The following is a 71349-nucleotide window of genomic DNA, read 5'->3' as shown; positions in this document are numbered from 1 at the left end:
TTGTTCTGGGATTGATTTGCACTTTTCGCACCAAAGTACTTTCATCTCTAGGAGACAGAACACATCTCCTTCCATGATCCCATGGTGTTTATAATTGCGTACTATTGTTTGTACAGATAAACGTGGTACCTTCAGGCGTTGGAAATTGCTCCCAAGGATGAACCAGACTTGTGGAGGTCTACAATTTTTTTTCTGAGGTCTTGGTTGATTTCTTTTGATTTTCCTATGATGTCAAGGAAAGAGGCACTGAGTTTGAAGGTAGGCCTTGAAATACATCCACAGGTACACCTCCAATTGACTCAAATGCCTATCAGAAGCTTCTAAAGCCATGACATCCTTTTCCAAGTTGTTTAAAGGCACAGTCAACTTAGTGTATGTAAACTTCAGACCCACTAGAACTGTGATACGGTGAAATATAAGTGAAATAATCTGTCTGTAAACAATTGTTGGAAAAATTACTTGTGTCATGCACAAAGTAGATGTCATAACTGACTTGCCAAAACTATAGTTTGTTAACAAGAAATTTGTGGAGTGGTTGAAAAACGACTCCAACCTAAGTGTATGTAAACTTCCGACTTCAACTGTATATATAAATGGACAAGCATGTTTTCGTTTTGAGGTTCTAGAATTTTAGCAGTTTTTAACTAATACAGATTGGTATACGTGTAAAAAGGAAGAAAAACTATCCGCCAGAGCAGAGTTGCATGTTTTTTTCATTGGAGTAGCTGTGGCACATGTTCCAAACTTCAGATAGGTCAACAGGCGCTAAAGTGAGGATAGGAGCACGGCTCAGAAATCGAATTATGACTGAGGAGAAACGATATTCCTCCGCCCCAGGGACATCGATGTCTTTTATAACTAGCTACATAGATCATATAAGGGCAGCAGGATGCTGCTCCCTCTGACCCGGGAGATTCGGTTGTCCTCAAGGCCTACTCTCACCGCCTTTGACCGAGCTGTCATGAGCCGACAGTAATGGGGTACCAAAGGCTATTATGGTTACTCTTACACCACTGAAGACACTGAACTAGGCTAAAAACCAACTGCTCTGCCGATTTATTGTAAAACACATACATTTATATATATTATTGCTGCGTTTGCAACTTCATAGACCAAATTCAACAAGGATGTTATTGTCGTTTCCACTGGGATTTCTAAACGTTCTCTGTGAGCCAAGAACGCATGTCAAATGATAGGCAAAATCTGACCATGCTGAGAGGGGAGAAAATAATACGACGGGAAAGGGAATCTACTATCACAATGGGCCATGCACGCACGTTTGATTTTATTTCAAATCAAATCAATTGTATTGGTGCCATACACATGGTTAGCAGATGTTAATGCGAGTGTAGCAAAATGCTTGTGCTTCTAGTTCTGACAGTGCAGTAATATCTAACAAGTAATCTAACAAATTCACAATGACTACCTTATACACACACAATGGGATGGAATAAGAATATGTACATATACATATATGGATGCGCGATGGCCGTGCGGCATAGGCAAGATGCAGTAGATGGTATAAAATACAGTATATATATATGAGATGAGTAATGTAGGATATGGAAATGTTATTAAAGTGCCATTATTTAATGTGACTAGTGATACCATTATTAAATCCATTTTTTAAAGTGGCCAGTGATTTGAGTTTGTATGTTGGCATACAGATTTGCCTCAAAGGCCACGGTGAAATGAGATATGATATGAGCCTCGTGTCACGGACTCAGGAGGAGGCGCTAAAAGTAGAACTGAAAACACACGTTGTTTGCCCGTTACTCAAAATTATAGGTCTTTATGCTATTTTCCCCCCTATCCTGGTTGCTTCGTTCTAAGCATCGCTATAGCTGTACGTGGTGCAAATGGATTACGTATGTTCTCAAGCACATCTCCACAATCCTGCTAGATGCAACTGATGTTAATTCTCTTGACTGATAGCCTAAGGGTTCGCCTTTCGCCATCTAGGTTTGGTTTGTAAACTCAGATCATATGGGGTCACTTAGGGGTTGAAATCAGACCAGAGCTTTTTCTCTGAACATTTTAGCTTGATGCTCTCAATGGATCACTTCCCAAGGCAATGGCATAGGAAGGCCACTGAGGCCATCCTCTGAATAGGAGCATGTAACTTTGGGCTTGATTATGCCCAACTCAAGCCTATGACATAAGTTACCAAACCATGAAAAACAGCCCCAGACCATTATTCCTCCTCCACAAAACTTTACAGTTGGCACAATGCATTCGTGCAGGTAGCATTTTCTTGGCATCTGCAAAACCCAAATTCGTGCTTCTGACTGCCATATGGTGAAGCTGATTTTATCACTCCAGAGAACGCGTTTCCACTGCTCCAGAGTCCAATGGCGGCGAGCTTTACACCACTCGAGCCGATGCTTGACGTTGTGCATGGTGATTTTAGGCTTGTGCGCGTTTGCTCAGCCATGGAAACCCATTTCATGAAGCTCCCGACGAACAGTTATTGTGCTGACTTTGCTTCCGGAGGCAGTTTGGAACTCAGTAGTGAGTGTTGCAACCGAGGACAGATGGTTTTTACGCGTTACGAGCTTCAGGCCTACCACTTCGCAGCTGAGCCATTGTTGCTCCTAGACATTTCCACTTCACAATAACAGCACTTAAGGTTGACCGGTGCAGCTCTAGCAGGGCAGTAATTTGATGAACTGACGGTGTCATGTTGAAAGTCATTGAGCTCTTTAGTAGGGCCATTCTACTCCCAATGTCTATGGAGATTGCATGGCTGTGTGCTCAATTTTATACACCTGTTAGCAGCGGGTGTGGCTGAAATAGCCAACTCCACTCATTTGAAGGGGTGTCCACATACTTTTGTATATATAGCGTAAGAAAACCATTATTTTGTTGAAATATAATTTGATCTCTGAAAAATTGATTTCACCCAAATTTGCCATTTTAATTTTTAGGATTCATATAATATTCAATAATTATACTATCTAACATCAGATTTAGATGAAACTTTTTTCTATCAATGAGTAAGACATGAGGAATCCAAAGAAGTAGTCAGGGACCACCACTCCCCACGCCAATCCCACCGCAACAGTATATAGTATCAGTTCTCTATGTTTGTTTGACAAGTAGTATGGATCTGCGGCTCAGATAATTGTTTCTTTGTCCTATGTAATGAATTCTCAGTGAATTTGATGTTGCCCCCCCCCCCTGTTTAGAGAACTTTGTCATTTAAATTGTTGGGTTTATGTCCCATCCTAAATCATGATATTAGAAGGTTCTGACCACTAGATGGTGCTGTTCCTGCTATTAGGGGATTATCGTTAAAGGAATAGTTCAACCAAATTACACAATTACATTTTGGGTTTCTTACCCTCTAAGCCAGGGGTGTCAAACTCATTCCACGGAGGGCCTAGTGTCTGCAGGTTTTTGGTTTTTCCTTTCAATAAAGCCCTAGACAACCAGGTGTGGGGAGTTCCTAACTAATTAGTGATGTTAATTCATCAATCAAGTACAAGGGAGGAGCGAAAACCCGCAGACACTCGGCCCCCCGTGGAATGAGTTTGACACCTGTGCTCTAAGCAGTCTATGGACCAGGTACAAACCCATTGCAAGTCAGTAGTCCCCATAATAGCATCTTCGAGCTTCATATCCAAATCATCTATAAGTAACACCATTGAGTTACATAATACATCTTTAGATACTTTAGGATGATTTGGACATGAAGCGTGCTAATATAGGTACCCTTGACTTACATTGGATTTGTGACACAAATAATTTGCATTTGAAACAATGGCCTTGTAAACCAAACCAAAGCATAGGTTGCTGTCATACTAGAGGGGCAAGCTACATCTACTCAGGGTTTTCTAAAGCTAACCATCTTCAGTTAGCTTCACATACCAGCTCAGGCTTCATCCATACTACAACGGTGAATATTGCTTGTCTGCCTGCCACTGACTGTAGCAGGCTTGTAACTGCGCGTGCATGTTGCACATGGCTAGTCGAACGCCAAACATTGACACAATGCTGAAACATAAATTCATGGGCGAGTCAGTGCCACATTTTAATTTGGGTAAAAATCTAAATGAAAGAAAAGTTATCTTGCAAATTCAGCAGGCTATGGTGTGAAATAGGCTTTTAGAAATGACATCTTTATTGTATTACTTCTTGGTAATGCCGACTCTGTTGACAGTTGACAGACATATTCAATCTCTCCCTATCCCTGAATGCTGTCCTCACATGCTTCAAGATGTCCACCATTGTTCCTGTACCCAAAAAAGCAATGGTAACTGAATTAAATGTGCTTTGAGAGACTAGTCAAGGATCATATCACCTCTACCTTACCTGACACCCTAGACCCATTTCAATTTGCTTACCGCCCCAATAGATCCACAGACGATGCAATCGCCAACGCACTGCACACTGCCCTATCCCATCTGGACAAGAGGAATACCTATGTAAGAATGCTGTTCATTGACTATAGCTCAGCATTCAACACCATAGTACCCTCCAAGCTCATCATTAAGTTCGGGGCCCTGGGTCTGAACCCTGCCCTGTGCAACTGGGTCCTGGACTTCCTGACGGGCCGCCCCCCAGATGGTGAAAGTAGGAAAAGACACCTCCACTTCGCTGATCTTCAACACAGGGGCTCCACAAGGGTGCATGCTCAGCCCCCTCCTGTACTCCCTGTTCACCCATGACTGCGTGGCCACGCACGCCTCCAACTCAATCATCAAGTTTACAGACGACACAACAATAGTAGGCCTGATTACCAACAATGATGAGACAGCCTACAGGAAAATAACCTGGCACCACAATAACCTGGCATCAACAAAACAAAGGAGCTGAACGTGAACTTCAGGAAACAGCAGAGGGAACCCCCACCTATCCGTATAGAGTAGAGAAGGTGGAAAGCTTCAAGTTCCTTGGAGTACACATCACTGACAAACTGAAATGGTTCACCCACACAGAGAGCGTGGTGAAGAAGGCGCAACAGTGCCTCTTCAACCTCAGGAGGCTGAAGAAATTTGGCTTGGCACCTAAAACCCTTACAAACTTTTACAGATGCACAATTGAGAGCATCCTGTCGGGCTGTATCACCGCCTGGTATGGCAACTGCACCGCCCGCAACCATAGGATTCTCCAGAGGGTGGTGCGGTCTGCCTAACGCAAACTACCTGCCCTCCAGGACACCTACAGCACCCGATGTCACAGGAAGGCCAAAAAGACCACCCGAGCCACTGCCTGTTCACCCGGCTATCATCCAAAAGGTGAGGTCAGTACAGGTGCATCAACGCTGGGACCGAGAGACTGAAAAACAGCTTAAATAGCCATCACTAACACCTTAGAGGCTGCTGCCCTATATACATAGACTTGGATAGATAATGGAACACTAATCACCTTAATAATGTTTACATATTTTGCATTACTCTTCTCATATGTATATACTGTATTCTATTCTATTCTACTGTAGTTTAGTCTATGCCGCTCCGACATTGCTCGTCCAAATATTTATATACTCTTAATTCCATTCCTTTACTTTGGATGTGTTTGTATTGTATGTATTGTTGTGAAATTGTTAGAGATTACTTGTTCGCTATTGCTGTTCCTGCTATTAGGTGATTACTTTTAAAGACCCCCCCCCCCCCCATCATGTGTTAATGGGATAGATCACTGTTGGAGCTAGAAACACAAGCATTTCCCTACACCTGCAATAACATCTGCTAAACATGTGTATGTGACCAATCACATTTGATTTGATTTGATTTGAGAAAGTGATATTGACTCAGAAAAGGTTTGTGACCACTGGCTGACAGGGTAAGACAACCAATATGTCATTTGGGTGATCTATCCCATTAACACATGATGGGGGGGTCTTTAAAAGTAATCACCTAATAGCAGGAACAGCACCAGCTAGTGGTCAGAACCTGGTAACATTAGGATGTGGGATGGAACATAATCCAACAACATCAATGATACATTTTTCTGAACAGTGGGAAACAAAACATCACCAAAATCACTGAGAATACATTACATAGGATGAAGAAACAATACTCTGAGCCGCAGCTCCATTCTACTTGTCAAACATAGAGAACTGATACTCATTGTTTGGGTGGGATTGGCTTGGGGGATTCCATGGGGGGGCTTTTGACCATTTCTTTGGATTCCTCATGTCTAACTCATTGTTAGAGAAAAGTTTGGCCCAAATCAGATGTTACGTATTATATTTATTCAAGATTATATGAATCCTGTAAATTAAAATGGCTAATTTGGGTGCAGTCAATTAGTTTAATTTCTCAGAGATTAAAATTATATTTCAACAAAATAATGTTGCTGCAATGCTAATCTTAGCTGTTTCTAACAACAGAAACGATTTCAGAACAATCTGAGATGTTGGGTGTTGAAATCATCTTTCTTGTGCTTTTTCAGGTGGAACGACCCCTATATGATTTGGCACCTCAAATGCAATCACTCTTTATGTCTTTATTGTTCTTTATTTCATATGCACATATGAATTGCTGTTTAATGGTAGCAAACTGTGACATAACTGTCTAACGCAAACAAACCTCTTATCATTTTGTTGAATAAAATTCCCCACACATTGTTTCTTTACCCATGTTTGTCTTCATAATATTCAAGATTATATATACAATTATTTAATGGTTTGTCTCTTTCTACATACACACATATGTTCTCACACACATACACACACACTATCTGTTGCACCGGGCAGTTTAAGCGTCCCTTGTGTTCTGTGGCGTGTGCCATGTAAAAGGCCCCTCTGGAATTTATTCTGATAGGGCCTCACAGGAGAAGATTCTGAATTCTGATGACCCACAGTTCTACATGTTTCCACCCCCCCCCTACTGCTCCCCCCTGATCCCCCTCCTGCTTTCAGTTTCTCATTTTTGAATGGTGGAGAAAAAAATAACTTTGCAGCTAAAGGTTTTGCAAAATCACTAGCAGGTCCGTGAAATGTTCGTATTGACATTTTCCTGGCTTTGGCAACTGTCAAAACATCTGCATGCAGCATTGCCTCACAGCCAGCCCACCAGCCAACCCAACTCCGGGGCTCAGAGTCCGCTCTCCTCCTCTCCTCTACTCTTCAAAGTTAAACCGCCCCATTGTCGTTCAAATTCAAGTCAAAATCATCTGTGCTCAATTTTTCCTTCCCTCCTCCTCCTTCGCCCATGAACTCCTCATAAGGGTCCTTCTTCTGTGAACTGTTGACGAAGCTCTTGAAGAGGGCGATAGCCAGGAAGGAGTAGAAACCCATGACGAAGAGGATGTAGAAGTAAGCATTGTCGTAGGAAGTTCTGGGGTCCACAGCCGGCTGGCTGGGGGTCAGGATGGGCATGGGGAGGGATGATGATGATGTGGTGTTGGTGTTGAGGTGGTGGACACTGTTGCCACCGTTGGATTCCAGTTCTTCTAGGATGATCTTCCTGCATCGGGAGAGTAGGGCAAGAAGCAGGGTTCGGTTCATGACGAAAGAGATAAAGAGGAGTTTGGAATGAGGCAGAGAGAGAAATACAGATGGAGGGAGAGGAGACGTAGAAAATAAAAATGGTATCCAAATGGTATCCAAAAGTATTCAACGATGGAATGAGAGAGACGATGAAGAAATAGAGTCCTAGAGAGAGAAAGACATTGGAGAAAGATGTGTAGAGCCAGATTGAGAAAGGGAAAAATGGAGACAGAAAGAGAGGGAGAACGGACGACACTTAGCTGCATTGGGAAAGGAATGTTGTCCCTAACCTAGCAACTATCTGACACTGGATAAAAAGACATTGCTGAGATAAAGACCACTTACCACCCTTACCAGTAAAATGCCATGGCAGCTACAGGGCAAAGATAGTCTCTGCAAAATATCAGAGAGAGTTCAGTCTCTCAACGAAGTTATAAACATGGTTGAAATGTCATACTGATAAAGTTAATGTCACCAGGCTAAAATAACATACATGCACCATTGTCTATGCAGTCAAATCATGTCAGCTCAATGTATCCTTTTCAACGTTTTGCCTTGAATCAAAGCTGTGCATTACCCAAAACATATTTTTTATTTTGCCCTCTTCTCTAAAATCAACTCTTTTTCACACCTCCCTCCCTCCTTTTCTCTCTCCCTCCCTCTCTCCTGAAACACCTCCTCCCCTTCCTTCACTTTCTATTGGAGGGCTTGGAGGCTGCAAGAGACTGGGGTTGTTGTCAGCTCTGGTCAAGTAGTCTACTCATTTCAAAGAGTGTTGGGTCAAGGGTTAAGTTGTCTCCAGTGTGTGGCTGCTTGAGTGGCACTTTGCTTCAGAGGAGGCTTTTTCTCCTACTTCCATTGTGTTCAACAAGTTAAGCACTTTAAAAAGAGTTTGCTGAAAGACTTAGAAAACAGTGAAATGATATCTGGCCTTGATCTCTCAACGTTTACCTCAGAGCTTGGACACACAAGCAAACATCAACACACAATCACACAAACACTATTTCAAGTAAATACACAACGTAGGAGCACATGCACACATATAGAGGAAGATGTATGAACCAGTGGAGGCTCATCAGAGGAGGAAGGGGAGGACCATCCTCCTCAGTGAATTTCATTTTTTTTTTTAAAGTTAAACATTAAGAAAGTTATCCTTTTTAGATAAAATTCTACCAAATATATTCACCTCACCAAATGATTGATTAAAACACTGTTTTGCAATGAAGGTCTACAGTAGCCTCAACAATACAATGCAGCTAGCTAGTTTAGCCCACTCAAATGCCCTGCTCAAACAGAGGGATGCTATGTTAGCTAGCTGGCTATGACTATCCAACACAAAACTGGAACTCTTCCAAGTCAAGGTAAGCTTTTGGTTTTACTAATTTATTGCCACTGGGGCCCGCTTGTGTAACTGCTAAACTGCTTACTGACTATACAATGTAACGTTACTGCAGGATTGTAGCAGGTTTACTATGGCATTAGTTCTATTAGCTGTGTTGACTATGACGTTACTTTAGCTAATATGGTGACATCTATGTAGGCTGTGTGTAGAGGTTATGATATGGTTTGGCTTGGAAAGTATTTTTTCACCTGGTCACATACAACTGATGGGTTGTGCATTGAAGTACCCAAACGAAAGGAAAAGGTGAGAGGAGGATAGCACATAGATGCGAGAAGGAATACAACGTGACTGCTATAAAAGTGAACTGTGTTTTTACGTGATATGGGGTGTATTTATTCCGCCGATTCTGTTGAAAAGTGTTTCTTAAAAGGAAACAAATGGAATGAAACGGGGATAAACATACCTGAACTTGTCCAATAGAAACACTTGTTTGCAACTGTTGGACTAATGATTACACCCTAGATGCAGGCAAGAGTGTGCAGGGCAGTATTGAATGCGTCACTGTCTGTCAATGTGTCACTGTCTGTCACCTGTGCACCTATGTTGTAAACTTTCATTCATAGGCTAGGTTGTACAACCTCATGATGGGTATAGAGAAAATGAGAGTATCGTGTAGTAGTCTAAACCTATCGATGTTACATTGAACTAGGTGAATGGAATATGAATGACAGTCACCCAATAGGAAATAAGACCATGCTTACGGAGAAAGAAACAGCACCGACCGCCACTGGTATGAATTTATACATGGACACACACACATACACACTTACACACACACACACACACCATATAAAATGAGTGACACTACCAGCTGCAAACACCTGATCCCCAGATTCCCCCCTTCACAAAGAGAAAAAAAGAAAGAAAGAAGAAGAGAAGAATGAGAGAGTGATAAAAACACCGATATCCATAACTTGTGAAGTGTCAGACAACTGGCTGAGTGTTTTTCTTTCTGCCGGGGCGCTGGGATCGGAACGTTTAGCCCTCTGAACCCCATGTGTGTCACAAATGGTGTCCTATTCCCTACATAGTGCACTACTTTTGACCAGAGCCCTTCGGGCCCTGATCAAAAGTAGTGGACAATATAGAGAATAGGGTGCCTTTTGGGACGCAATTTCAGTCTGAACCCCAATCTGAACCCCAGAGAGACAGTGGCAGTGACTAATGTCCCAATGTGTTTGTGGTGTTGTCTTTAGATCGTTTACAGGGAGATCTGCTTTAATCATTACGAGTGTGAAGGGTCCCCCGGGGAGCAGGAATTTGTCTGAAAGCGGTGTTTATGAAAAAGGATATATTTATGAATGAGTCTTTAAAGTGTTGGGGAGCCGCTGGGCTGCAGCGAGAGAATACATGAGAGGATGAGAGCACCAACTGTCGGTCCACCGTCAGTCATGGCGAATGCTTGTTCTTAGGAAGACTACAATTTGGTTAACTTCCTGAAATGACTGGAACTGAAATTGAATTGACCCCAACCCTGGTGAGTGCATGAGTGCGTGCTTACAGTGATGGGGTTGGTGGATGACAGATTCTTTCACTTATTTTCTTGGAAAACAAACATATCCTATTGCAGGGAAAACATTTAACCTTAAACATTAAAAATTTGAAAAGAAAGAAAGATTATCTTTGTTCTGAATTTCGGTAAAGATGTGTCATTTTCCAGTAAGTCATCCAGTGGATGGTCACTTGGGACATTGCCATCTTGTCTTGTCTGTGTCATTGCTCTTTTGGCTGCCTTTCCCTTTGTTTAATGCAAGTACGGTATCTAAATTAGATGTAACTAATGTAGATGTCCTGAATGAGCTTGTAATCTGTTCTCATCAAGTATATTGCCCCAAGTTCAAAACTGGTTTACAGCATATCCTAACTCATAGTTAACTCATAGCTAACATTTTCCATTTACATTTTTACATTTCAGTAATTTAGCAGACACTCTTATCTAGAGCAACTTACATTACTCTTAAGATAAAAAATTATATGTCAATACATAATCAAGATTGTAAAGACAGACACACATTGGTTTGAAATCAATTAAAACACTTCAGCCTGTACACATTTTTTTATATTTTATTATAAATAGTAAATAGTACTGCATTTGACACAAGACATATTCCAACAAAAATCATTTTATGAAGTCATAAATGAAAATGATATATGTATACTAAAGAAACAAGGCAGACAAATATAGGTGTACAGATGTAGGATCTTAATTTGAGCCAGTTTGATACAGTTGGAAAATACTGCTGCAGCAACCGCAAATGTGAATTATTATGTGGATTATAATTAATAGACATTTATGTAGGGGTTGATACATTTTTCGTAATGAAAAACAAGTCTGAAGTTTCAAAGTGGAAATTATAAACTTCAGAAGCCTTTTTAAAAACAAAAATAGACTACAAGTTTAACATTTCCTGTGTTTAAGATCCTATATCTGTAATTTCCATCGCTGTTTAAGATTTACGGGTCAGCACCACTGAGTGCTAAGACCAGAGATATTAACAGAGGTGGACTGAATAAATACTAAATGAACAGGAGTGGTATGTTTCATCAGGTCCAATTAACACTTGACTGGACTGTGTGACTGGTAGCCTGGTCCCAGATCTGTATGGGCAGAATCTTAACTTGAGTGTATATAACTCAGATTTATACTCAAATCTCCCATCTGCAAAAATCGAAGTTACCTGTACATGCATGGATCTTGTGTTAGGATTCTTATTGCTTTAAAAGTGATCCGAGCCTTCCAGTCTCCAAAGTGCTCTTTTCAGTGGTGGTATATATTATTATTTTTGTATACATTTTTTTGTCGTTGTTGTTCTGAGTGGGCTCAAATCGGTGGTAAATTCTCATCTATGCTTCAGAACCAAAAAGTTGTGCGTCTTCATTTTTGACCAATGACCAGTCATCAGCTTTGGCGCGCAAAGGCAGGCGCACATATCCAGATTAATGACCAGAACACTTGCTTATTTTCCTGCAGTTCTACGTGGCAAATACAGAGTAGGCCTATGTTTATCATCCATATAAAATACAGTTTAGCAATCTACTACTGACTCATATTTACTAGAACAATAGGCTAGGTGGCGATTTGATTGTTCATTTTCAAATTTCAGATAGGGCTAGTTTGGGTGGCTCCTGCTGGCTATATGTCTAAAGATAAGCAGCTGTAACGTTGCACTGCCTTCAATATTATGGAATGAAGATGTAACATTTTCTGGTGAATTTGTTACAATAGTTGTCACGAAGAACCGGGCTACAGGGCTGACAACGAGCACTTTGCAGGCAGGTAGCCCTCCAAAGTGGCATCATTTTCCATACGATCCTGCAACCTCCTCTACAAGTAGGCCGTTTGACTTTGCTTGCTCTGGACTCCAGAGAATCGACATGATATATCCCTAGTACATATTGGCTGCAAACATGAATGACTTTCAGCCCCAAATTCAGCTGTAAAACGCAGTTTATTTCTGTAGCCTTGCGTTTTGAAAATGCGTCACCATTTATGGCTGTAATGACATGCTACATTTGCGTGCGCCTGGGCTTACATGTTTTGTAGGCTGACCACTCCTTTTTGGGGGTCGCGGGTCAACAAATATGAAAAACACTGGGATACATGATCGTGGCAACAAATGGAGTTGATTTGGATTTAGTAACGGTAGGCAACTGTATTTCTTACCATCTTCTATTTTGACTGGAATTGTGTGGGTCATTAATTTTAATAAGTGCAGCATTAATTCCAGTTCAAAATAGTTTAGGAAAATACTTTACTCATCAGATTGTGCTGCTTTTGCCTCTTGTAAAAATTGCAGCTGCTGCGGGAATTTCTTTGAGGGGGCACCCTTTTTTTTGTTTGAGCACATGCCCCCCAAAAGGTCTGTGCACTGCCCTGCAAGCAACCCAGCTATCTTTGTTTTTCTCAATACAATATAGATTACGAAAAGAATGTAGTAGGCTAGTTCAGGAGATGTGTCAGTTCATTTCATCTGAGGCACTTCTTTGGGTTGAAGCAGCTTCCATCTACGACTGTATGTCTCTATCTCTCTGTCTCTCTACTATCAACCTAGATGGGTGAAAAACTGAGTCCGCTGTCCAGACTGTTACTTTACTTTAACCCTACAGTCATGTTACGAATCAAATTTATGGCAGTTTTTCTTCTCCTGATAGAACCCATTTCATTTCCCCAAATCATGTGAAATAATACATAGTATCAGTGTACAGTATAAGACATTTCCCTAAGACATTGTGAGTGCCATAAATAAAGCATTGTGGCTGAGTGAGCGGTGTGCCTATTGCAGGTCCATAGATAGATCACCGTTAGCCTCAGGATCGTGCCTTAAAACCTTATTTTCCTCCCATCATATTGGCCTTGAAGGCGCATCCATGGAAGATAAACAGCAGTCAAAGTCCTCTCCCACTCTCTCCCACTTATTACAAATCAAAGGCAGAATCTTGACTGAGTGAATTTTGTTTTATTCACCCTTTTTTCGTTTATCCTCTGCCTCACCTCCTCTTCTTCTCCTTCTCTCCATTTATTTTTCTCTTCAAGCATGGAGAGCAAGGCGTGCTTGGTTTTCAGAGCATGACGTGAAGTGCGAGTGGGGCGAGAGCCAGGTAACTGGAGAGGGCTCCCCCTTTGGTTCTGATTATCCCATTGAGACTCCCCCACCCCTCACATCCCCAACCAGGGTACCCCATCCCAACCGAATCCCAAAACAACCCCCCTCCGTCCATTTCTCTGGGTTGTCCCTTCTCCTCAGGGGCTGGGTAGGGAATAGGCAGAGGGGGAGGAAGGGGGGAAGGAGGGATTTCTCAGGAGTTGACTGTCAGGTTAGCCAGAGATCTCGTCCACTCCTGGCCATGTTGGGGTTTCAGATAATGAAAGGCACCTGAGAGAGAGAGCGAGAGAGAGAGAGAGAAGGATAAAGAGAGCGAGAGAGAGAGAGAGAGAGAAAGAAGGATAGAGAGAGAGAGCGAGAGAAAGAAGGATAGATAGAGAGAGTGAGAAAGAGAGAGAGAAAGAAGGATAGAGAGAGAGTGAGAAAGAGAGAGAAAGAAGGATCAAGAGAGAGAGTGAGAGAGAGAGCGAGAAAGAGAGAGAGAGAGAGGGGGAAGGGTTAGAACTGTTCTCCATTGGGTTTCATGTCAGTATCTCAAATCAAACTATTTGTCACATGTGCCAAATACAAGCGTAGACCTTACCGTGAAATGCTTACTTACAAGCCCTAAAGTAAGAAAATTATACAAAAGTAGCACAATAACATAACAATAACGAGGCTATATACAGGGGGTACCGGTACCGAGTCAGTGTGTGGAGTTACAGGTTAGAGGTAATTTGTACATGTAGGTAGGGGTGAAGTGACTATGCATAGATAATAAACAGCAAGTAGCAGCAGTGTACAAAACAAATGGGGGGGCAGGTAGCCTAGTGGTTAGAGCTTTGGCCCAGTAACCAAATGGTTGCTAGATCAAATCCCTGAGCTGACAAGGTAAAAATCTGCTCTTCTGCCCCTCAACAAGGAAGTTAACCCACTGTTCCTAAGCCGTCATTGTAAATAAGGATTTGTTCTTAACTGACTTGCCTAGTTAAATAAAGGTTAAAAAGTAATAGTCCGGTGGCCATTAGATTAATTGTTCAGCAGTCTAATGGCTTGGGGGTAGACGCTGTTTAGGAGCCTTTTTGTCCTCGATTTGGCGCTCCGGTACCGCTTGCCGTGCGGTAGCAGAGAAAACAGTCTAGAACTTGGGTGACTGGAGTCTTTGACAATTTTATGGGCTTTCCTCTTACACCACCTATTCCTGGATGGCAGGAAGCTTGGCCACAGTGATGTACTGGGCCGTATGCACTACCCTCTGTAGCGCCTTACGGTCAGATGCCGAGCAGTTGCCATACCAGGCGGTGATGCAACCGGTCAGAATGCTCTCGATGGTGCAGCTGTAGAACTTTTTGAGGATCTGGGGACCCATGCCAAATCTTTTCAGTCTCCTGAGGGGGAAAAGGTTTTGTTGGGCCCTCTTCACAACTGTCTTGGTGTGTTTGGACCATGATAGATCGTTGGTGATGTGGACACCAAGGAACTTGAAATTCTCGACCCGCTCCACTGCAGCCCCATTGATGATTATGGGGGCCTGTTCGGCCCACCTTTTCCTGTAGTCCATGATCAGCTCCTTTGTCTTGCTCACATTTAGAGAGAGGTTGTTGTCCTGGCGCCACACTGCCAGTTCTCTGACCTCCTCCCTATAGGCTGTCTCATCATTGTCGGTGATCAGGCCTTCCACTGTTGTGACGTCAGCAAACTTAATGATGTTGGAGTCGAGATTGGCCACGCAGTCGTGGGTGAACAGGGAGTACAGGAGGGGACTAAGTACACACTCCTGAGGGGCCCCAGTGTTGAGGATCAGCGTGACAGACGTTTTGTTGCCTAGCCTTACCACCTGGAGGCGGCCAGTCAGGAAGTCCAGGATCCAGTTGCAGAGGGAGGTGTTTAGTCCCAGGGTCCTTAGCTTAGTGATGAGCTTTGTTTGCACTGTGGTGTTGAACGCTGAGCTGTAGTCAATGAACAGCATTCTCACATAGGTGTTCCTTTTGTCCAGGTGGGAAAGGGCAGTGTGGAGTGCAATTGAGATTGCGTCATCTGTGGATCTGTTGGCGCGGTATGCGAATTGGAGTGGGTCTAGGGTATCTGGGAGGATGCTGTTGATGTGAGCCATGACCAGCCTTTCAAAGCACTTCATGGCTACCGACGTGAATGCTACGGGCAGTAATAATTTTGGCAGGTTACCTTCGCTTCCTTGGGCACAGGGACTATGGTGGTCTGCTTGAAACATGTAGGTATTACAGACTCAGTCAGGGAGAGGTTGAAAATGTCAGTGAAGACACTTGGTCCGCGCATGCCAGTTGGTCCATGCATGCTTTGAGTACCCATCCTGGTAATCCATCTGGCCCCGCGGATTTTTGAATGTTGACCTGTTTAGAGGTCTTGCTCACATCGGCTACCGAGAACATTATCACACAGTCATCCAGAACAGCTGTTGCTCTCGTGCATGCTTCAGTGTTGCTTGCCTCGAAGCGAGCATAAAAGTAATTTAGCTCGTCTGGTAGGCTCGCGTCACTGGGCAGCTCGCGTCTGGGTTTCCCTTTGTAGTCCATAATAGTTTTCAAGCCCTGCCAAATCCAACAAGCGTCAGAGCCGGTGTAGTAGGATTCAATCTTAATCCTGTATTGACACTTTGCTTGTTTGATGGTTCGTCGGAGGGCATAGCGGCATTTCTTATAGGCGTCCGGATTAGTGTCCCGCTCCTTGAAAGCGGCAGCTCTAGCCTTTAGCTCGATGCGGATATTGCCTGTAATCCATGGCTTCTGGTTGGGATATGTACGTACGGTCACTGTGGGGACGACGTCGATGCACTTATTGATGAAGCCGATGACTGAGGTGGTATACTCCTCAATGTCATTGGATTAGTCCCTGAAAATATTCCAGTCTGTTCAAGCAAAACAGTCCCGTAGTGTAGCATCCGCATCATCTGATCACTTCCGTATTGAGCGAGTCACTGGTACTTACTGCTTTAGTTTTTGCTTGTAAGCAGGAATCAGGAGGATAGTATTATGGTCAGATTTGCCAAATGGACGGCGGGGGAGGGCTTTGTATGCATCTCTGTTTGTGGAGCAAAGGTGGTCTAGTTTTTTTCCCTCTGGTTGCACATGTGACATGCTGGTAAAAAATTGGTAAACCTAATTTAAGTTTGCCTACATTAAAGTTCCTGGCCACTAGGAGCACCTCTTCTGGGTGAGCATTTTTTTGTTTGCTTATGACCTTATAGATTTGGTTGAGTGCGGTCTTAGTGCCAGCATCGGTCTGTGGTGGTAAATAGACGGCTATGAATAATGCAGATGAGATCTCTCTTGGTAGATAGTGTGGTCTACAGCTTATCATAAGGTACTCTACCTCAGGCGAGCACTACCTCGAGACTTCTTTAATATTAGACATTGCGCACCAGCTGTTATTGACAAGAAGCTTACCAGACGTAGCTTCTCTGTTCTGTTGGTGCGTTGAGAATCCCTCCAGCTCCATAGTATCAGTATCGTCATTCAGCCATGACTCGGTGAAACATAAGATATTACAGTTCTTAATGTGCTGTTGGTAGGATATTCTTAATCGTAGGTCATCAATTGTATTTTCCAATGATTGCATGTTAGCAAGTAGAATTGATGGCAGTGGGAGTTTACTCGCTCGCCTACGGATTCTCAAAAGGCAGCCTGATCTGCGTCCTCTTTTCCTCCGTCTTTTCTTCACGCAAATAACGGGGATCTGGGCCTGTTCCCGGGAGAGCAGTATATATTTCTCATCAGACTCGTTAAAGGAGAAGCTTCTTCCAGTTTGTGGTGATTAAACCCAGTTCTGATGTCCAGAAGTTATTTTTGGTCATAAGAAATGGTAGAAGCAACATTATATTCAAAATAAGTTAAAAAAATAAGTTACAAACAACGCAAAAAAACGAACAAAATAGCACAATTGGTTACGGGCATATTAGCCATCATCTTCGGCGCCACATCCTGTGTCAGGGTAACATCATGTCCGTGTCTACCTCCTGTGTCATGGTAACATCATGTCAGTGTCTACCTCCTGTGTCAGGGTAACATCATGTCAGTGTCTACCTCCTGTGTCAGGATAATTATCCTCTTTGGGCTAGGGGGCAGTATTTTCACGTTCGGATGAAAAGTGTGCCCAGAGTAAACTGCCTGCTACTCAGGCCCAGAAGCTAAGATATGCATATTATTAGTAGGATAGAAAACACTATGAAGTTTCTAAAATTGTTTGAATTATGTCTGTGAGTATAACAGAACTCATATGGCAGGCGAAAACCTGAGAAAAATCCAACCAGGAAGTGGGAAATCTGAGGTTTGTAGTTTTTCAAGTGATTGCCTATCCAATATACAGTGTAAATTAAATTTGGTCAGATTGCACTTCCCAGGGCTTCCACTAGATGTCAACAGTTTTTAGAACGTTGTTTCCTATTGTGAAAGGGGAGCGAATAAGAGCTGTTTCAACCAGGGGTCTGGCTGAAAGCCTTGAGTTGTTGATCGTGCGCGGCCGTGAGCACAAGCTCCGTTCCCTTTCCTTTCTAAAGACAAAGGAATTGTCCGGTTGGAATATTATTGAAGATTTATGATAAAAACATCCTAAAGATTGATTCTATACATCGTTTGACATGTTTCTACAAACTGTGATGGAACTTTTTTGACTTTTTGTCTGGACTTGTGCATTTGGATTAGTGAACTAAACGCGCAAACAAAAAGGATGTTTTTGGACATAAATATGGACTTGATCGAACAAAACTAACATTTATTGTGGAACTGGGATTCCTGGGAGTGCATTCCGATGAAGATCAAAGGTAAGTTAATATTTATAATGCTATTTCTGACTTTTGTTGACTCCACAACATGGCGGGTATCTGTATGGCTTGTTTTGGTGGCTGAGCGCTGTACTCAGATTATTGCATGGTATGCTTTCGCTGTAAAGCTTTTTTGAAATCTGACACAGTGGTTGCATTACGGAGAAGTATATCTTTAATTCTATGTTTAACACTTGTATCTTTCATCAACGTTTATGATGAGTATTTCTGTAAATTGATGTGTCTCTGCAAAATCACCGGATGTTTTGGAAGCAAAACATTACTGAACATAACGTGCCAATATAAACTGAGATTTCTGGATATAAATATGAACTTTATCGAACAAAACATACATGTATTGTGTAACATGAAATCCTATGAGTGCCATCTGATGAAGATCATCAAAGGTTAGTGATTCATTTTATCTCTATTTCTGCTTTTTGTGACTCCTCTCTTTGGCTGGAAAATGGCTGTATGTTTTTTGTGACTAGGCGCTGACCTAACATAATCGCATGGTATGCTTTCATCGTAAAACCTTTTTGAAATCGGACACTGTCGTGGGATTAACAAGAAGTTTATCTTTAAAATGGTGTATAATACTTGTATGTTTGAGGAATTTTAATTATGAGATTTCTGTTGTTTGAATTTGGCGCCCTGCACTTTCACTGGCTGTTGTCAAATCAATCCCGTTAACGGGATTTGATCCCTAAGAAGTTGATAACATCATGTCAGTGTCTACCTCCTGTATCATGATAACATCATGTCAGTGTCTACCTCCTGTGTCATGATAAAATGTCAGTGTCTACCTCCTGTGTCAGGATAACATCAGGTCAGTATCTACCTCCTGTGTCATGATAACATCAGGTCAGTATCTACCTCCTGTGTCATGATAACATCAGGTCAGTATCTACCTCCTGTGTCATGATAACATCAGGTCAGTATCTACCTCCTGTGTCAGGATAACATCAGGTCAGTATCTACCTCCTGTGTCAGGATAACATCAGGTCAGTATCTACCTCCTGTGTCATGATAACATCATGTCAGTATCTACCTCCTGTGTCATGATAACATCATGTCAGTATCTACCTCCTGTGTCATGATAACATCAGGTCAGTATCTACCTCCTGTGTCATGATAACATCAGGTCAGTATCTACCTCCTGTGTCATGATAACATCAGGTCAGTATCTACCTCCTGTGTCATGATAACATCAGGTCAGTATCTACCTCCTGTGTCATGATAACATCAGGTCAGTATCTACCTCCTGTGTCATGATAACATCATGTCAGTATCTACCTCCTGTGTCATGATAACATCATGTCAGTATCTACGTCCTGTGTCATGATAACATCATGTCAGTATCTACGTCCTGTGTCATGATAACATCAGGTCAGTATCTACCTCCTGTGTCAGGATAACATCAGGTCAGTATCTACCTCCTGTGTCAGGATAACATCATGTCAGTATCTACCTCCTGTGTCATGATAACATCATGTCAGTATCTACCTCCTGTGTCATGATAACATCAGGTCAGTATCTACCTCCTGTGTCATGATAACATCAGGTCAGTATCTACCTCCTGTGTCATGATAACATCATGTCAGTATCTACCTCCTGTGTCATGATAACATCATGTCAGTATCTACCTCCTGTGTCATGATAACATCAGGTCAGTATCTACCTCCTGTGTCAGGATAACATCAGGTCAGTATCTACCTCCTGTGTCATGATAACATCATGTCAGTATCTACCTCCTGTGTCATGATAACATCATGTCAGTATCTACCTCCTGTGTCATGATAACATCATATCAGTATCTACCTCCTGTGTCAGGATAACATCATGTCAGTATCTACCTCCTGTGTCATGATAACATCATGTCAGTATCTACCTCCTGTGTCATGATAACATCATGTCAGTATCTACCTCCTGTGTCATGATAACATCATGTCAGTATCTACCTCCTGTGTCATGATAACATCATGTCAGTATCTACCTCCTGTGTCATGATAACATCATGTCAGTATCTACCTCCTGTGTCATGATAACATCAGGTCAGCATCTACCTCCTGTGTCATGATAACATCAGGTCAGCATCTACCTCCTGTGTCAGGATAACATCAGGTCAGCATCTACCTCCTGTGTCATGATAACATCATGTCAGTATCTACCTCCTGTGTCATGATAACATCAGGTCAGTATCTACCTCCTGTGTCATGATAACATCAGGTCAGTATCTACCTCCTGTGTCATGATAACATCAGGTCAGTATCTACCTCCTGTGTCATGATAACATCAGGCCAGTATCTACCTCCTGTGTCATGATAACATCAGGTCAGTATCTACCTACTGTGTCATGATAACATCAGGTCAGTATCTACCTCCTGTGTCATGATAACATCAGGTCAGTATCTACCTCCTGTGTCATGATAACATCAGGTCAGTATCTACCTCCTGTGTCATGATAACATCATGTCAGTATCTACCTCCTGTGTCAGGATAACATCATGTCAGTATCTACCTCCTGTGTCATGATAACATCATGTCAGTATCTACCTCCTGTGTCATGATAACATCATGTCAGTATCTACCTCCTGTGTCATGATAACATCAGGTCAGTATCTACCTCCTGTGTCATGATAACATCATGTCAGTATCTACCTCCTGTGTCATGATAACATCATGTCAGTATCTACCTCCTGTGTCATGATAACATCATGTCAGTATCTACCTCCTGTGTCATGATAACATCATGTCAGTATCTACCTCCTGTGTCATGATAACATCATGTCAGTATCTACCTCCTGTGTCATGATAACATCATGTCAGTATCTACCTCCTGTGTCATGATAACATCATGTCAGTATCTACCTCCTGTGTCATGATAACATCATGTCAGTATCTACCTCCTGTGTCAGGGTAACATCATGCCTGATGGGTGAGAGGGGTAAATAGTGGGTGAAAGTGTTGAAGAGAGCAGTGAGAGGTGGAGAGAATGGAGGATGTAAGGAAGAGGGCGAGAGGGAGTTGAAGAGAGGCAGATCTGGCGCTTTCCCCTTTGGCTGGGCTGTACTGTACTGGGGAGAGTTAAAGTTGGCCTGCCTGCCCTGGCTACGTTGGTCCTGGCTGTGGCTCTGCTCCAGTGATCAATAACAACTCAGACTGCATCTGACCTCCACAGGGACACATGTTTCCAATCCCTGCCTGCCAAAGGCCATTTCGCTCCCCGTTAAAAAGACCCCCTCTCAACCCTACCTTCCACCCAACTCTCTCTTACCAACAACCCCCTACCCCTGCCCTCACGAGCTGCTTGCACATGGGTCCCGAGCGTGGACCTCCCCAAATTAATGACATCAAGATGCCGCTACTGACGGGCCAGTCAACATGTGGTAGTGTGCCTCCCCCGCCCCTCACCCACCCCACTAACTCTCCCTCCTCCTCCCCCGCCTGTCAAACATGCTTTGGGGAAGCCGCTCCTTTGATTTGGGGAGGTATCTTCGTTACCTAGGGGTCATTACATGGCTAGGTGAACGAGCGGAGGGTTTGATGGTCCAGCTCATCACACAGGTTCGTGAAAGGTCACAGGCTGATGGTTATGGGGGCGAGAGGCCAACCGACATACTTCTGTATCTGGCCATGTAGATATACGGTGTGGGTAAATGCTCACAGGTAATAGTAATGGAAACTGAAGTGCCCCTTCGACTACTAGCCGTGTCTCTGACATACGTGTAATGTCACCGCCTGATTCGTTGGCCTTTGCAATTAACATGGTTATTATTGTGAAAATCTAAACCTTGAGTATGGTCTTTAATCATGGGAGATTGTATACGGCTATGTAGAAATGAATGGAGTTAGTATACCTTTAATGCTAATCTAATGTGTCTTTCATAAAGATATTTTAGCAGACATTCTTTTCAGAATGAGTTACAATCAATGCATTCAAACCAAAAACGTGTCTAAAATAACCACACACAAATACACATATATATATATTTAATTCCTAACAGCCCCAGTGCTACAATAAAACATGTTACTAACAGTCCCAGTTCTACAATAAACAGTACTTAATATTCCTAGTTCAAAAACCGACCTTGCTCTGTCCGTACTGTCCGTACTGGTAGGAGGGGTGGTGTTCCACGGCGTAGGCTGGCGAGCTGTAGGTGGGTGGGCAGTAGGACTGGGAGCTGGGCATGATGGGCATGCTGGTCAGGCCTGGCAGACCCTCCAAGCCCCGTTGGGAGCCGTGGCAGCTGGCCGCCATGCCAACCCCGGGCTCCAGCCCTCCGGTCAGGGGAGAGAGGGCAAAGTCACTCTGGTGGCTGGGCTGGTGGGGCACTCCTCCTGGGTTCAACAGCCCCATTACCTAGTGAGACAGAGGAGAGAATGGAATGTAGTGAGGTGTGATAGAGTAGAGTAGAGTAGAGTAGAGTAGAGTAGAGTAGAGTAGAGTAAATTAGGGTCGTGTAGAGTAGGGTAGGGTAGAGTACAGTACAGTACAGTAGGGTAGTGTAGGGTAAGTAGAGTAGGGTGAGTAGAGTAGAGTAGGGTGAGTAGAGTAGAGTAGGGTGAGTAGAGTAGAGTAGGGTGAGTAGAGTAGAGTAGGGTGAGTAGAGTAGGGTGAGTAGAGTAGAGTAGATTAGGGTGAGTAGATTCGGGTGAGTAGAGTAGGGTGAGTAGAGTAGATTAGGGTGAGTAGAGTAGGGTGAGTAGAGTAGAGTAGAGTAGGGTGAGAAGAGTAGAGTGAGTAGAGTAGAGTGAGTAGAGTAGGGTGAGTAGAGTAGGGTGAGTAGAGTAGGGTGAGTAGAGTAGGGTGAGAAGAGTAGAGTAGGGTGAGTAGAGTAGAGTAGAGTGAGTAGAGTCGGGTGAGTAGAGTAGGGTGAAAAGAGTGAGTAGAATAGAGTAGAGCAGGGTGAGTAGAGTAGAGTAGAGTAGAGTGAGTAGAGTAGAGTGATTGGAGTGAGTAGATTGAGTAGAGTAGATTAGGATGAGTAGAGTAGGGTGAGTAGAGTAGAGTAGGGTGAGTAGAGTAGGGCGAGTAGAGTAGATTAGGGTGAGTAGAGTCGAGTGAGTAGGGTGAGTAGGGTAGAGTAGGGTGAGTAGAGTAGAGTAGGGTGAGTAGAGTAGGGTGAGTAGAGTAGAGTGAGTAGAGTAGGGTGAGTAGAGTAAGTAGAGTAGAGTGAGTAGAGTAGATTAGGGTGAGTAGAGTAGGGTGAGTAGAGTAGAGTAGGGTGAGTAGAGTAGGGTGAGTAGAGTAGAGTATGGTGAGTAGAGTAGGGTGAGTAGAGTAGGGTGAGTAGAGTAGAGTAGATTAGGGTGAGTAGATTAGGGTGAGTAGAGTAGAGTAGATTAGGGTGAGTAGAGTAGATTAGGGTGAGTAGAGTAGAGTAGAGTAGATTAGGGTGAGTAGAGTAGGGTGAGTAGAGTAGAGTAGATTCGGGTGAGTAGAGTAGAGGAGATTAAGGTGAGTAGATTAGGGTGAGTAGACTAGAGTAGATTAGGGTGAGTAGAGTAGGGTGAGTAGAGTAGGGTGAGTAGAGTAGAGTAGATTAGGGTGAGTAGATTAGGGTGAGTAAATTAGGGTGAGTAGAGTAGGGTGAGTAGAGTAGATTAGGGTGAGTAGATTAGGGTGAGTAGAGTAGAGTAGATTAGGGTGAGTAGAGTAGAGTAGGGTGAGAAGAGTAGGGTGAGTAGAGTAGAGTAGGGTGAGTAGAGTAGGGTGAGTAGAGTAGATTAAGTAGAGTAGAGTAGGGTGAGTAGAGTAGGGTGAGTAGAGTAGAGTAAGTAGAGTAGGGTGAGTAGAGTAGAGTGAGTAGAGTAGGGTGAGTAGAGTAGAGTAGAGTAGATTAGGGTCAGTAGAGTAGAGTAGGGTGAGAAGAGTAGGGTGAGTAGAGTAGAGTAGGGTGAGTAGAGTAGGGTGAGTAGAGTAGAGTAAGTAGAGTAGGGTGAGTAGAGTAGGGTGAGACGAGTAGAGTAGGGTGAGTAGAGTGAGTAGAGTAGGGTGAGTAGAGTGAGTAGAGTAGAGTAAGTAGAGTAGAGTAGGGGGAGTAGAGTAGAGTGAGTAGAGTAGAGTAGAGTGAGTAGAGTAGGGTGAGTAGAGTAGGGTGAGTAGAGTAGAGTGAGCAGGGTGAGTAGGGTAGAGTAGGGTGAGTAGAGTAGAGTAGGGTGAGTAGAGTAGAGTAGGGTGAGTAGAGTAGAGTAGGGTGAGTAGAGTAGGGTGAGTAGAGTAAGTAGAGTAGAGTGAGTAGAGTAGATTAGGGTGAGTAGAGTAGGGTGAGTAGAGTAGGGTGAGTAGAGTAGAGTAGGGTGAGTAGAGTAGAGTAGGGTGAGTAGAGTAGAGTAGGGTGAGTAGAGTAGGGCGAGTAGAGTAGAGTAGGGTGAGTAGAGTAGGGTGAGTAGAGTAGGGTGAGTAGGGTGAGTAGGGTAGAGTAAGGTGAGTAGAGTAGGGTGAGTAGAGTAGAGTAGAGTAGTAGGGTGAGTAGAGTAGAGTAGAGTAGGGTGAGTAGAGTAGAGTAGGGTGAGTAGAGTAGAGTGAGTAGAGTAGGGTGAGTAGAGTAAGTAGAGTAGAGTGAGTAGAGTAGAGTAGATTAGGGTGAGTAGAGTAGGGCGAGTAGAGTAGAGTATGGTGAGTAGAGTAGGGTGAGTAGAGTAGAGTATGGTGAGTAGAGTAGGGTGAGTAGAGTAGAGTAGATTAGGGTGAGTAGAGTAGGGTGAGTAGAGTAGATTAGGGTGAGTAGAGTAGTTTAGAGTGATTAGAGTGAGTAGATTGAGTAGAGTAGATTAGGGTGAGTAGAGTTGAGTATGGTGAGTAGAGTAGAGTAGATTAGGGTGAGTAGAGTAGGGTGAGTAGAGTAGAGTATGGTGAGTAGAGTAGGGTGAGTAGAGTAGGGTGAGTAGAGTAGAGTAGATTAGGGTGAGTAGATTAGGGTGAGTAGAGTAGAGTAGATTAGGGTGAGTAGAGTAGATTAGGGTGAGTAGAGTAGAGTAGAGTAGATTAGGGTGAGTAGAGTAGGGTGAGTAGAGTAGAGTAGATTCGGGTGAGTAGAGTAGAGGAGATTAAGGTGAGTAGATTAGGGTGAGTAGACTAGAGTAGATTAGGGTGAGTAGAGTAGGGTGAGTAGAGTAGGGTGAGTAGAGTAGAGTAGATTAGGGTGAGTAGAGTAGAGTAGGGTGAGTAGAGTAGAGTGAGTAGGGTGAGTAGGGTAGAGTAGGGTGAGTAGTGTAGAGTAGGGTGAGTAGAGTAGATTAGAGTAGAGTAGATTAGGGTGAGTAGAGTGGGGTGAGTAGAGTAGAGTAGATTCGGGTGAGTAGAGTAGAGGAGATTAAGGTGAGTAGATTAGGGTGAGTAGAGTAGAGTAGATTAGGGTGAGTAGAGTAGAGTAGATTAGGGTGAGTAGAGTAGAGTAGATTAGGGTGAGTAGAGTAGGGTGAGTAGAGTAGATTAGGGTGAGTAGATTAGGGTGAGTAGATTAGGGTGAGTAGAGTAGATTAGGGTGAGTAGATTAGGGTGAGTAGAGTAGAGTAGAGTAGATTAGGGTGAGTAGAGTAGGGTGAGTAGAGTAGAGTAGATTAGGGTCAGTAGAGTAGAGTAGGGTGAGAAGAGTAGGGTGAGTAGAGTAGAGTAGGGTGAGTAGAGTAGGGTGAGTAGAGTAGAGTAGGGTGAGTAGAGTAGAGTAGGGTGAGTAGAGTAAGTAGAGTAGGGTGAGTAGAGTAGGGTGAGAAGAGTAGAGTAGGGTGAGACGAGTAGAGTAGGGTGAGTAGAGTAGGGTGAGTAGAGTAGGGTGAGTAGAGTAGAGTGGGTAGAGTCGGGTGAGTAGAGTAGGGTGAGTAGAGTAAGTAGAGTAGAGTAGGGTAAGTAGAGTAGAGTAGGGGGAGTAGAGTAGAGTGAGTAGAGTAGAGTAGAGTGAGTAGAGTGAGTAGAGTGAGTAGAGTAGGGTGAGTAGGGTGAGTAGGGTAGAGTAGGGTGAGTAGAGTAGAGTAGGGTGAGTAGAGTAGAGTGAGTAGAGTAAGTAGAGTAGAGTGAGTAGAGTAGATTAGGGTGAGTAGAGTAGGGTGAGTAGAGTAGAGTAGATTAGGGTGAGTAGGGTGAGTAGAGTAGAGTAGGGTGAGTAGAGTAGGGTGAGTAGAGTAGAGTATGGTGAGTAGAGTAGGGTGAGTATAGTAGAGTAGATTAGGGTGAGTAGAGTATAGTAGATTAGGGTGAGTAGAGTAGGGTGAGTAGGGTGAGTAGAGTAGAGAAGATTAGGGTGAGTAGAGTAGGGTGAGTAGAGTAGAGTAGATTCGGGTGAGTAGAGTAGAGTAGAGGAGATTAGGGTGAGTAGATTAGGGTGAGTAGATTAGATTAGGGTGAGTAGAGTAGAGTAGATTAGGGTGAGTAGAGTAGGGTCAGTAGAGTAGGGTGAGTAGAGTAGATTAGGGTGAGTAGAGTAGAGTAGGGTGAGTAGAGTAGGGTGAGTAGAGTCGATTAAGGTGAGTAGAGTAAAGTAGAGTAGGGTTGAGTAGAATGTGGTAGAATATAATTTTAAAAAGAATAGAATAAAAATAAAAGTAAATCAAATAATACTTTGTCTCATACAGATTATGCATAAATTAGCACATAAATACAGCCTTTACATGGCTTAATCCAGTTACAAACGCACACGTAACAAGTAACTTCTTTATGCGTTACACATACTTTTGCATAGATCATGCAAAGATGTAACTAGGACATACAGTATCCGTGAAAGTTCAATTTGAGCACTCATATCACGAGTTGGGGTATATACAGAGTCACACTGTACAGATTGGAGTTGCTGTGTCAGTGAAGACAAGAGGACAGTTCAAGATGGAGGAAGAACAACAGGAATTGACTGGCGGTGAATTTACTACAGTAGGAAAGTTGTGTTATTAAACCCCACTGGGCCTAAAATAAATTCTGTCAGTTCACATCAGAGAAATGTCAGTCTCTTGAAGCATTTGATACATTTTCCAGGAATATATTTTTTAGGACATATTGAATTTCTGACATTCTTTGAAAGCAGTCCTGTATTTAACACAAAGAAAATGTATAAAAAAATATACAGTACATACATCCGACTTCCCATAAACAAAGTCATAAATTATATAAAAATCCTGCTATGCTTTTCTGAGACTTTATGAGGCAACTCTGCCACTTTTCAACCTCATATTATTTATTTTGCAACTTTTAATCCTACCCTATCATGTCACAGAGAAGCATTTCTTATCTTTTTATACCACAGATCATAGAAACAACCCATTTTCACATACGTAGACACTGGTTTGGTACTTGAGATAATGAACATTTATACCTACTCTTCATTTACTAACCAAACCATACCTATTGATTCTTATTTCCTACTGATCATGACTATGTAACTTGGTGTAATGTAAATCAAGTAGTTAGCAGGCATAATAACCTCTCCCCTCTCCTATCTTCTCCTCTCTATTCCTCCATCTCTTCTCCTCCTCTTCTCTCTCCTCTCCTATTATCATCTCTCCTCTCTTATCATCCTCTCCTCTCCTACCATCCTCTATCCTCTTCTATCATCCTCTCTTATCATCCTCTCCTCTCATATCATCCTCTCCTCTCCTCTCATCCTCTCCTCCTCTCCTCCTCTCCTCCTCTCATCCTCTCCTCCTCTCATCCTCTCTCCTCTCATCCTCTCTTATCATCCTCTCCTATCATCATCTCTCCTCCCCTATCATCCTCTTTCCTCTCCTATCATCCTCTTTCCTCTCCTATCATCCTCTCTCCTCTCCCTCTCCTATCATCCTCTATCCTCTCCTATCATACTCTCCTATCATCCTCTCTCCTCTCATCCTCTCTCCTCTCTCCTCTCATCCTCTCTCCTCTCATCCTCTCTCCTATCATCCTCTCTCCTCTCCTATCATCCTCTCTCATCTCCTATCATCATCTCTCCTCTCCTATCATCCTCTCTCCTCTCCTATCATCCTCTCTCATCTCCTATCATCCTCTCTCATCTCCTATCATCCTCTCTCCTATCATCCTCTCTCCTCTCCTATCATCCTCTCTCCTATCATCCTCTCTCCTATCATCCTCTCTCCTATCATCCTCTCTCCTATCATCCTCTCTCCTCTCCTATCATCCTCTCTCCTCTCCTATCATCCTCTCTCCTCTCCTATCATCCTCTCCTCTCCTCTCCTGGTTGTGACCATGAGAGACACATTATACTGTGTTCACCCAGACACATGGTTCTTGTTACATCGTTTCCTAACTGACGGACGGACAGGGGAGCCTTCGTCGTTTAGGGACCGCACAGTTCCGTTCCTATTCCGTGCTAGCTAGACTTTTCCCCCAATTTTTACTGTATCCTATAGAATTGAAAAGGTTGTTCATGGAGCCTAATTACGAAATTTCAATTGACAGTAGGCCTACCATGAAACATAAAGATGACAAAAATATTAAAAGACATTCACAATACAAAACCTATGGTAAATAATTTTTTGTCTTCAGTGTGTACTAGATAAAACAGGTGGTGTGTTCAACAGTGTGGTATACTTTTATGAATGACCTTTTGTGTGTTTGGACAGTATAGTAAAGGAGAAAAACAGACGTGAATAACCCATTCCTCTTTCTCTCCTTCTCTCCCTTTCACCCACCCCCACCCCTCTCTCTCTCTTCTCCCTTCCTCCCTCTCCAGCTTTCTCATTTGATGCCCAAATTCACCGTGTCCTTGTGGGGCCAACAAGGAGAGGCCACAGGGTACGTGGGAAAAAGGAGTATGATTCTTTAACACATTTCCAATAAGCGTGTGTGTATGTGTGTGTGTGTGTGCGGCACTTTTTGTTTCTGATGTCAAGGGTTAAGAGGTCTCCTTGGTGATACATAGTGAACAGCTGCATGAGAGTTTGCGTGAGAAGAGGTGTCGTCAAAACGAGGGGAAAATAGGTGGAGTGAAAGGGACCTTTAGAGAGATATGAGAGAGAGAAGAGATAGGAGAGGGAGAGAAGAGAAGAGAGAGGAGAGAGAGAGAAGAGATAGGAGAGAAGAGACAGGAGAGAAGAGAGAGAAGATAGGGGAGAGAGAGTGAAGAGATAGGAGAAGAGAGAAGATAGGGGAGAGATAGGAGAGATAGGAGAGAGAGAGAGAGAGAAGAACGAAAGAGAAAAGAGATAGGAGAGAGAAGAGATAGCAGAGAGAGAAGAGATAGGAGAGGAGAGAAGATAGAGAGAGAGAAGAGAGATAGGAGAGGAGAGAGAGAGAGAAGAGAGCGAGAAGAGATAGGAGAAGAGAGAGAAGAGAGATAGGAGAGGAGAGAGAGAGAGAAGACAGAGAGAAGAGATAGGAGAAGAGAGAGAGAAGAGAGGAGAAGAGAGATAGGAGAGAGAGAGAGAGAGAGAGAAAACTGTGAGAAAAAAAGAGACCGTTTAAAAAGAGGCTGAACTAATGGTGAATGATTGAAGGATAATCGTGTTGCTTCCCCACCTGGCAGCCACACACACACACACAATTAAATTTGTGGGGACACACAATTCAGTCCCATTCAAAATCCTATTTCCCTAACCCCTAACCCTAACCTTAACTCGACAACCTAACCTTAACCCTAAACCTAACCCTAGCTCCTAACCCTAAAACTAACACTAGCTCCTAACCCTAATTCTAACCTTAAACCTATACCCCTAGAAATAGCATTTGACCTTGTAGGGACCAACAAAATGTCCTCAGTTGGTCCCCCAATTTTTTTTTACTATTCTTGTGGGGACTTCTGGTCTCCACAAGTATAGTTAAACACATCCACACACAAAAGGCCGGACAGCCACACACACACTATCTGTCTAAGGGTATGTAATTTACAGGAGCGCTGTCAGAGGAATCTAACCTAATGCGTCTGAGGAACATGCTCATGTGTGACTGACTACAAATGGGAAACATATGGAGGTCAACACACCCCATTCATCTCACAGCGTGTGCGTGTGCGTGTGTGTGCGTGTGTGTTGAGGGTGAGAAAGTATACAGGAAGGTTTTTTTCTGGAAAGCCAAAATGTGGACATGTTCACACAGCATTTGGGCTCCTGAGTGGCACAGCGGTCTAAGGCACTGCATCTCAGTGCAAGAGGCGTCACTACAGTCCCTGGTTCGAATCCAGGCTGTATCACATCCGGCTGTGATTGGGAGTCCCATAGGGCGGCACACAATTTGGGCGGGGGTAGGCCGTCATTGTAAATAAGAATGTGTTCTTAACTGACTTGCCTAGTTAAATAAAGCTTACATAAAAGAAGATAATACCATATAGATATGAATTACTTGTGGATGTTGTACTGCTGCGAATTTAACACATATGTCCTCAGAGATGAGATTAGATAAAGCATTAGAGGGAAGATAACTGTGTATAATCCATTTGATAAGGCAACCTGATCAAAAAAGCCTGTTTGTTTGTGTGTCTGAGACTGTATGAACGCACGTATGTGTCTCAGCCAGTCTATGTATTTCTCCAGCTCCTCTGCTCTGTGATTGAAGCGCCGGCGGTGTCTCTGTTTTTCGGTGGTTCCGGGGATTAAGCCTCAACGCTTGCAAAGCCCGACCGCTTGCTGCGCTGGTGAGAAAGGATTCCACTGGTATGCAACGGATCAGCTAGCCAGACGCCTGAGACCCCATGCGACAGGGATCTAGCCCACAGTACACTGGGCTAGGCTAGAATGGTCATATAGTTCCCTAAACCTTTATGTTTTACTACCAACCGAAGCACTACCACTCAGGGCATAGGCCGAACTAGTCATAGCATAGGACTAACTCAGTGGCGACATATTCATACACTACTGTTAAAACACCATATAAACAAAGTGTAACATTCACAGAGCTACAAAAAACACCACAGGAACTGATTTTTCACTAACTAAAGCTCCAAATACCTCCCAATACCACCAAGAAATACCATTCAGCACTGATAAACGATCAGATAACTCAAAAGAACAATAAACTGTAACAATCCACAGTAGCGAGGCTTTGCTGTGTAAGGACTGCATAGTTTACATAGCTTTGTAGGTATGTCTAATTGTAACGTTTTACAGGTTTTCATCCACTCACTGTTAATGTAAAAACAATATATTCATTTACATTCCCTCTCTTGTATTCATTTACAATCCCTCTCTTGTATTCATTTACATTCCCTCTCTTGTATTCATTTACAATCCCTCTCTTGTATTCATTTACAATCCCTCTCTTGTATTCATTTACAATCCCTCTCTTGTATTCATTTACAATCCCTCTCTTGTATTCATTTACAATCCCGCTCTTGTATTCATTTACATTCCCTCTCTTGTATTCATTTACAATCCCTCTCTTGTATTCATTTACATTCCCTCTCTTGTATTCATTTACAATCCCTCTCTTGTATTCATTTACAATCCCTCTCTTGTATTCATTTACAATCCCTCTCTTGTATTCATTTACAATCCCTCTCTTGTATTCATTTACAATCCCTCTCTTGTATTCATTTACAATCCCTCTCTTGTATTCATTTACATTCCCTCTCTTGTATTCATTTACATTCCCTCTCTTGTATTCATTTACAATCCCTCTCTTGTATTCATTTACATTCCCTCTCTTGTATTCATTTACAATCCCTCTCTTGTATTCATTTACAATCCCTCTCTTGTATTCATTTACATTCCCTCTCTTGTATTCATTTACATTCCCTCTCTTGTATTCATTTACATTCCCTCTCTTGTATTCATTTACATTCCCTCTCTTGTATTCATTTACATTCCCTCTCTTGTATTCATTTACATTCCCTCTCTTGTATTCATTTACAATCCCTCTCTTGTATTCATTTACAATCCCTCTCTTGTATTCATTTACATTCCCTCTCTTGTATTCATTTACATTCCCTCTCTTGTATTCATTTACAATCCCTCTCTTGTATTCATTTACATTCCCTCTCTTGTATTCATTTACAATCCCTCTCTTGTATTCATTTACAATCCCTCTCTTGTATTCATTTACAATCCCTCTCTTGTATTCATTTACATTCCCTCTCTTGTATTAATTTTCATTCCCTCTCTTGTATTCATTTACATTCCCTCTCTTGTATTCATTTACATTCCCTCTCTTGTATTCATTTACATTCCCTCTCTTGTATTCATTTTCATTCCCTATCTTGTATTCATTTACATTCCCTCTCTTGTATTCATTTACATTCCCTCTCTTGTATTCATTTACATTCCCTCTCTTGTATTCATTTACATTCCCTCTCTTGTATTCATTTACATTCCCTCTCTTGTATTCATTTACAATCCCTCTCTTGTATTCATTTACATTCCCGCTCTTGTATTCATTTACATTCCCGCTCTTGTATTCATTTACATTCCCTCTCTTGTATTCATTTACATTCCTCACATAAATACCATCCAGTCTGAAATGCAAATGAGCATATTCCAGTATACATCCAAATTTGCAGAGGAATACATTAATTAAAACAAATTAGTCAACAAAGTGAGTAATTTGCATAAATTACACACCACATTACTACGGGATAGATTCCTTCATTGCAATCAATTAGCACACTGGAACGTTCCATGATTGCAATTCCATATGGAAACAAACATTCCCGACGTGTGCGTTTGACTGCGTGCGTGCGTGTGTGTGTGTGTGTGTGTGTGTGTCAGTGGCTTGTATTCATGGATGCCAAGGGAAGCCAGGTTTCCCCAAAATAATTACCAAGAAAAAAATAATTTACCTTTCGTCACTCTGTTTCATAATTTTCCTTCAATTCGCAAAAGGTTATATGTCTCTCACCAGAGAAAGCATCTGAGTGAGCAAAACAGCGCCCCTCTCAACCTGTACATGTAGCCCATCTATCTGATGCTGTCTGGTCAAAAAGAGTATGACGTTGCTGCCCGTAGCATTGAATACAAGGGAAGCCAGCGAGCATTTGGCCTCCCTTGATAATAAAAAATTATAATAATAGCCAATCAGCGTTGAGCTAAACTGAGTGAGCTCAACTGTGTATGGTCCTGGCACACCAAAACAAAGTGTCAAGGGTATTTGGTATTTTATTAGGATCCCCATTAGCTGTTGCAAAAGCAGCAGCTACTCTTCCTTGGGTCCACACCAAACATGACATAATACAGAACATTAATAGACAAGAACAGCTCAAGGATAGAACTACATTAATTTAAAAACGGCACACGTAGCCTACATATCAATACATACACACAAACTATCTAGGTCAAATAGGGGAGAGGCGTTGTGCTGTGAGGTGTTGCTTTATCTGTTTTTGAAACCAGGTTTGCTGTTCATTTGAGCAATATGAGATGGAAGGGAGTTCCATACAATAATGGCTCTATATAATACTGTACTCTTTGTTCTGTATTTGGGGACTGTGAAAAGACCCCTGGTGGCATGTCTGGTGGGGTAAGTGTGTGTCAGAGCTGTGTGTAAGTTGGCTATGCAAACCATTTAGAATGTTCAACACGTTAATGTTTCTTCTAAAAAGAAGAAGTAATGCAGTCAGGGAAGCCAGTTTGGACATGTTTGTTCTACTTGCAATCACGCACGCACTCACACACACACACATAAATCAGTACCATGGACAGCCACATCATATTTAGCTTACGTTGATTGGACTAAATTGTTTTTGGTATCTTTTAGTTGTCACTGTATTAGACTAAGCAGAGGTGATTTGATGATGTTGAAATGGTGCTGGAATAGTGGAGGCAGCTCCTGTCTTCTTTGTGACTTGCGTTAACTCTCCTTGGTTCTAAATCAATAGTTATTTAGTAGTCCGAAAATGTGAGAAACATTAACTTACTTGACCATGCTGTAGGTCATGTAACTGTTTGTTACATGCGATATGCATTGTGGACTTCACCGGACAGATGTTGCTCTCCAGTTTTGTGATGAAACACAGGTGTGGTTGAATTTATTCTGCCACTGTGTCTTCTTATTGTCTCGCCCTTAGGCCTATATATCACAGTGTCAATGCATATGAATTAACAGGTTACAGAGAAAACAACACAATTATACACATAGGTTGTAATATGGCTTATTTTTCCTGGCTTGGCTTCCCCAGTGATTTTACCTACACACCTCTACTGCTGTGTGCTTGCACATGTGTGCGTGTCTCCCTATGCAAGCTAAGATGGCCACTCTCTCTAAGCTAAAGGAAAGCCCAGTTTGTCTCAGGGAGGCTGATGGTGAAAACACCTACGAGAGAGAAGCACCTTTGGCCTCCAAGCAGAGTAAAAGTAATCTAATGGATTTGGCCTCCTAGTAGAGAAGAAGGCATCTCTGTGTGTGAAGTCTACTCTACTCACAGCTAATCACACATGGAATAGTGTTACCAAGGGGTGGCTTGTGGCTAGTTAGCACTAGCTTGTGAAGGAACCAATGTGGTTAGGTTAATGCTGTTCAAGTAGTTAAAGTAGTCAATTATCGTCCATTTCCCAAATGGTTTTACAGATCACCAGGTTGTCATTGCTGATGAAAATGACAAGCAAACACACACACACACACACACACACACACACACACACACACACACACACACACACACACACACACACACACCCCCTCAGGGTTCACTTGTCATAGAAAGAGAGGAAGATGTGCCTGAAGCGTTCTTTTTTATCACCACTAAGCAGGACACTGATGGAGGCCTGAGAACCTCTCTCTCTCAAGGGGTGAGGACCCAGCATGCATTGCGTGGGGCCTGGCCACCCTTTGTGGCAGTTAAAAGCTTGTTTTCCGCCTGTTAGGACGGTCCCGTCGCCGCATACCGAACCCGCCATGGACGCTAATGACTGTGTAATCGGCCTTAATTGTCTTTTCAGTTTTCATTTGTGTCATCTTCCTCTCTCACACTCCCTCCATCTTTAATTGTCTCATGTCTATTCATATGCTAGCGGTCCATATTCAAATAAGAAGATACTTTTTGCTAAACTGAAATTATTTAGTATCATGTATTGTTGACAAACATCCGGTTTTGAGTTTGTCACCTGTTTAACTACCTTGTTGAACATGATGAGATTTACTGTTGAGATGCTACTGAAAGGCTTAAGACATGCTGTTGAAATGTTGCTGATAGTTTGATAAACATCTGTAAAACATCTGAGAAAATATACCTTCTGAATGTTATCTAGAACCAACCGCTAAACAGGATTTTTCCATTCCAATGGTATAAAACCTGTACTAAATGTCTTATTGAAACTATGGAATCCACATGTTGCAGAGCGGAACATAGGCAAGCTCTTCCATGTGCGCTGCTAGCAAAATGCAAGTCTCTTTGGATAATAAAGTCTGCTGCTAAATGTCAGTGTCTTTGGAGAATAAAGTATGCTGCTAAATGTCAGTGTCTTTGGAGAATAAAGTATGCTGCTAAATGTCAGTGTCTTTGGAGAATAAAGTATGCTGCTAAATTTCAGTGTCTTTGGAGAATAAAGTATGCTGCTAAATGTCAGTGTCTTTGGAGAATAAAGTATGCTGCTAAATGTCAGTGTCTTTGGAGAATAAAGTATGCTGCTAAATTTCAGTGTCTTTGGAGAATAAAGTATGCAGCTAAATGTCAGTGTCTTTGGATAATAAAGTATGCTGCTAAATGTCAGTGTCTTTGGATAATAAAGTATGCTGCTAAATGTCAGTGTCTTTGGAGAATAAAGTATGCTGCTAAATGTCAGTGTCTTTGGATAATAAAGTCTGCTGCTAAATGTCATAAATGATTAATCTATTAGCTACAGTCGGGACTGAACAGTGAACTGACCTGTGGTGAAAGACCATTGCTGATGCTGGGGTTGACTGAGTTGGAGTGGCCGGACGGGGGCACGAAGCTTTCCGAGTAGCCGGAGAAGCCATGGCGTCCAGAAGACAGGCAGTAGGCAGAACTACCGTCCTGGGCCCCCGCTGAGGAGCTGAGCCCACCCTGGTGCACCGAGGTGGGGGGGAGGGGCTGAGGCCTGAGGACCGTACTGGGCTGCTCTGACACTGCTGGGAGAGAACGATGGAGAGAGAGAGAAAGAAAGGAGGAATGGATTAATGCTTGGCTATTGATTTTGAGTCAAATACATCAAGTCATGGACTGTTCTCTCTGCTACCGCACAGCAAGCGGTAGCGATGCACCAAGACTGGAACCAACAGGACCCTGAACAGCTTCTACCCCCAATCCATAAGTCTGATAAATAGTTAACCAAATAGCTGCCCGGGCTATCTGCATTGACCCTTTTTGCACTAACTCTTTTCTCATCACACACGCTGCTGTTACTGTTTATTATCTATCCTGTTGCCTAGTCACTTTATCCCTACCTACAGTATATATATCTACCTCAATTACCTCGTACCCCTGCACATCGACTCGGAACTGGTACCCTGTGTATATAACCAAGTTATTGTTACTCATTGTGTATTTATTCTCTCTGCATTGTTGGGAAGGGCCCGTAAGTAAGTATTTCACTTTTAGTCTACACCTGTTGTTAACGAAGCATGTGACAAATAACATTTCCACTACAAGACCATGGTACTTGCCTACGGAGCAGCAAGAGGTACTGCCCTTCCTTACCTTCAGGCTATGCTCAAACCCTACACCCCATCCCGAGCACTCTGTTCAGCCACCTCTGGTCTCTTGGCCCTCCCACCCCTACTTGAATGCACTAACTGTAAGTGCCGCTCTGGACAAGAGCTCCTGTAAATGACTAAAATGTAAATGTGATTTGTAGATGAACTTTGGTGTGCTCGTATAAAACAAGATCAGAGAGAGAAATAGAAGGTGAAGTTGTGCTCACTTTGTGATATGGAGGTGGGAGGGTAGGGGCTGTCTGACAGCTGATAGGGCTGCAAACTCGACATGGCCGAAGGTGGGAAACCGCCAGGGATCAGGTGATTAAATGCCATCAGCTGATTGGCTCCCGCCTGTTTTCTCCACCTGGCTCTCCTGTTGCTGAACCACACCTAATAAAAATCAAATAAAAGATGTGAGAATCAATTATTGTGAAAAATAGAAAATCTGTGTGTGTGTGTATGGGAATGCTAACGTGTATTCATTGTGTGTGTATTTAAACACTTCTGTGTATGTGTGTGGGTGGGTGTATTCATTGTGTTTGTATTTAAACACTTCTATGTGTGTGTGTGTGTGTATTTGTGTGCGTGTGCAAGTGTGAATAGGCATGCCTATGTGAGAGTATTCATTGTGTATGTGTGTGTGTGCCCGTGCGCATACAGTATGTGTATGCGTATCGTGTGTGTGTATCTGCGCTGTAGCCTCAAGCAGAACAGACATAGAGATACAGTATGAACATCTGGAGCCCAGTGAAACCACAGTGACATCACCTCCTTGTCTAACTCAGTCACGGGTTTACATAGAGACTAGTGTAAATCAAGCACATAACCCAATGAAATCCCTTTATCTATCTTAATAAAGACTTTCTAATTCAGGCTTCTATTTTAGTTTCTTTTTGTGAATATTTTTTACAAGAGGTCAAAACAGGAAACTCTCATAACTGAAGACACAGTAGGGTCCTCTGTGTGTGTGTGTGTGTGTGTGTGTGTGTGTGTGTGTGTGTGTGTGTGTGTGTGTGTGTGTGTGTGTGTGTGTGTGTGTGTGTGTGTGTGTGTGTGTGTGTGTGTGTGTGTGTGTGTGTGTGTGTGTGTGTGTGTGTGTGTGTGTGTGTGTGTGTGTGTGTGTGTGTGTACAGCTGACTCATGACTGATGTCTCGTGACTGATGTCCGGATGGGTTGTATGGGACTGTGGACAAAGACCTCCATAATATGTATGTGTGTGTGTGTGTGTGTGTGTGTGTGTGTGTGTGTGTGTGTGTGTGTGTGTGTGTGTGTGTGTGTGTGTGTGTGTGTGTGTGTGTGTGTGTATATTGGTCTTCACTAACCTGTACTCTGGCCTCTGTGAGTTTGGCCCTCTGAGCTAGCTCTTCTCTGGTGTATATATCTGGGTAGTGCGTTCGTTCAAAGGCTCTCTCCAGCTCCTCCAGCTGCTCGGCTGAAAAGGTGGTCCTACTGCGACGCTGTTTCCTCTTCAGTGGCAGGCCTGGCTCCGAGTCCACATCCGAACCCTCGTCTGAGTGGCTGGCTGCAAACACGCAACACATAATGGTTATTCTGATTGGCCGTTTGGAAAAACTAAATGAGGAAGGCTGTTATTTTTGGAAGAAGGGAACAACAAAATGCCAGAAGACTTGGAATGTAAAGTAAACGCTTGCACCTTTATTAGCGAGACACACGGAAGCAACAGGTGTCAAAGATTTGGTATAAATCCTGCAATGTAATGTAATGACTAAGGCCCAGAGTTTTCCTGGGCAGCTCCTGTGGTCAGGGAATAACATATCTAGATCTCCCCCAACTATGACTAGGAGCTTATGGCTTTCACAGGGAGAGATCACTTTAAATATATCCTGAACACCCCTTTTTAACTCCCCACAGGCACCAGTGGATCATAAGGTGATCAAAAGAGCCCAGTGAGACCAGTAGTCTGCTTAAACATGGATTAAAGGAGTCGTATCCCTGTAGGGCAAAGTAGGATATCCCCTAGGCCTCTAGTCTCATTCATGCTGGGCGCACTGTGGAGATAGCATTCTATAGAGGAAGACAAGCAGGGAGAGAGGCGCCTATCACCAGGCAGGTGCTGCCTAATCTGCCAACATAAGTGACAGGGGTGCCATTTTGGATGAAACATTTATCCCAGATTGTGGCTTTAATCTGTTTGCTCAGTTAAGGGCTGCTGGACAGAGGGACGGAAGAATAGACAGAGACAGAGACAGAGACAGAGACAGAGACAGAGACAGACAGACAGACAGACAGACAGACAGACAGACAGACAGACAGACAGACAGACAGACAGACAGACAGACAGACAGAGAGACAGAGAGACAGAGAGACAGAGAGACAGAGAGACAGAGAGACAGAGAGACAGAGAGACAGAGAGACAGAGAGAGAGGGCCTTTAAGGCCTAATTCAGCAGAAGAGAGGTGAATGAAGGCTTGAGGCTGAGAGACTGAACAACTAAAGCAGCACATGGGGAGAAGCTAGCCGTCTATTAAATAATGATTAGGCTCCTCAAACTAGCGTGACAGCCACCCATTGTCTACCATTACGTGTATGCAATGCCCTCGACACACACACACACACAAAATGTATACACACACTCACACTCACACATGCATCTGCTGTGTCTAGGACCTCTGATTTCACGCGTTGCTTTTTCTCTATAACAATGTTTCCAACGCAGATGGCTACAGATAGAAAGGGTTAAACTCCACTCCCTTGAGCTCCTTGCCTGAGACCATCTAATCATGAAGTCAGACAGAAGATGTGACTGAGCTCTGTGAGCCACAAGTCTGTGCTCCTAAAGGCAAATAAAGTTATATTCTGGTGATAGTATTTCCCAAATCAATTCCACTGCATGTCTCTCATTGAGGCATCAGAGAGGAGGAAAGAGACAGAGAGAAGTGGAGAGAGAATGGTTAATGGAGGTAACCTCTCCTTTTCTTTCCCCTCCTCTCCCCTCCCCTCCTCCTCTCCTTTCCCCTCCTCCTCCTCTCCTCTCCTTTCCCCTCCTCCTCCTCTCCTCTCCTTTCCCCTCCTCCTCCTCTCCTCTCCTTTCCCCTCCTCCTCCTCTCCTCTCCTTTCCCCTCCTCCTCTCCTCTCCTCTCCTTTCCCCTCCTCTTTCCTCTCCAGATTTAGGAGGTTTAATTAAAAAGAGAGCCAGGCAGGCAGGCGAGTTGGGCTCCCGTCTCTCCAGTCCCCTCAGCGCCAGCCCCTGGAGCCGAGTAGGAAATGCTTGTGCTGGTTGCCAGTGAAAGCCCGTTCAGGCATTACACGAGAGTTTTAGCTATGGGAATTCTGCTCCGGCTCTGGAACGCCAAAATCAAGATTCCGACGCCGGGAAGAGCACTTTAATAGATTCGGACCAGGGGTACCGGACAGAGCATTGAGAGCAGAGAGATTCATGGGAGAGTTGTTGGACGTAAAGAGCAAATATCCATCAGGGCAGATAGTTTTCAGCCGTGATTTCGAATACTGGTCTGGCTAGGACGTTTGTGGTACTTTGGCAGCAATGGTGAGGAGAGGCTTGGAACACAGCATGAAGCCTAACTGAAAACTGAAAAAAGTATAGTGAAGGATTTTTTTCAGCCATGAATTTTACATTTACAACTTATAAACTACAAACTAGTATTTTGGATACTACCCTCTAATCTCAAATTCTCCCCCAAAAGCCACTGGACTTTCAAATCATTCACAAAACAAGAAACGGATTAATCAAGAGATAAAAAAGAAAAAGACTAAACAAACTTCACAGTCATTACCATTTAAAGGAGAGAAGAGAGAGATATAAAAGAAGGAGAGAGAGAGTGCTAGAGCTGAAAATGAGAGACTCAACGAGAGAGTGAGAGTTCATAAAGCACCCCAGCGGCACTGTATCATGTTAGCTGCAGGGTGGAGGTGGAGCATTCCTCTCTCTCTCTCTCTCTTTTTCCTCGCTCCCTGTTTTTATTATTACTAACTGCCGCAAAAACTCTACATCACGGCCACTCCGTTAATGGCAAATGACAGTGTTACTTTTGTCATCCTCCGGACTTTTTTTTCTCTCTTTCTCTCCCTCTCTCTCTTTGGGAGTGATGTGGCCTGGGTTCCTTTGTATGGCGGAGGGGAGAGGCCTGGCAGGGCTCTATTGGGTCAATTTCCACGCTCCATCTGTAGGATCCATCAGGGCTGCCCAGGCCCGCATTCAGGGCCCTGTCACCTGCCCGGCAGGGGAGTGGGGGGCTGGGGAGCTGAGGGAGTCGAGGGGGGGTGGTGGAGCAAGGGGGGGTGGTGGGAGCACAAAGAGGGCCAGAGAGGGGCCATTGTGGGCTGTGGAGGGGCACAGCAGGGAAGCGCCCCCCTATCCCACCTTCCACCTAAACCGAGAGGGGCATGGGGATTGGAGGAGGGATGGGGGTTGGGGGGTTGAGAGAGGGGGTAACTGAGAGGGGAGCTGAATGCACCTGGAGAAGAGTGTATGTGGGCAGGGGTTCAGGGGTGCTATAGAGGGAACCAGGATGGCAGGACAGGAAGGAGATAAATTGAGGATGCTCTCTACTCCCTTGCTCTGTGCCGTTCATTCTTAAAACTGTCCCTTACATCACGTCCATTTCCATCAATTCACTTCCCTGTTTCTTGTTACTCATGCTCTCTCTACATCCCCCCCTCCCCCTCGCCACAACAGCTTTAGAGTATGAGAAGACCAACCACGTTCCGACGTCGCGGAGGATCGGGATGAGAGGGGAACGCAGGCGCAGGAACACGGAGCAACAGTGTTCCCACACATTCCCGTCAGCAAACAGGAGAAGAGGATAGTAAACACACAAAGGGAGGCCTCGACCTCCTCACTTCAACACCCAAATCAAATGTTACGCTGGAGCTAAAGCACCAGGGTGCTGAGAATACAAAATACTCAACAGTTTGGCTGTGTCTCTGACCACAATGGGAAGATAGATTATTATCCCTGAGGGGGAAATTGGTTTTGCTGTTGAATTACCCAGTAAAATAGACATTTAAACAAAGCAGGACAAGGCCAGTAGATAAAGGATACATTGCATAAGGATGGTAGAGTTCCACAGTAAGGATAGACAGAGAGATAGATTTAAACAGGTAGTTTGTGTTAGACAGTGCTTGTCTCTTAAACTATTACAGACATTGATGTGCTGTTCACACAGAAACCAGCTCTAACACTTGCACGCACAAACACATGCAAGCACACACACACACACACCGACTTACAGAGGACACACACAACAACAAAAAAGCACACACACAAACCTGAGCTAAACTAATGCTTTATCGATCCAGGGAGCAGACAGGCAGGGCACACACACACAGATGTGAACCGTCAAGCTGTCTCTGTCCATTAAGATCACCTGCAGTAGAACTGTATTTAACAATAGAGGAAAACCTCCACACAGACCAGACCTCCAATAGGGACTGGCTTTGTTGACTGTGTAGAGTGCAGTGGCCAAGACAAGACACACCCTGGCAAGCATTCAACTCTCCACCCTACTCTGAGATGTCAATATGAGGAGAGACATCACTCACACACATAGTGACTGATACACACACACACACAGAGAGAGTCGGCAATACACACACACACACACACACACACACTAAAATATAACCTGTGCACTCTGTGCTTTTGCAATCTCAGCATAAAGACGTAGAAAGAGAAAGAAAGCGAGAGAGAGAGAGAGAGAGAGAGAGAGAGAGAGAGAGAGAGAGAGAGAGAGAGAGAGAGAGAGAGAGAGAGAGAGAGGAGAGAGAGAGAGAGAAATAGAAAAAGAGAGAAGCCTAAAGAGAGAAAGGGTTTAGAGAGAGGGCCATATGGGGTTGTTTATGACGAGAACGGTCGTAGGGGCGGGCAGCCCATCCTCTAGGGGTTCTTACTATAGAGGGTAATTGAGCTGCTGACATGTGTTCCTCTGCACCCAAAACAAAAGGCAGAAGAGACAAATAAACTAGCTATTTGCCCAGGGAAGTAGATCTGGCCCTTTCAGAGAGTAGGACTCACTGGCCTACTCACTGAATAAAACAGTACATCATCGCCATGGAGGCGTGACAGGGAAATGCTAGGGCCAGACTCAGCAGATGCACACGGGGCATAATGGTTAACTGAGAGCTTTTGACCCCAGCTGGAGTTAACAGTGTGGGGAGAAAGAGAGGAGAAAGAAGGGAGGATGGGGAGGAAGAGCATCTCTAAAAAGATGTATCACTCTCTAATATAGCTGAAGTGACAAACGGCCCTGTGCAGGGCATTATATGGAGCCAGTGTGGGCATCTTATTATTTAGTTCCAGTGGGGTGGAGTGAGGTGACAGTTTCACGGTGGCATTGCCACCCCCAGAGAAGGGACAAAGCAGCGGCACAGCATCCATGCAGGGCCACATGAACAGGCCAGTCTGCCACACGCTCCCCCCCAGCACCGACCCACCCCTGCCCAGCTGCCCAAGCCACCCGCTCCCCAGGTGCATAATGGGCCTAGTGGGCCTACTCTCACAGCTTCACACCAAGCAATCACCATCATCATTCCAATTCACTTTAGCATTACACATCCATGCAGGATTTCCATGTAATATAGGATGTCTATGTAATATGTTCTATAGCCCAGAGGAACGGAACGGGAGTCCATTAGCTGTCATGGTGAACTAAACATTATTCTAACCCTCTCTTCCTGAGGAGGAGATAGTTTTAACAGGCAGTGACCCTGAGCCGCCCTCTGACCCTGCCCAAACCACACTGACATGTACTGCCGGAGATGGGAGGAGGACAGGAGAGGGGCGGATGGGGGCTACCTACCCCTTTACAGCCCAACATCACCTCTCCACAAAACATCATAGGCAGTGAACGGCCAGAGAGTTCAACCACCGTCACATTCCTCAGTTTCTCTTCTTTTCCATAACAAATGTTATTGGCTGTGATGTGTCTTTCTTTCTGTTTCTCCCTTTACTTGTTAGTCTGTCTGTCCTGGTTTCTTTAGTTTTACGTTTTGACATTTGTGGGATTTTTCTAAGCTTCTCTCACAGAAGTGAGAGATTGATCGAGTCGAAGACAGTTGAGATGTACGAATACTGATGAAAAAACAGCTGCAGATATATTTTTTTCCGTGAGAAGACAGCTAAAAAGAGCCACGAAATTACTCTACCGTGTCCCTTCCCTTCTACGCTGAACTAAACTGCTATTCAACAACAAAAAAGCCTGGCTAAACAAAGTTAAGTGATTGACAACGCTGTCTGGCTTTACTCAATTAACTATCTCATTGTGTCCGAACCTTTTTTACCAGGAGTCTCCTCGCCCTCGGCCCCCCGACTCCATTCTCTTCCAACTCCTTTATCCTCAACCATCACAGAGTTTTGCTTGGCTAATATTTCCAAGGAAATAGAGAGCTCTTTTTATACAGGGACTCCTCTCCTTAACCTTCTATTGGTCGCTCTTCTCTTCTCTCTTCTTCTCTCTTTCTCTTTCAGCCACTTCAAACTGTCTCTCAGGGCAGTGGGGAGAATGTGACGGAGTCTATCAGCAACGAGGGGCAGGTCCAGGGCAGGACCCCGCTCCCTCACTTCAAAGTTGCCCTGCATTCATTAATTGTCCTTTGAGTTATATCATGCCGATCACAATGCGGGTGCCAGTGGAGAAAGAAGCTTTAATGAAGCATAGAGCCATTCACTTGCAGATAAGCCAGTCTTGAGAGTGATGCTGTGACGTAGGCTAAAGTGAATGTGGTGTGTATAGCTAGGGTGAGAGGAGTAAATCTGGAAGTGAATAGGAGGGGGGATGCTTTTGAATGCAACACTAACTGATGCAATCTGTTTCCACTAGCATAGCTACATTCTCTAAAAATGCTAGCCAGCAGAATCTGGACGTCGCTAACTAACCAGCTGACAATATTTTAAATGGTTTGCAGGAAACAGGAAAAAGGCCATTGTGGACAGGGATGGTAGAGGGGAATAAGCATAAGCATCTGCCTCTGATTCCAAAGGTGGCATGTTCAAATCCAGCAATAGGAAGTTGTTTTTGATATTTTAGTTTTAAGCCTATCCCAAACCTTAACCATTCAGAGTTCATGCCTAACCTTAAGAATTTGAGTTAATGCCTAAACTTAACCTTAAACACCTCGAAATTGGACGTTTGGAACAACTTCATAATTTGAAATTTGAGAAACATGGATGATCGACTAATTCTGACGTGAGACTGTGAGAGCTTGTAGGACACCTAACACCAAATTCCCTAGGATACATCCACTATTAATCTATCACTGAGGTTAAAAACTCTTAGCCCTGGAATGAATTCTGATCCCTCTATCCAACATCAATCTCCTAGAAACAGTTGCTATATTCCAGGTATTGTGGCTTTGGATTTCTGGTTTGGCATATTGTTACAGTACAGTTCCACCTGCCAAGTTCAGTTGGGTTTACATAAGTAGTTATAACCCAGGCAGGGAGACAGCCATGGATCACACAGAGTCAAAAACCCAGCTTTTCTCTACTCTAGGATTTCTCTGTTGCTCTGCCTGGAGGCAGAGATGGAAAGTAGCCTGTAGAAAACATTCCATTGGTTGCAATGAGGCTTTCGTTTGTTGTGACTGGAGACAGTCTCCCATCTCTCTCTCCATCTCTCTCCATCCCCCTGCTTAATTCACTAAAACACCTTAAAAACGCATGGACCGTTGACAAATACACAACGTTAAAGAAATACAGAAAATCAATGTCTATCTTCCCGGATGGTTTTCCCTGTTCATCTTCCCGGATGGTTTTCCCTGTTCATCTTCCCTGATGGTTTTCCCTGTTCATCTTCCCGGATGGTTTTCCCTGTTCATCTTCCCTGGTGGTTTTCCCTGTTCATCTTCCCGGATGGTTTTCCCTGTTCATCTTCCCGGATGGTTTTCCCTGTTCATCTTCCCTGATGGTTTTCCCTGTTCATCTTCCCTGATGGTTTTCCCTGTTCATCTTCCCTGATGGTTTTCCCTGTTCATCTTCCTTGATGGTTTTCCCTGTTCATCTTCCCTGATGGTTTTCACTGTTCATCTTCCCTGATGGTTTTCACTGTTCATCTTCCCGGATGGTTTTCCCTGTTCATCTTCCCGGATGGTTTTCCCTGTTCATCTTCCCTGGTGGTTTTCCCTGTACATCTTCCCTGATGGTTTTCCCTGTTCATCTTCCCTGATGGTTTTCCCTGTTCATCTTCCCTGATGGTTTTCCCTGTTCATCTTCCCTGATGGTTTTCCCTGTTCATCTTCCCTGATGGTTTTCCCTGTTCATCTTCCCGGATGGTTTTCCCTGTTCATCTTCCCTGATGGTTTTCCCTGTTCATCTTCCCTGATGGTTTTCCCTGTTCATCTTCCCTGATGGTTTTCCCTGTTCATCTTCCCTGATGGTTTTCCCTGTTCATCTTCCCTGATGGTTTTCCCTGTTCATCTTCCCTGGTGGTTTTCCCTGTTCATCTTCCCTGATGGTTTTCCCTGTTCATCTTCCCTGATGGTTTTCCCTGTTCTATCTGAGGGGGTATCGGTGTATTCCTGACCTGAGCTTGTACTAGGCTATTACTGACTGACTGTGTGATATACATGGGTCTATTGACATTTCTAAATGCCCTGGAAGAATAGGCATTATGGAACGTTCTAATTGGTTTATATGGTTTGCGTATATACATTCAGACAAATCATATCAGTCAATGATATGATTAAAAATCAACCACATTTATTGCAAAGTACGCATATTACGGTGTATTCATGCTATGTTGAAAAATGTCTCACTTTCTCCGTAATCGATATCTTTCTCTCTCCCTGTATCCCTCTCTCTCTTCTCTCTGTCTTTTATTCTCAATCTCTACTCTCTCTTAGTCCATGCCAAAGTAGTGGGGAGCCATTTTCCCCACTTTATTTACACAAACAAAGTCCTACTCAGTTTCTTTGACAAAAGCAGCTAAATCTTTCATGTTTTGTCAGCACTTGATTCCTCCTGTCCCCTGGCTATTTGCCTGCCCCAAGACAATGGAGCCAGGAGAATGGGAGCAGATTGTTGGAATGTGCCTCAATGAAACCAATTATTACATGTTGACTGCGTTCACCATGGCAGATTTGAAAGAACTGGGCTTATTCAATTTGGCACCGCAGGACTCCATTTTAAGAGAAGTTATCCCTTTGACTGTTTGTATTTTCTTTTTTTCTCCTCTCCCTCCTTCTCTCTCTCTCTCTCCCATCGTTTTAAATGGAATCTGCAAGAGAAGGCCACTCCTCTATCATGAAATTGGTTACTTTTAATTAGCTAAATGGGGCTAAAGGAGTGTCATTGGTGATATAGTCATACAGAGGAACGGTGTCATTAATTAGGAGCCACTTACTGTGCAGGTATTTATTGATTAATAAATGTAACCATCTATTCCGTTCTGGAGGCACTTTACATGCCAGTATCATTTATGGAACTTGCTAATGCAAGATTTAGGTGGATACGTTTCTAGATATTTTTTTCATCAACATTAATTTGTTGTTAAAGATACTATGTATTTACTATTTCCTGTACTAATGCCTCTCACTGCTACTTCTAGTAGAAGGTACAACCGTTTTTATCATGATAATAACACAACCATTTTAAGGACTCGCAGTTATATATAGTAAATCAATTGTATATAGTTATATTTTATTTCCGCTAAACGTCATTATTACAGTTAAACAGGAATTGGAATCATTTAACATCAGATTAATTTCCTGATTAAAAGCGCAACATTTCCAATTTGCTTGGGGGCATCCTTTTCCCAGAATGCTCTAGGTTCCCTGTAATACCGTGCAGATATAGTAGCTACCCAGTCCCAGTATAGCTACTTTTATCCCGGCCACAGAACTCTGCAGTGGCCTTTTACCAGACAAATAAATCTAAACGGAGCAGCTTTGATCTCGGCACTTAAGGGAAGCCAACAATGGAGGCCGAAGAGAAAGGGGCAGAGAGCAACAGTCCTTTCTCTCCCACAACTATCGCCTCTACAAACACCAACTTAATCAATATTTGGCCAGAAGACACCGTCCTCATACCCAAAACAGCCTTTTCATATTCTAATTAAGAGCTTTAAAGGACAAAGAAAACAACAAGACCAACTACTTCCACAGACACACAAAAGAGGGGAAAAGGATATGGCATTATCAACACCTGAGTTTGCACTGAGTTTATAAGTTGATGTAGTCATTATGGATAAGATCATGTTGATAATGCGGATGATAATGTAACATGGGGTCCAGGTACTGAAAGCAAACACCTAGAATAATCCTTCCATAACACTAAACTATTTCTGTTGAAATAGATAACACATCAAAACAATTACTTTTAGTTCATTCAGATGTTTGGCATGTTTGAAAATAAATGGGCTGTTAATCATATTGTGCCCGTAATAACAATTGAACATCACTTGTTGCAACGTTTTATTATGCCTTGCTGTTCCTGACTTTTTACAACGTCTACATCCGGTTCATAGGCCTATCTCATAATATCTGCAAGGCTGTCTAATCTATCTTAACAAGGCATCAACACGAATAGATTACAGAGAAAATTGGGGAGAATAATATCAGATATCGAAACACAATCATAAAGGCGCACCATAAATGCAACAAAATACAAGCCTACAAATTCGTTCCAACCCTGCAGGAAAGACCTTAACCAAACTGGCAGAGTCACTTTTAAAGGTTAATAAAGTCAATTGACTATCCTGATCTGTATTCGCGATGCCTCGCCTGGAAAGAGGGAGGAAAGCGGTGTTATTGCATGAATGCGCGCGCCCCGGGCGAAGAGGAAGGGGGCGGGCTTTGTCCGGAGATGAAAGTGGAGAAAAATAAAAGGTTTGAGTTTAATCTACTAGAAAAGGTTTTCACTGCGATGACTGATGCAGTAAGGACTAGTAAGACCATGCGTAAAAGAGCGATGTGGGCTCAATCATTTGAGGATGCTTGGAGGGGAAGTACAAATGTTTAAAAAAATATATATATATGTTTGATAGTTATTTATCTAATGTGGCCTAGATGTATTTGCTATAAGTGGAACGAAATAGATATATTTAAAAAATATATATAGATATATTTATATATCTATATATAAACAAAGCAGGCAATGGGCACTGGGCACTGGGCACTTCAGACATTTTATGAACTACTACATAGGCAATAATAATATGCTCACATTTCTAGAATTGTATAACTATGTAAAAAAAAAGTGAATAAGCATGTCAAGTCCATTTAGCCTACTATAAGCATAATGGGAAAGGCCTATGATATCCTAGAGCCTACATTCCCGAAAACACAACAGGTCACCAATCAACAGGTGTTCGGGAAAATCCAGGTCACGGGGAGAAATAGATGCTGTCTCTTTTTCTCGGACTCGGAATGGTACACGCCATCTCCTGACGTTGAGAAACACTCCAAAGTAACATTTTGTAGGTGAATACGGCATTTTTTTCTCTGGGCGCGCTGTCTATAAAACAGGCCGGATTTGCTATCGGTGTTATCTGAATTATTCATCGCTTATTGCGGTTCCATAATGTCTTCTCCCAGCCCTTTGTCAGCGCATTTTTTCTCCCTTTCTCTCCACATTTTGAAAAGGTTTGGCGTCTTTTTGTACACCACTGAGCCGCTTGCTATAGCAGGCCTTTGTGCGCGAGATGCCGAAGTGTGAGTCTCAATGGACTCTCGCGCCTTTGTCTCCCAAGTTCATCCTCAAGTGCCGGATTGTGTGCAGAGGAACCGTCTCTTTTTATGGGGGACGGAACCGTTGGGCAAATGTTTGATCAACTTCATATGGAAACGTTTGGCTTTTGTAAAAGTTTCGTTTAGAAATAATAGCCTATAGGCATACAATTCAGAACTCCAAATTCATAAACAATAGACTATGTTGCAAAAATGTACATAATAGTTATATGTCAAGTGCCATTGGTTTTTGAATGTTCGTTTTTTATGTTCAAGTAAAAAAATATAATATGCACAGGACTCATTCCACTTTATAAACCAACCGTAGCCCAAGAAAACAAAAGTAAAATACAATTCTGGTCAACAGATTTACTAAACAATTTCTGGACGTATATAATTGATTCCAACTTTATTCAATCCATTATTGGGAAATTGCGTAATTAAATTGAATAACTGAAAATGAAATATAATTCCTATTTCCATAAATCAAATTGTAGGACTATTCCAATTCATGATTATACTTTCTTTAGGCTACACCAACTGAGTCTCGTCTGTCCTCTGAATTGAAATGGTACAGATATCTTGTAACTCAGTATCGTTAAGAGACAAATACTAATTTTCCCCATTCTCAATTTCCCTAAATGTTCCACCAACAGACTCAAGAGGCCAACAAATAAACAAACCTTTAAGAAACTTCTAAAGAATAACTCTACACATATTTTATCACAACCAAATATAGAAAACTGAGAGGAAAAAAAGTATACGATGGTACTAATTCTGAAATAAAAAATAAGTAGGCCTATCTAAATCAGAATTGCACACTTGTCCAATAGAACTCAACATCGTCGCCTAGGCCACATCAAATTCGCCAGTGCTCTGCACTGCTTTTAATTAAAACCATTACTTACATCTATCCCCGAGGATGCCATCGATGCTGTGTTTCGCCCTTCTTTCGTTCTCTTCCAATTCCCTCTTCTCGATTTCATCATCGTCCTCCTCGTCTTCTCCTGCACCTCCCCCGAATTTACAACGCATGGTGCGGCTGATTGAACTCACTTTCGAAACAAAATATAAAATGATAGGCCTACGTTATTTTTTAAATGCATGCAGGAATACGGGATAATGAGCAAACTTGTGTCAAAACAGGTATTAGATATACTAACATTTCATTCATATTGCCACTATAGCACCGGTTGATTTGTTCACACATGGCATTCATATGATGTTTTATTAGGCAATGCATGGCATACTTTTAAACTTTCAGATAAGTTTACATGTACATGCAAATACTGTTTTCGTTATTTAGCCAACTGCGGTTATGATTTCTTAGGCCTAGGCTAGTATATCCTCTCTTGACAAAATATTTGCAACATTGCCTTTTTTACTACGCAAAAGTTTAGACGATTTCAGTCAAGTAGCCCTATATCCTACCGTCCATATTTGTTTATTATGGATGACATTATTTGAAAAGTGTAGATATATTGTAAAATATGTATTTTAGTGATGTTGTACGTATTACAAATTGGTAAATAAAATTTAAAAAATTTAACTACCTGAGGGGACGTTGTTTCTGTCGCAGATGCCGTCTTTGAGTAATGTATCCCTGATTTCCCAGCTGAACATTCCCGGGTTGACTCTCTTGTATTCCTCGATCTTCTTGTCCACGTCTGGGGTGGTTGTCTGCTTCATGCCAAGAATGCATACACATTTCTTTCAATATATTGTTGTTGCAAAATACGGTTTCCTTTCTGAATAAATTAGACATTGCACAATACAAAATAAGTAGCCTAAGGGATAGGCCTGTGCTTGCTTCTGTTGAGTTTGATTGTTTACTTGACATAGTTTATAAAACCTAGGTTTTGACTCTACATCCACTTGGTGGGTAAATAGAGTGTGTAAAAGTGCGCGTAAAACACAGCCCAAATGTCCTTATCAATGAAAAAAGTAGGCTATTTCAAATTGGGAATGTATTAATAGCGTATGACAATTCCATAAATTATACAAACTGTAGGCCTACATTATTACGTGTCCTTTTAGATAGCACGTTACTTTTATGGCCTGTCATCTCCCATTAACTCTCTCTTGCCGTTAGTGATGATAACAGTGTTAGAGCATATGGGCTTGGTTTAAAGTTGAAACAATAAAACTAAAATATTCTGCTATTAATTATCGTTGCCTATTTCAGGCAAGTCTTGCAATCCGGTTCTAGGGCCCTCACCTTCGGTTTGCTGCCTCCGATGGCCCCGGGCCTGATGGAGCCGGTCTCCTGATACCGGCAAAGGATTTTGGACACGCAGCCGTGGGAGACTCGGAGCTGGCGGGAGATGACACAGGGTCGGATGCCGTGGTGGGCCATCTCCACGATCTTGTGGCGGATGTGGTTGGGCAAGGGTCTGCCGTTAATAAAGACTCCACCGAGTTGGTTCACCCGGCCCTGGCCTAACGGGGTAGAGACTGGAAGGAGAGAACGCATGTCATTCACTAATAACAATTACTTCAACAAAAATAACAACAGCAAAAAAAGCCCAAACAATCAGGCCTATATTTATTCATTCAACATTTATTTATCCTGATTAAAAAGAGGCTGTGTTTTTCAAGAGAGACCTGTTGCAAGAAAATATGTTGTTATCTAGCTAGATATAGGCAAAGGGTTGATTGGTATTGTTTTTACACTAGACCTAATTAATAGTGCACAATGTAGCCTAAATCGATAAATATCAAATTCATAACATGAGCATTGTCGTTGTTTTGATAACAGCTGCTGTGTCAATTCAACGGAATCAGGGGTTGCTACGTGGCCTAGTAGTGCATAGGCTACTTTCCAATAGCCTAAAATGTTTGTCAATGTCAAAATGCTAGTTCATGTGTAGCCTAATTGTCTGTTGAAAGGCAAACAAAATGATTTATAGACGAACAACAATTTTGCATCTGTTCGAAGTTGACAACATATCAACACTTGCTATCTGATTGAATCAATGACAAACAAACTAAATCTTCCAACACGGAAGAAACATGAACTTGGTTCCATTTGGACCCATATTTATTTGCAACTGCCTACCTTCCAGAGAGTAGCCTCCCCGCGGGTAGTTCTGGTGGTGTGTCGGGCGCATCATTCTCGGTATGCCCCCGGCTAGAGCTGTCATGTCTCCTAAACCTCCGCCAACAAAGCTTTGCGCTGGACCAAAATCAACACCAAAACGGGAACTTCAGAACAATTCTAGGATCCCCCAAAAAGTTATAGACTACACTTTGGCTTTGATGGAGCAACAGGACAGCCTCCACGTCCTAGGGAGTAGCAAGTTGCTTCGTCAAAATAACAACAACATGCAACTAAAAACACAAGTTAAATCCTTGGAAAAAGATGCATTTGTCGATATCCAATATGGAGAGTGAAAATAGTGAACGTTTGACAAAGCGATGTTTGCCTCTGTTGAAATTGTAAGACGTTTAGTTGGAGATCTTGTTGACACTTGATGTGAATTGAAAAGATGAGTGGAAGTGAAACATTTTATAAGATGTTTCTCTCCTTTCTACCCCAGTCTTTCCAGGCCTCTGATTGGCTTAGAGAGGCGAAAGTCCTGGTGGCCGAAGTGACTTTTTGATTGGCCGATAGCGGAAAATGTATTCTGTAGTGGCCTCACTGAGTCAAGGCGGTGCCCTCGAGCTTTTTGTTTCACAGGATCTGATCCAGGATCAGCCCTCCATCCATAACATTATATCTGGTCCAACCATATCGATGGATGAAGATGCGTCTTTCACTGGAGGCAACGCTACCCCCTGCGTCTGTAAGTAAACAGTCACTCATTTATCCATTTATTATGATGTGACTAAAATCACATACACAAACACAGTTTGTTAATGCTATGCACAGTGATACTACAAACACAGGAATTTATTGTACTATTTAGACAGTACTGCACTAATTAGAATAAAAGGAGCGCCGCTCAGTCGACCCAGCAGGATATGACGCCGGGAGTGCAGTAAAAGTTGTCTGTAGCGAAATAAGTACAATTGTGTGAAGACATTATTTATAACTTCATGAGTGTCAACTGCCCCCCCCCCCCCCTCCTCCTCCTCCTCTTTCTCTCGCTCTCTCAATTCAATTGGCTTTTTTGGTATGCATGGAAACATGTTTACATTGCCAAAGCAAGTGAAATAGATAATAAACAAAAGTGAAATAAACTATCAGAAACGAACAGTAAACATTACTAATAAATAAACATAAATATCGTGTTTGTTCACTGGTTGCCCTGTCCTTATCTCTCGCTCTCGCTCTGCCTCTCTCTCTCATCACACACGCGCGCGCATACGCACACGCACGCACGCACACACACAGTCGTTCCCTGTTCAGAAGCGCAGTCTTTGTGGAGGCTAATTGAACACGTCCCGTCAGTCAAAAAGCTTCTTCCATTCACCACTCCAATCAATCAAAAGTATCGAGATCATTCCTAACGATGCCTTTGAGTTCTAAGCAAACAACGGGTTATTTGCCTCAAAATTCCACATAGCCTAATATTACCCACCGATTGTTTGGTCACATTTCCAATCAGTAAACTGAACGAAAATACAGTTTTGTATGAGGATATGTATATGAGAGATGTAGGGTGGCTCGGGGTTAAACGTCCCCCTCCTGTAATTCTCACAGAAACCACTTTACCTGGATGCCACTTGTCTTGCTCAACTAAACATTTCATCTGTCTCATCTCAACTTTTTTAAATCACTCCAAAAAAACAATTTTGAGGTTAATTTATCTGTTTTGTCATTTAAAAAAAGTTATATACATAATCTAATGAAGTTACAATTGTGTATATACAGCATATATACACTACATGTCCAAAGTATGTGGACATCCCTTAAAATGTGTGGATTCAGCTATTTCAGCCACACCGGTTGCTGACAAGTGTATAAAATTGAGCACACAGCCAAGCAATTCCCATAGACAAACATTGGAAGTAGAATGGCCTTACTGAAGAGCTCAGTGACTTTCAACGTGGCACCGTCATAGGATACCACCTTTCCAACAAGTCAGTAAGTCAAATTTCTGCTCTGTTAGTGCTGCCCCGGTCAACTGTAAGTGCTGTTATTGGGAAGTGGAAACGTCTAGGAGTAAGAATGGCTCAGCCGCGTCTGTCCTCTGTTGCAACACTCATTAGAGTTCAAAACTACCTCTGGAAGCAACGGCAACACAATAACTGTTCGTTGGGAGCTTCATGAAATGGGTTTCCATGGCCGAGCAGCCACATTTAAGCCTAAGATCACCATGTGCAATGCCAAGCGTCAGCTGGAGTGGTGGAAAGCTTGCCGCCATTGGACTCTGGAGCAGTTCTGTCGAATCACACTTCACCATCTGGCAGTCCTACGGACAAATCTGGCTTTGGCAGATGCCAGGAGAACCCTACCTGCCCGAATGCATAGCGCTGACTGTAAAGTTTGGTGGAGGAGGAATAATGTAAGGGGGCTGTTTTTCATGGTTCGGGCCCCTTGGTTCCAATGAAGGGAAATCTTATTGCTACAGCATACAAGGACATTCTAGACAATTCTGTGCTTACAACTTTGTGACAACAGTTTGGGGAAGGCCCTTTCCTGGTTCAGCATGACAATGCCCCCGTGTCCAAAGCGAGGTCCATACAGAAATGGTTTGTCGTGATCGAGACCTTCGGTAGGCCAGTTGTGCACAAGTTCTCATTTACAACTACGACCTGGCCAAGATAAAGCAAAGCAGTGCGACAAAAACAACAACACAGAGTTACACATAAACAAACATACTGTCAACAACACAAAAGATAAGAAAAATAGAAAAATCTATGTACAGGCAATCAATGTAAATCAATGGTACCTAATATCAGCATATTCCAAATCATGTCCAAATCATCTGTAAGTAACTTCTTTGAGTTACACAATCCATTTTGAGAAACTTCAGGATGATTTGGACAAGGAAGGGTGAATATAAAAAGAGGGACAGTGGATCAAAACCTCATCATAGCGGGTATATTAATAGTGAGATAGTACAATGCCATTTTGTTCGGATATTTGATTTATTTAATAAAAATACGATATCTTAGCTTTTAAGAGTCAATTACAAAAAAACATTTTTGCCCGTAGAGGGGGGGGTTGACCTGATAGTGGGGCAAAACGTCCCCTTTCTAAAGATTCTACTTTTATTGAATAACAACAACAACAAACATTTTTACCCACTTATTTCCGTTCAAAATGTGTTTGCCTAAGGATAGCCAGTATGCACATATCTAAATATTTTTCTGTCAGAAATGTGACATTTCTTAAGGGGGCATTTTCACCTACAGGCTACTTGTGGCAGTCGTGGCTTGATCAACAATTCATAATCCCACATTAGCTTTTTTGTACGTTTTTTTTTGTTGCATTAAAGGGATTTAGGCATATCAGCAGCTATTACACTATTGTGCTCTATAAAGGCCGATAACAACGTGGTCAACTCCAACAGATTGAGCCCTACAACATTACTGTGGTTGATATTCACCACAGCTGAATTTTGTTGACAAAAATACTTCTGTGTATAAACAGAAAAGTGTATTCGAGAGTGGATATTGGATGGCATAATTGCCATCTCCGTATCTCTGAATGCGCGCCCGGGTGCACCGCGGCCCTTATTAATAAGAGGTGATTATGGAGCGTCGCGGTCCCAGGTGCTCCCTAACCGGATTAAGGCCGTCACTGTGGAGCAAGGAGCCGCCATACCAAGCTGGAATCTCCACAAGGGAGAGCGTCATTAGATATGATTTTAATTGATTTTGCTGGGATAGCTGAACACTAATAAATGCGTCTGATGAGTAGGCCCTATGCCTAAAGCCAATCATAGCCTAGTAGTTGCATAATGGTGTCACTTCTTTATCAATGGGAATAACTTCGTTATATGTCGTTTTTAGCGATGTCCTTGAGGTGTTAAAAAAGAGCAACAGATGATTAGTATGTCTTATTCATATATCTACATATTAAGAAATACATGGAATATTAGGCCTATTATTATCATTATTATTATTATAATTGGGGCTCTTATTATTTCCGATAAATATCCTTTAATAATAAAACATTGTATGATTTAAAAAAAATCTCACACAATGTTAACTATGGAGATAAACAGGCATAATAATAATAATAATAATCGTTAACATTCTTATTGACCATTACTAGTATAGGCTACGGCATTAAAAATCATTAGGAAAGTGGTTGTTTGCGGCTTTTCTTCTAACCCTGTTCCATGACCATTGCTGTCGTTTTTGTCACCTGAGATCTAAAAAAAACTAACAGAAGAAGAATGACTGCTAGCCAAAAGACATCTTAGAGATGGAAATGGGGTATCCCATAGTTAATGAAGGCCTGCTTTTACGTTCACCTTTTTGGGAACTGAAAAGTCTCTTCCAAATGTTGACTTTCGACAGGAACGCGCGGACAATTGAACGCACGAGGGGAATATGGTATGGAGAAATTGCTCTCTTTCTCAGAGTTTCAGCACAAAAGTCTACATGTGGAACTTCTTCGCCTAATGGTCGACTAATTCAACATTAGGACCATGCATGACCTATGGTTCAACCACACGTTGGTGTAACTAACACATGCTTGCAAATGGTCGATTATTGACACAGAGACATGAGAGATCATTTGACTGTTTTGTGGTCTCGTTGAACTGTGACAATTAGCCATGTTTTATGGTCGGAGGCATATGCGTTATTTGTGATAATCTAATGTACTAATATGGTAAACGTTATATAGAATTTTCACAATATCTGATAATACGATTATTGATCATTTTACGGGCATGGGACTTAACCTTCCAATCGTGCATTAACAAAACATGTTGGCCTGTTAATAACGTAGTAATAATGATAATAATAATGACCAATCATAATACAAATAATAATGCATAATAATATATTGTGACATTTGAAACATGCACTACAGTGAGATCACTGAAAACTGGATTTCTTTGCAGTTTTCTAAAGAAATGGCGTGGCTACCTCTTACAGCAACAACCCCAGCATGCAGCCTGATAATGTTTTTGTTCACAGGGTTCGAGGTGAGATACATTCCCCTTTCCTCCTACACAAATACATCCACGGAACATGAAGGACTTACTGAAACTCTATATCGCCATAAAAGATGGAATGGTGCAAAAACAAAGTTATGATACGAAGTTTGATTATCATGAAAGGGATACTGGATATCCGTGTCAAATCAATTAGTGAAGGGGAAAATCTAAGTCAGAAATTTCCTCGATCAGTCAGAAATTTCCTCAACAAAATGCATCGAAAAATAAAGACTAAAATGCTTCAGTGTATAAAATAAAACTCATAGTATTCAGTGCAGGCTCAGAACCAACATATCCTTGTGATGTATCAGAGAGCAAAATTCATTTAAAAAAATGAATAACAACAAATCTGTCACGTATAGGCCGGGAGGAAACAAAAAAGTACCGTCAGGAATTTGGTCTGGTTCTGATCTCAAAATTCTGTCATTTTCGATATAATAAACCCACATCTCATGGTATTTTGATTCATTTATTTATTGACGAGTTCTTTCAATTATGAAAGCTGACTTATGTTTTTGGGAAATTGTAGCCCGATATAAATATATTGTTCAAAAGTCTAGTTCAATCTGACCCTTTAATAGCAACAAATGAATCAGAAAAACGTCAATATTGGAGGTTTCGAGTTTGTCTTTTCAATGATCCCTTTTAAAGTCAATGGTGCACAATGTGGGAACCTTATCATTCTCACATTATGATGACAGAATACCCTGCGTTTACAGTCGGAACTTGTTGCTGTGATGACTTTACACACTGTTTTCAGGTCATTCAAATAAATAAGGAATGGTTGAAAGCCATTTCCCATTTACTTTGTGTGTAAACAACGATGTATTAAGTCCAGAGATAAATGTTTGCCACTGTGACAGGGGCGGTAATTCTCACATGAAAGTAACAACATGATTTTATATACACCAAGTACTGTCATAGCCAATTTTTCTTTAGGCTATACTGTCCCCAATATATAATATATGTTAAAACAATAGCCTATCAGCATAGCCCAGTCAGAACGTTAGCTCTCAATGCAGCCATATATGGATATTTGCAAAAAGGTTGCAAACAAATAATAGCTTCTCAGGGACAAAATATTATTATGGTTACACTGTATCTGAAGCAGTTGGTCATTGGTCAATTGGTTGCCCATATAGCCTACAGGTAAGGTAGGACTTGTGGGCCTAAGCTCATTCAACAATGGCTACGTTACCTCTAATGTGTTTGATGTTATCAATTACATGCGATCTGAGGCCCTACACCCAGAGCTCAAACTGGGGGCATTTTGCATGACAGTGAGCCTATAAAGTGGACTTGGTGAGCAGGAGAAAGAGAAGACGAGAGAAAGATGAGTAGAGGGGCATGGGAGCCCTCAGGCCATGCAGCAGTTTACTTTAGTACTATTAATGACCATGGATGATGACTGGAGACAGTGGTGAGTTTATAGTTTATCATCCCTATGGTGAACTCATATGGCTATACCTACAACCCCATGCATAGCCCTCCATCCATACCCCCGGGCTACTGTGTGAGCACCTTGGCCCTCCTCCTGTATACCCTAAACTAAACCATAAGCCCTCAATTGACCTTTCACCCTGCAGGAGCCTGGGTCATCCTCGCTCTGATGTTGGCATCTTGATGTCAAATGCCATCGTAAGCTGGTTAATTTTAAAATAATTACACTACTGTAATACTGAATCACATGCTATCATGGTCCAAACACACCAACACAGTCATGAACATTGCATGACAAAGCATCTTTCTCCTCAGGAGGCTGAAAAGATTTGACATGGGCCCTCAAATCCTCAAAATGTTTTACAGCTGCACCATCGAGAGCATCGTGACTGGCTGCGTCACCGCTTGGTATGGCAACTGCTTGACATCCAACTGCAAGACGCTACAGAGAGTAGTGCGTCTTGGATATACAGTGGGGAGAACAAGTATTTGATAACCTGCAAAATCGGCAGTGTATCCTACTTACAAAGCATGTAGAGGTCTGTCATTTTTATCATAGGTACACTTCAAATGTGAAATACGGAATCTAAAACAAAAATCCAGAAAATCACATTGTATGATTTTTAAGTAATTAATTTGCATTTTATTGCATGACATAAGTATTTGATCACCTACCAACCAGTAAGAATTCCGGCTCTCACAGACCTGTTAGTTTTTCTTTAAGAAGCCCTCCTGTTCTCCACTCATTACCTGTATTAACTGCACCTGTTTGAACTCGTTACCTGTATAAAAGACACCTGTCCACACACTCAATCAAACAGACTCCAACCTCTCCACAATGGTCAAGACCAGAGAGCTGTGTAAGGACATCAGGGATAAAATTGTAGACCTGCACAAGGCTGGGATGGGCTACAGGACAAAAGGCAAGCAGCTTGGTGAGAAGGCAACAACTGTTGGCGCAATTATTAGAAAATGGAAGTTCAAGATGACGGTCAATCACCCTCGGTCTGGGGCTCCATGCAAGATCTCACCCCGTGGGGCATCAATGATCATGAGGAAGGTGAGGGATCAGCCCAGAAATACACGGCAGGACCTGGTCAATGACCTGAAGAGAGCTGGGACCACAGTCTCAAAGAAAACCATTAGTAACACACTACGCAGTCATGGATTAAAATCCTGCAGCCCACGCAAGGTCCCCCTGCTCAAGCCAGCGCATGTCCAGGCCCGTCTGAAGTTTGCCAATGACCATCTGGATGATCCAGAGGAGGAATGGGAGAAGGTCATGTGGTCTGATGAGACAAAAATAGAGCTTTTTGGTCTAAACTCCACTCGCCGTGTTTGGAGGAAGAAGGAGAATGAGTACAACCCCAAGAACACCATCCCAACCGTGAAGCATGGATGTGGAAACATCATTCTTTGGGGATGCTTTTCTGCAAAGGGGACAGGACGACTGCACCGTATTGAGGGGAGGATGGATGGGGCCATGTATCGTGAGATCTTGGCCAACAACCTCCTTCCCTCAGTAAGAGCATTGAAGATGGGTCGTGGCTGGGTCTTCCAGCATGACAACGACCCGAAACACACAGCCAGGGCAACTAAGGAGTGGCTCCGTAAGAAGCATCTCAAGGTCCTGGAGTGGCCTAGCCAGTCTCCAGACCTGAACCCAATAGAAAATCTTTGGAGGGAGCTGAAAGTCCGTATTGCCCAGCGACAGCCCCGAAACCTGAAGGATCCGGAGAAGGTCTGTATGGACGAGTGGGCCAAAATCCCTGCTGCAGTGTGTGCAAACCTGGTCAAGAACTACAGGAAACGTATGATCTCTGTAATTGCAAACAAAGGGTTCTTTACCAAATATTATGTCTGCTTTTCTGATGTATCAAATACTTATGTCATGCAATAAAATGCAAATTAATTACTTAAAAATAATACAATGTGATTTTCTGGATTTTTGTTTTAGATTCCGTCTCTCACAGTTGAAGTGTACCTATGATAAAAATGACAGGCCTCTACATGCTTTGTAAGTAGGAAAACCTGCAAAATCGGCAGTGTATCAAATACTTGTTCTCCCCACTGTAGGTCTTTAATAGGTCTTTAACAGTTTGGGTCTTGAGTGTCTCTCCTCTTCAAAGGGGAGACACTCTAGACCCAAACTATTAAAGACCTATTTCCATCCTGCCCTGCCTTTCTAAAATATTTGAAAGCCAAGTTAACAAACTGATCACCGACCATTTTCGAATCCCACCGTACCTTCTCCACTATGCAATCTGGTTTCCGAACTGGTCATGGGTGCACCTCAGCCAAGCTCAAGTTCCTGAACGATATCATAACCACCATCGATAAAAGACAGTACTGTGCAGCCGTCTTCATCGACCTGGCCAAGGCTTTCGACTCTGTCAATCGCCGCCTTCTTATCGGCAGACTCAATAGCCTTGGCTTCTCAAATGACTGCCTCGTCTGGTTCACCAACTACTTCTCAGACAGAGTTCAATGTGTCAAATCGGAGGGCCTGTTGTCCGGACCTCTGGCAGTTTCTATGGGGGTGCCACAGGGTTCAATTCTCGGGCCGACACTTTTCTCTGTATATATCAATGATTTCGCTCTTGCTGCTGGTGATTCTCTGATCCACCTCTACGCAGACGACATCATTCTGTATACATCTGGCCCTTCTTTGGACACTGTGCTAACAAACCTCCAAACGAGCTTCAACACCATACAACACTCCTTCCGTGGCCTCCAACTGCTTTTAAATGCTAGTAAAACTAAGTGCATGCTCTTCAACCGATTGCTGCCCACACCCTCCCGCCCGACTAGCACCACTAGTCTGGACGGTTCTGACCAAGAATATGTGGACAACTACAAATACCTAGGTGTCTGGTTAGACTGTAAACTCTCCTTCCAGACTCACATTAAGCATCTCCAATCCAAAATGAAGTCTAGAATCGGCTTCCTATTTCGCAACAAAGCCTCCTTTTACTCATGCTGCCAAACATACCCTCGTAAAACTGACTATCCTACCGATCCTTGACTTCGGCGATGTCATTTACAAAATAGCCCCCAACACTATACCCACCACTGCAACCTGTATGCTCTCGATGGCTGGCCCTCACTACATATTCGTTGCCAAACCCACTGGCTCCAGGTCATCTATAAGTCTTTGCTAGGTAAAGCCCCGCCTTACCTCAGCTCACTAGTCACCATAGCAACACCCACCCATAGCACGCGCACCAGCAGGTATATGTCACTGGTCATCCCCAAAGCCAACACTTCCTTTTGGCCGCCTTTCCTTCCAGTGCTCTGCTGCCAATGACTGGAACGAAATCACTGAAGCTGGAGTCTTATATCTCCCTTTCTAACTTTAAGCATCAGCTGTCAGAGCAGCTTACTGATCACTGTACCTGTACACAGCCAATCTGTAAATAGTACACTCAACTACCTCATCCCCATATTATTACTTACCCTCTTGCTCTTTTGCACCCCAGTATCTCTACTTGCACATCATCATCTGCACATCTATCACTCCAGTGTTAATGCTAAATTGTAATTATTTCTCCTCTATGGCCTATTTATTGCCTTACCTCCCTACTCTTCTACGTTTGCACATACTGTACATAGATTTTTCTATTTTTTTCTATTGTGTTATTGACTGTACGTTTGTTTATGTGTAACTTCACAGAGTTGTGTTGTTTTTGTCGCACTGTTTTGCTTTATCTTGGCCAGGTTGCAGTTGTAAATGAGAACTTGTTCTCAACTGGCCTACCTGGTTAAATAAAGGTGAAATAAAAAATTGAACTGTTATGCTTATTGTGATATAGTTTGATATAAGCAGAATTCAATATAATTCCCAATGCAAAAACCAAATGATGCCCCTGGTGCATTCGGAAAGTATTCAGACCCCTTGACTTTTCCACATTTTGTTACATTAAAGCCTTATTCTAAAATGGATTAAATAAATAAAAAATTCATCAATCTACACAATACCCCATAATGACAAAGCGAAAAAAATATATACAAATTATTGCACATTCCACCACAGATGTTTCTACAACTTGATTGGAGTCAACCTGTGGTAAATTCAATTGATTGGACATGATTTGGAAAGGCACATACACCTGTCTATATAAGGTCTCACAGTTGACAGTGCATGTCAGAGCAAAAACCAAGCCATGAGGTCGAAGGAATTGTCCGTAGAGCTCCGAAACAGGATTGTGTCGAGGCACAGATCTGGGGAAGGGTACCAAAACATTTCTGCAGCATTGAAGGTTCCCAAGAACACAGTGGCCTCCATCATTCTTAAATTCAAGAAGTTTGGAACCACCAAGGTTCTTCCTAGAGCTGGCCCCCGACCAAACTGAGCAATTGCGGGAGAAGGGCCTTGGTTAGGGAGGTGAACAAGAACCTGATGGTAACTCTGACAGAGCTCCAGAGTTCCTCTGTGGAGATGGGAGAACCTTCCAGAGTGACAACCATCTCTGCAGCATTCCACCAATCAAGCCTTTATGGTAGAGTGCCCAGACGGAAGCCACTCCTTAGTAAAAGGCACATGACAGCCTGCTTAGAGTTTGCTAAAAGGCACCTAAAGGACTCAGACCATGAGAAACAAGATTCTCTGGTCTGATGAAACCAAGATTGAACTTTTTGGCCTGAATCCCAAGCTTCACGTCTATAGGAAACCTGGCACCAGACCACTGCTCTCGAGTGGCGAAGCGGTCTAAGGCACTGCATCTCAGTAAAAGAGGCGTCACTACAGTCCCTGGTTTGTATCCAGGCTGTATCACATCTGACCGTGATTGGGAGTCCCATAGGGCGGCGCACAATTGGCCCAGCGTCGTCCGAGTTTGGCCGGGGTAGGCCGTCATTGTAAATAAGAATTTATTCTTAACTGACTTTCCTAGTTAAATAAAGGTTAAATAAATAAAATAAAATAAAAATGCTGTGGGGATGTTTTTCAGTGGCAGGGACTGGGAGACTAGTCAGGATCGAGGAAAAGATGAATGTACAGAGAGATCCTTGATGAAAACCTTTTCCAGATCACTCAGGACCTCCGACTGGGGTGAAGGTTCACCTTCCAACAGGACAACAACCCTAAGCACACAGCCAAGACAACGCAGGAGTGACTGGGGGACAAGTCTTTGAATGTCCTTGAGTGGCCCACCCAGAGCCCGAACCTGAACCTGATCGAACATCTCTAGAGAGACCTGAAAATAGCTGTGCAATGATGCTCCCCATCCAACCTGACAGAGCTTGAGAGGATCTGCAGAGAAGAATGGGAGAAACTCCCCAAATACAGATGTGCCAAGCTTGTAGCGTCATACACAAGAAGACTCAAGGCTGTAATCACTGCCAAAGGTGCTTCGACAAAGTACTGAGTAAAGGGTCTGAATACTTATAGTACCAATCAAAAGTTTGGACACACCTACTCATTACAGGGGTTTTCTTTATTTTTACTATTTTCTACACTGTAGAATAATAGTGAATACATCAAAACTATGAAATAACACATAGGGAATCATGTAGTAACCAAAAAAGTGTTAAACAAATCAAAATATATTTTATATTTGAGATTCTTCAAAGTATGAATGAGTAGTTGTGTCCAAACTTTTGACTGGTACTGTATGTAAATGTCCTATTTCAGTTTTTTTATTTGAATACATTTGCAAAAATGTCTAAAAACCTGTTTTGGCTTCATGGGGTATTGTGTGTAGATTGATGAGGGGGGAAAACGATTTAATACATTTTAGAATAAGGCTGTAATGTAACAAAATGTGGAAAAAGTTAAAGAGGTCTGACTACTTTCCGAATGCGTTGTAGCTACATATCGGTATGATCCCTCATAGAAATAGATACATCCTATTATGGTTTTCTTGGCAGCCTACTGATTTTCGTGGTTGTAAATAGAACTATACGTATTGGAAACGTGTTTATTGAAGTCTGGTATTGCTTCATTGATTACATGGGTCGAATTTGATCCACAGAAGTGTATTGTGCATATCACAACGAGTTGCTGTACTCATGAGCGGTTTTCCATGTTTGAAGAGGGCCTATAGGCCTATTTATTTGGCAAGACAGCTGTGCATGGCTGCATCTCACTGTAGCAGGCTGTATGTCATGTTTTGGTTATTTAGATCTCCAGTCGCCTTTTGTTTACTGTGTTTGTTTACTGTTAATGTGACAAGCCTAAATATAGCTCGTGTCATGCCTTTATGGATCAGATGTTTTGTTTACTGGGCTTATTTGGTACTGCTGTTTTGTTCTGTTCGCATTCATTCACAGTTGTCTGTTTAATCTAAGTCAAACTGCTATTCACTATGTTTGTTTGCATGCATGAATAACAAGGCTACTACTTTCAGCATTTAGTTTGCATTATTTTAGTAAGACAGCTGTGTGTGCGGCTGCATTCACATAAGATGTTTGTAATAGGTGAACTACCCTATCTATCCTGTAGCTTATATTCATTACCAAAACGGCCTTGCTTTAATGTGTAGGGCGCTGTCCATTGTGCTGATACAGTACAGCGGAGATAGGCTACAGATTTTGCGACAACCTGTCACTTCAAAAACACTCAATCAATGATTTTGGAGTCTCAGCATTTGTTTATTGTTGTATAGCGCGATATAAGCAGAATTCAATATAATTCCAAAATGTTACCCTCTCACCGATTTCAACTGCTCTCTTAGTCACTTTATCCTGACGCTCGGTCTGGTGTGTTAATTTGTTTCAGTGTGTGTGTGTGTGTGTGTGTGTGTGTGTGTGTGTGTGTGTGTGTGTGTGTGTGTGTGTGTGTATGCAAGGGCGGACTTGGACAACAAAAAAAAATCGGAACTGGCATTTCTAATACACTGGTCCATTTTTCCCTCGAGGCCCCCATAACGGTCATTATTTTTTTCTCACGGCCCTCAGGCCCATTTTTTCCCTGGAGCCCCACTGTTAGCCAGATAATGATCATTTTGTGCAACAACAAAAAACATATCTTAGACAGGCGCACTAAGCTAAAGATGGACCAGCCCATTTGGCATTTGTCAGAAATGCGTGTATGTGTGTGTTCTTCTTTTGTGCGTGCACATGTGTACAAAAAAATACTTATCGCGTCGTAGTGCTATTAGAAATGTCCCACCATTTACCCAGTGGTGCCTCAACCTGTAACCTAATACCTTTCACCATTGTGGGAGTAGATTTCCCCCATCAACATTGGAACTCCATATCTCTCCCTGATCTAATTGTGAATAATGTCATTATTTCATCTCTCCATCTAGGGACCTCCATGGAAAATGTTTTAGTATGAACAATATTCACTTTGACAGGGAGTGTAATTCCCACCAAGAGAATAAGAAAAAGGGATACCAAGTAGAGGATGTGGGTAGCCTACCATCTCTGCTTGATGATGTGGGAAACCCTGCATTGTTCTCTTTATAAGACCAGAACCTAAAACAGTACATTCTGTCAGTGTAAAGGTTTCCAATGATAGGCTTTTATAGTAGCTTAGTGTATCACATCAGCATCAGCATCACATCAGCATCAGTGAGCTGCACAGAATTCAGTCGTTTTATTTTCAAGTGGTGTAACTGTATGAGCCACAGGAGGGCGCCAGTGGTAATCCATATTCTGATTTGAGCCTGGGATTCGCGCCCTCTGGGCCCAGTTTTTCAAAGGTTATCTATGCGGAATTCGGCTATCGGATAGGATTAAATGCATAGAAATGGAATAAATAGAACGGTAGTCCCCATTCATGTCAATGATTTGTGAGTTCTGTTCATTCTATTTCTATGCATTTAATCCTATCCGATAGGGGAAATCCAGATAGATAACTTGAAAAAACTGGGCCCTGGTGAGGCAATGTAGTCATAACAATCAATATGAACTACAAATACATGTACACTTATCCAGTAATGTCAGATCAGAAAGGAGGGAACGGGCTGGCAGATCAAGACTCAAGGATCACTTCTATTACAAATATAACACTTGAGCATTGCCTGAATCAATGTCATATAAAACCATCTGAAGGACTACATCCCAGGGTCCGGCTAACTAAGAACCTGCTCTAAATCCTTTCTGCCATCAAATAGTACTAACCTATACATAACAGCTAGGACAGCAAGGGCAGATGACACTTGTTCACTAGCTTTATTCTTTGGTTAATGTGAATATGGGCGACACATTTGACACAGAAGAACACACAATCTGACTATGAGTCAAGACCTAGCCTACATGCAGGGTGATATGACAGGCCCACCAGAGGCAGATGAGGAACACAATGTGATGCAACACTAAATAGGGCAGAGATTTTACACAATTAAATTGGTGCAATAATATGGGATCACTAGCATGTGATACACTCCCCTTCTATGTCAACCAGACTACCGAAAGGAGTGTATCATGGCTTACTTACTGTGTATAACAAACTTGAGTATATATAGTATACCCTACACTTAATAACTGACACGTCAATAAATTAATACAACGAAGTGAACACATTTTAAATGTAATCTCATAAAACATTTACATGTCTCCTGCTGGCATTGGAGGAGGCAGCACGCCCGGGTTCCGGGTCAGGCCTATATCTCAACCAGCACACCAACCACGTCATAACAACAGAGAACATGGCCATGATGCTGGCTACAGACAAACAGATAGGGCCGACTGGAGATGGAGGGTTGTTGAAGTTATGCACGAATATGAGTCCCAGAAACAGCAGCACAAGCATGGAGACGAAGCCGAAAATGGCGCACACACAGCCTGTGGTTAGCACGATGCGCCTACAGTTCTGACAGCTCTCGTATCCAGCACTGTCGTAAGAGTTCGCAGCGGCATTACCTCCGACCACAGCTACAGACGGGATAGCCTGTTCCTGCGCAGCTACGGCTGCCTCGTTCGCCACCTCGCGGCGGTATGCGGCAGTGAGCGCTGGGTGCAAAGGAGGAGGATACGGTGGCAGGATGTCCTGCGGAAGACTGTCATCCTGGATGTAGAATGGATAAGCATCGGTAACTTTAGTGTTGTTGGGGAGGTTGTGTATCCTGTACTCAGGCACCGGGGTCCGGTGGCGACAGAGAGGGCAGCCGATGCGCCATCCTCGGTCCTCACGAAGGTGGAGAGTATTCAGACACTCTTCACAGAAAGTGTGCAAACATTCCAGAATTTTGGGCGTGCGACGGTCCAGGTCGAAGTAGTTGTAGCATATTTTACACTCATATTCCTCATAGAGGGAAACATCTTCATACACCTGCGCCCCGATTCCTTTAGTTCCTGCTACACTCGGCGCCTCTGCCATGTCATCCTCGAATGTTTACATGCTCAAAATAACTTCTGATGTGATCAAATGATTTTCACTGCCTCTCAACTGGACTCACACAGACGCAGTGAGTTCCATCGCCGCCATTCTGTGTGGTTTTGTTATCATCAAATCCCGGAATAGAGATATAATACCGTAATACGACGCAATGGGAATTTGATGAGGTAATGCTGGGGGTTTCCTAGCTGAGTCTGTGAAGAGGCTGCAGCAGTTTTAGCCCTCTCTCTCCCAGAGGATAGGACAGAGCAGCATTCACGGTTCCCTTCCCCCGCTGCTGAAGCTCGGCATGAACCAGAATCTAGATTAGAGTCGTTCCCCCTGCAGAGCTGTTTGGTTCACAAGTCTGGGGCGCAACTGGGGTACTGGCACAACCCAGAACAGTGCCAGATTAGGCTACATGATCAGATTATTCAGGTTTAAACCCGTTTAGATCAAAACCTGTTGCATACTTAAAGGAATTAACCCTTACTGCAAAACACCTAATCTATCCTCCTGCCAAGTACCTATTTGCGTAGCCTACAGCCTATCTGAACAAACAAAAACAATAGGCCTATTCGTCGTTTTACAGATAGGCCTACATCTTGTCATTTGAGTGAAATAGTTAACAATATCTTTATTGTGATCAGTCTGCGCACTGCTGTTTTAGACATTTCAGCACCACACTTGGTGGACAGCGCCAGTGATTCTAATCAGCACCATGCGACGACACCTCCCGCCTAATCAGCACCATGCGACGACACCTCCCGCCTGCTACTCATCCCATCCAGAAAAAATGCTTACTCAAATTAGTTTTATGCGATTTTTACACCCTGTCATAGTTTATTGACCAAAATGGGCAGCAAATAATGAAATAACTTGTTTTTTAGCCAGTGCAGACAATCTGAACCAGTAACCACACACACACACACACACACACACACACATCCTAATCAATAAGACTAGAACCTCCAAATGTATGGATCATCAGGTGAATTTCATGTGTTGATATGTGATATAGATTAGGCTGTAATCTGACAAATTGGAGGTAAATGAACACCATACCTTGAATAAACATTTTCAGACGTCATTTTATGTTTTTATTGATGTTCTCATTATTGAATTTTGCCGGTATCACGGTAATGAATGCGCATCTCTTTGACATGATAATAGAAGTGAAAAATGATCCTTAACCCTTGACCTGTCTGAGTTAACCCTTAGGTACAGATTTGTATTATGTTGTCAGTCAGTCAGCCTCCCTGTTAGCTAGGAGTGTTGGAACAAAGCACAGGTTACGTGTTCAGTGTCTGACAGAGCCTCTGAAGGAATTGGTGTGTGTGATTGTGTTGCATATTCCGTGGGAAGTTGTACATGAAGCTGATGTGTGTGTGTGTGTGTGTGTGTGTGTGTGTGTGTGTGTGTGTGTGTGTGTGTGTGTGTGTGTGTGTGTGTGTGTGTGTGTGTGTGTGTGTGTGTGTGTGTGTGTGTATGCATGTGTTGTACGTGAAAGCATTACTTACGTACACATTCATATACTGCATGTATCTGTGTGTCTGAATGTAACCTACAGCCTGGGGCTGGGATTATATGGTATAAGCAAAACAGCTTTCAACTCAACTAGCACCACCACCTGCAATGTAGCCAGGCTACAAACAGTAGGACCTGGTCCCTCCCTGTACCAACCCCATCTCATTTAGGATTAACTCTACCTCAGTTCACCATGAGGTTGTCTGTGCCTGTGGAGGCCATAGTGGAGACCAAGGCTGATGACTGTAAGGGTTTGTAACCAAATAAAGTCCATCTTAAAACTGAGAAGTAGAAGGTGAGAACAAGGAGTGTAATAAAGGTCTTAGGCAATGGAGGAACAGTGGGCCAGGATCTCCTCACTGCTCAGAACCAGGGTTCATCTGATGCATTTGTGTCAGATACACAATTCTCTTCTACAGGGTTTTACTGGTGGATATTTATTGCTATAATCATCTGGCAACAATGTTGTTTCATTGTAAAGTGTGTTTTTTTTCATGAATTTGCATAGATCCATTCTCTTCCCAAATTACTCGACCAAATATCATTGTGGCCTCATGCTTGCTACGGTTACAACTAGTGAAATATTAATGAGACCTCTTTCTCGCTCTTTGTCTCTGTGTGTGTGTGTGTGTGTGTGTGTGTGTGTGTGTGTGTGTGTGTGTGTGTGTGTGTGTGTGTGTGTGTGTGTGTCTATGTGTGTGTGTGCATGTGTGTAACTTGATGGCAACGTTTCTTTAATGGAGGTAAATTATGGTCATTTAAAAAATAGCATTAGTTGAAGTCAAAATGTCTTTATCCATCTTGTGAAAAGCTATTGGATGAAACGATCATAACAGATGCAGTATAAAGCAGTACATCTCCCTCTATATTCCTATCATAGATCTCCATTGTCTCCGGGGGGGTAACTGTTCCCCAAACTCTCATTTTAACTAGTCATCTTGCCTCTCTGACTGATTCTGATATAGAACATGCCTGAAAGAATTCTGGCAACAAAGTGGGTATTTGTTTCCCGTTTGGTATTGTTTTAAGAGGAGACTGGGCTGGGTAGTTAAAGTCTGTCTCTTTCATGTCCCTCAAAGGGGCTCCTTCACTTGGTCATCCAGCCGGTGAAAAAGGGCACTTAAATGCCAACGTGACAAAAGCGTGAGAAGAAAAATAGGGTGCCAGGCTACTGGGCTGCCATAGACAACACAGTGTCTGGGAAAGGGGGCTTCGTTTGGGAGAGACTGCAGGACTTAAAGTTAAAGATTAGTTTGAAATCTGCACTCAACCTTCTCTCTGTCCTCCTCCCTCTTTCCCTCCCTCCATCACTCTGCACCAGCCACCCTCTCTCTGAAAAATAAATCTGCCGCCAGAGAGCAGGGGATGAGCCAGGAGAAGATCCTCTTTAAGATGACAGAGAAGGATCCTTTTGTTCCCCTAATCCTCCTCGCCCCTCTTATCCCCCTCCTTACACCCCTCCCCTCCCCGTGGCACATTTCAAGCCCAACTGGACGTCAAAGGGGCTGCATGCTCAGGCAGGGACTCAATGGTTACATTTTTCATTCTACTTCATCACTCAGAAGAATGGGATAATCTGAGCGTTATTTTTTTATACATCTCTCCCCTTGTTTTTTAAGGGTAACAGACACAAATTGCTGTATTTGGGACTTTAATTGTTTATCTTCATGATTCTGAACTGCTCTCAACTG

At 42.8% G+C, this 71349-nt stretch overlaps 2 protein-coding genes across 8 annotated transcripts; both read right to left on the bottom strand.

Annotated features, from left to right (window-relative positions):
- Positions 1-13696: 13696 nt before the first annotated feature.
- Positions 13697-52509, bottom strand: LOC120020031 (paired box protein Pax-3-like). 7 transcript variants are annotated; one of them, XM_038963459.1, is made up of 9 exons: positions 52425-52509; positions 51585-51820; positions 50920-51049; positions 50275-50421; positions 38047-38246; positions 36948-37113; positions 35933-36156; positions 22309-22581; positions 13697-13714 (listed from the first exon to the last, which is right to left on the bottom strand). In XM_038963459.1, exons 1-9 carry the CDS (start codon positions 52507-52509, stop codon positions 13697-13699), a joined length of 1479 nt encoding a protein of 492 aa, XP_038819387.1. The 7 variants fall into 7 exon arrangements, with proteins under 7 accessions (XP_038819387.1, XP_038819388.1, XP_038819386.1 ...); XM_038963460.1 differs by having other exon boundaries at positions 35933-36153; XM_038963458.1 differs by lacking the exon at positions 13697-13714 and having other exon boundaries at positions 22297-22581; positions 35933-36147; positions 38047-38242; positions 50271-50432; positions 50916-51049.
- Positions 52510-67351: 14842 nt separating this feature from the next.
- Positions 67352-68134, bottom strand: LOC120019853 (E3 ubiquitin-protein ligase RNF182-like). Its single transcript, XM_038963267.1, has one exon. It carries the CDS (start codon positions 68132-68134, stop codon positions 67352-67354), a length of 783 nt encoding a protein of 260 aa, XP_038819195.1.
- Positions 68135-71349: the final 3215 nt, after the last annotated feature.

The sequence above is a fragment of the Salvelinus namaycush genome, chromosome 25, assembly GCF_016432855.1.
Source record: "Salvelinus namaycush isolate Seneca chromosome 25, SaNama_1.0, whole genome shotgun sequence".
Taxonomy (NCBI): Eukaryota; Metazoa; Chordata; class Actinopteri; order Salmoniformes; family Salmonidae; genus Salvelinus; species Salvelinus namaycush.
This window is presented reverse-complemented; position numbering and strand designations above follow the sequence as displayed.

What these genes read in the sequence shown, in the direction of transcription:
- LOC120019853 (XM_038963267.1), bottom strand. Translation starts at nt 68,134, where the DNA reads ATGGCAGAGGCGCCGAGTGTAGCAGGAACTAAAGGAATCGGGGCGCAG.
- LOC120020031 (XM_038963459.1), bottom strand. Translation starts at nt 52,509, where the DNA reads ATGACAGCTCTAGCCGGGGGCATACCGAGAATGATGCGCCCGACACAC. An exon ending in TCGGAGGCAGCAAACCGAAG is followed by an intron (nt 51,050 to 51,584) that starts GTGAGGGCCCTA and finishes CTTGGCATGAAG; the next exon opens with CAGACAACCACCCCAGACGT. An exon ending in TCACAGAGGCCAGAGTACAG is followed by an intron (nt 37,114 to 38,046) that starts GTTAGTGAAGAC and finishes GATTTTTATTAG; the next exon opens with GTGTGGTTCAGCAACAGGAG.